Here is a 57,938-nt window from a genome sequence, read left to right as displayed (position 1 = left end):
TTTTACACTTGAAAAACATTTTACATCGAACCAAACATAGCCTAAATATCAAGTGCAAAAGCAATTGATTTGAGTTAAAAAAAATGTCCTTTTTGAAAAATCAACCGTTGGTCAACAGTTTGTATACGAAGAGAGAGGGGGCCAAGAGAGAAGTTATCATTAGGAGAGTTTTTTGTAATGAAATTTATTTGGGAATGGTTTGTTGAATATGTATAAGTAAGTTCCAAAAAAACCTTTTCTGCCCTATTTTGCTTGTTTTTTGTTGGCCACGGAAAATAATTTCAGTTGACTTGTGTTTTCAGCTATACCAATTACCAAATACCAAAAAAATGTAGCGTGTTTTTACAAAACCAATCAGACTAAACTTTTGGTTTGAAAATTTAACCACTTGATATTAATTTTGAAATGTTCTTATTTACTACCATTCTACAATATGCAAATCATGTAATTTAATCCTTATCCTTTAATTCCTATAAAAAAAAATCCTTATCCTTCAACGAAATTTGCCAACAGAAGATTTCGTATGCACAAAAATCCTTACCACAAAATGAAAATTTTTTAACACAACTCTGAAAGGAACGGAGAAGAAGGTCCAACACAACTATAAAGAAGAAGCTTTAAAAAATTACTTTTAATGCTTTAAAAATGGTTTGTGGCAAAATTTCCAGGAAAATTTTCCAAAGAATGAGGTATAAGATATTCTTTTTTTTTAATGTTTATTTCAGTTTTGTTTTGTTGTAGAGAGAAAGAGAGAGTAAGTGATTTTCTAGCTTCTAGAAGAGTATAAGTCCTACACTCTAGAACTCGCACATAGAGAAAACCAACCATTGGTTATACATTAAATGAAGATAATTTTTTTTTTTTATAGAGAAATACTGTATTTATAATATTTTCACAGTAAATTATAAGTGACAGGTTGTTATGAGTTGTTATTGGTAAAAAAAAAAAAAAGGTGATTTCAGCGGTAAGTTTAAATTAAAGCTAATAACAATTTGTCACTTATGATTTATTGTAAAAAATATTATGAAAATGTTATGAACATAACATTTCTCTTTTTTAAACGAGTGATATGTTTCATCAATCACAAAAAAATTAAAATATTTATTAGGAGGTCCAATCATATTCATTGCCAATAATTTATTAGGTGAAAGATAAAAATTGTAGTAATTTTAGTATTTTTATTTTTTAAAAATATTATTTTTTATGTATTAACTAATAAATGATTAATTAATACTCTTACATCCTTATTGCTTATTGATTAGTAGCTGGGCCTTTTTACATATGGGGGCCTTAACGCAATTCCCACAAGCGGATCGAAAGCCCATCACTTCTGACTCCGCCTCGTTCGTTCCCAAGGTAAACCACGTTGGCTAGTTTATATTTGTTTTCAATGTCATCCTTATGTCCAATCTTATCAAAAGTTGTTAACCCCTCTCTAACAACATTGTTTTGTCTCATTTTACAATTTTTAATCCCAAAAAGCTTCTTGTTTTTTTAAAGAAAAATTAAAATTTTATCTCTTTCACTCTCTTATTTTCTTCACCACCTCCCTCTTTTCTTCTTTTCCAATTTTCTCCCAACCGGATCTTTGCCACGGTGAGGATGTCACAGCAAATGAAGAAAAGGTGTTCACATAGCCATCCTTTCAATAAATCTAAGACTATAGCTTTTCCCACAATTTGATGAAGTAGTTAATTGTAAGTGATAAAAAGTCACTTTTACATAAACTCACAACTTTAATAAGTTGTGGAAGAAGTAGGGTTGTAAATGAACCAATTCATTCATAAACAACTTAGGCTTAACTTAATAAAGAAATCCATTCATGTTTATTTATTTATACACAAGTCAAGCTTGAGCCTTAGTTATAAGCTTGTTTAATAAATGAGTTGAGCTCAAAAAGAAAAAGAAAAATTGTTCATGAATAGGCTCGTGGACATTTGGGCTCGATACAAAATGAGTTGAGCCTAGACTCATTTATGAGCATGGTAATAAGCTTGATATGAATATAATAAATCTTGTGTTGAATCGCAAGCTCAAAACTTTGATACTGAACTCAAGCTCAGCTTGACTAATAAATCTAGGCTAAGCTCAAACTTTAGACTTTTTGACAAGCTAGAATTCAAACATATTTGTGTTTTAGGCTCATTCATGCTCGTTCATATTTTTTAATTGATACAAAAGCTAGTTCATGTTTGTTTATTTATAAACAAGCCAAATTTGAGTTTTAGTTTTAGACTTGTTTAATAAACAAGCTAATTCCCAAAAAAAATAAATTGTCCATGAACAAACACAATACAAAATAGGCTGAACCTAGACTCGTTTATTTAACTCTTAAGTGATTTGATTTTCCAAATTTACCAAAATTTAGGAATGCTTAATTGGGAACTAAGGGGAAAATTAGATCTTTCATGGTATTTCTTAATCCTGGAAAATTAACTCTTCTATTGGTTTTGAAACCTGGATTGTTCAAAGAGCTGAAAAGTGGAGAGATAAGGTTTTTGTAGTTGGATCGAGGTAATCTAGTCTTAATTGTGTATAAATATATTATCCAGGACATATTATGGAACCTCTAGAACTGAGATCCTAGCCCTGCCAGCAGCGAAATTCTAACTTCTTTTCAAGTCCTGCCAGTAGCGAGCAAAATTCTAACTACTTTTTACAAAACAAAAGAGGTGATTGGTGGAAGTGGTACATAAAAAACGGTAAGATTGGAGTAAATATTTTCCGAAAGGTATTGTTTCAAAGGAATTAATACAAAACTCAATTAATGCCAATAAAAGCATTAATTTTCATTGATTCAACTTGTTACTTTGTTCTCACTCAGCTTCCTAAACAAGTTTGGGCTTGTGTCCAGTGACCAGTTCCATTGGACACGTTGAACTGCGGACACGTAGACACGTGTCTAGTTTTGGACACGTGTCCGTATCCTAGTGTCTAATGAAACTAGCCACTAGAGAGAGGCCTCTCCCCCCTAAACAATAGAAACATTGTAATCATTAATTAATACATTCTCACATTTTCTTAGCAGCAAAAAAAAAAATGACATTAATAACCAAACAACACCCTAGCTTTGCTTTAGTATTGTTTGCGTGGTTTTTGGTCATATGTTGCATTTAATTCTCAATCACAACAGTGAGCAATTGGAAAGGTAATGTTTCATTTACTTTATTATTATTATTAGTTTCAACTTCTTTCTCAAAAAAAATATATGTAGTTTCAACTTATGGCATCCGCTAACTATCATCAGACCGAGACACCAATCAATTTTTGGTGTAGGCAAAGATTGAACCTCTAATCTCTTATTAAACCATTAGAGACTTTACCAGTTGAGTTAACTAGAACCCACTTGTTTTATTTACTTTAGACAATCATTTTCAAGATTAAATCTATAGCATTTTTGAAAATGGGGGTTTTTTTTTTTTTAAAGAATACATTTCCATGGATTTTTGGAGTAAAAATTCTTTTGATGGCCAAATTTCATGGCTTTTTAAAGTATTTTTGAGGAAATCCAAATTTTAGGGCTCTTGAGACTTCATTTAGAAAATACATCTATCAAATGATTTAGTTTTAAAATATTTTTTTAGAGTTTTATTTAGAAATCAACTTGAACAACCTTTTTGATAACAAATTTTAAAGCAAAGCTTTAGGAAGCTTTTTGAAAAGCATTTCGTAAAACAATTTACTAAAAGCCTTTTGAAAACACTTTTTTTAGAGAGTTCCTTTGAACCAATTTGTGTTCGTTTGATTATTATTTAATCGAGATTAAACTATAATAAAAAATTACAAAAATGGCTGTTTTTTATTATCAAAGATTCAATGTTTTCGTAATATCTTTCTTGTTTCAACTACAATTTGGGCCTGTGAACTATCATTTTAAAGACAATTTCATGATCTTTAACATGATCACAAATTTATTACAATTGGATGGTTAAAATTTTGGTCAAATATTGACTAAACCTCGATTAGGGTTGGTCAAACTTAGTTAAAATAAGTTAAATAATTTGAAATGATGATTAGGTTAAAGTAAATTGGAATTTGGTGGTTAGATGAATTTGGAGCTAATTTTAATGTCGAACGACTTAGTCAAACTCAATCAAACTTAGTTAATTAAATGAGGAAATTTTGGGATTTGGGGCTCTCGAACCATTGAAATAATTTATCCAACAACTAATTAGGGCAAATCAATTTATTTCATGTAATATTCCTTATTTTTCCATGTTAGAAATGTAATTTTTTTTTTTTTTGGGATTTCAAAGCTCAAATTGACATTTTGGCATGGAAATCGAGGTCAAACAAAATATAGTGTCAACATCTCCCAATTTCTATTTCTTCAACCTTCTCCTCTAGTTCTCTCTCAGTATCGATTCCTCTCTCTCACTATTTGTGTCTTCAGTGATTCACTTTTCACCACAACGCAGAGGTGACTCCAACGAGACATGGGAAGGCCGTTACAGCTCTGGTCAAAAATTTTCTCAACCAACACACATGAATCAAATGCAACAGTAACATGCAATACTAAGAGATTGGCATCACATCAGTCCTTACAGCAGTGCAATTTAGGGATCTCTAATGTGACCTCTACCATGACAAATGAGCTAGATTTTGGTGTGGTGCTAGTGGCATGGTGGTTTGGGTCTTAGATTCACTAGATCTATGGTTCTTTTCTGCCGAATTGAGATCTGTGGGTTTATGGATGGGTTTTTTTGGTGGCTTGGGTATTGGGTATTGGGGTTTTGTCAAGTGGCAACTATAGTGGTTTTTGGTGATGGTTGGGGTGAAATTGGTGTTGTGTTTCAATGTAGTATAGGGGTTTGTTGTGGTGGCAAGGTGGTTGAGGGTGGTGGCGGTAGTTGGGATTTTGTCTGTGGTGTTTTTTGTTTGGCTTGAAAATCTGAGTTTAAATATGGGTGGGTTTATGGTTGAGAAAGAGACAGGATAGGAGTTGTGGGTTGGTGGTTGGTGGTGGTGTTGTGACTTCAGAGTAGAGATTAGAGTGAAAGAGATGATTTGACAAAAATATTAGCAAAATATTAGATGAAGAAATGGTATTTAAATAAAATAGATAGTAGAATGAATAATCTAATGTTGGTCTTTTTGAAAAGTGGTTATGCAAAATAAAAAAAAGTAAGTTCCTATACTAAAATAAACAGAAATTTTGCACATATAGATGCGAATATTTTACTATCTCTAGAGCTACACGAATTGTTTCCAATAGTACTTGATACATAAAAAGGGGGAAAATGGATATTTGGCCCTAATTTACAAACTATACAACAAAATGCCTCTGTTTTGAGACTATTTAGCAAAATGCCAATATTTTTTAAAATCGAGTTACAGGTGGAACATTAGCTATGCATATTTTGCCACTTAAATGTTTTTGAAAATTTAAGTGAAAATTCCACTAAAAATATACATATAACTCGATTTTGTTAAAATCTAGTTTAAAAAATAATGGCATTTTACTAAATAGTTTCAGAACATGAAGATTTTGCTGCATAGTTTGTAAATTAGGGGAAAATGCCAATTTACCCTATAAAAGGATAACTAGTTGTTTTAGTTTTGGCTATGACATTCATTGTATATTTACTTAATTACCAACTTCACTAATATATTTGAAGTTTGGATTTACTTTTTAAATATTATTGAATTTATTTATTTAATTTTATAAAAAAAATTGTGGTTAACAATACCATAAAATATTTATGAAAACATCTAAAATCAAGTTAATAGAACTTTAAATTATAATCTTCAAAAAATTACATAATAAAAATTAGGGATAATTACACTTTACCTACCTGTGGTTTGCCTCTATTTCGATTTGCCTACCCGTGATTTCATTTTTGACATTTTGCCCACCTGAGGTTTCCTCCGTTTATGCTCCATAACCCACCTCTGTTAATTTGAAGGGTAAATAATTCTTTTTCCTCCCATTTTATATCTCTCTCCTCCCATAACAAGAAAAAAAAAACAAGATTAAAATATAGTATTAGTTTCTCACCATTCACAAACATGAAGAACATACATAAACATGAAGATCATAAACCTAGAAAACTAATACAAATCAAATCAAGTAATACCTTTTCAGCCCAACTAATACAATCTCTCTCTTTCTATACATCACCACTCCTCTTCTTCACATATGAACAAAAAAAAAAAAAAAAAAAAAAAACCGTGGATCTATCTATATCTTCATTCTCCACCGCCATTTCTAATTTCCAGCTCACATCTCTCAAACTCCAAATTTCTGCCAATCTAAAAAAGAGTTTTGTTCTATTTCTGTTTCTAATACATGTGTATATATCTAACAAACCTTATCTTAATTTGAAAGTAAAGCAGAAACAGAAACACATGGCTTATAATTTCCCAGATCTACACCAAACCCAGTTCCTATAGTAACGAATTTAGATCGACTCCACCATTTGGTCGCTTCCTTCAAACCAGTCGTCTCCGCTCTCCTCTCCCTCCCTATGCCCACAATTGCTGCCCTCCCCGGCCACGCCGCCATTGCCGGATTCCTCCTCACGCTCAGCCACGACTACATCCTGATGAGGCGCGATTGGGGTGTGCTGTACATGAGCAAGGTCGATATTGGCCTCACTTTCCCAGATTACTTCACGGCTCTGATGATGTCAAAGATCGGCTCTGCCCCGGCTGGGCGTGATATATTGCTGGCCAGGAGGAATGTTAAGGGAGAAGAGGCGGTGAGGATGGGAATCGTGGACTCGACGGCGCATGATAGCAAGGAGAAGAGGTGGTGAGGATGGTTAGGTCTTCGTTTTCATAGCTAGGTTTTTCATGGTGCTTCATGGCTGGGTTTTTCATGGTGCTTTCTTGGCTGGGTTTTCATAGTTGGGCTTGATTTTCATGGTTGGAAAACTGGTGGATTTTCGTTTGGATACTGAGAAAAAAAATGGTGGAAAGAAATTTCTATCTGAGTTCTTTTCTTTATTTCTGTGTTTGTTTCCATGTGCTTGGCTTCATTTGGATTTTTGTTTTGATTTTTCATTTTTTAGTCTTTATTTGGAAAGAAAATCTTGATCTTCTTGGGAAAAATTTGAATACCCAGATTATAGATCAAAACAAAAATCCTAGATGCTATAATGCAGTTTGAGATTTACTTCCTTGGATCTAGGATCTTAGTTTGGTGAGCAACTTGGATGGTATTGCTTGATTTGATTTGTTTTAGTTTTCTGGGTGTATTTCTTGTTTGATTCAAGTGAGAGTGCATGGAGAGGTGTGTTTGATCTAATTTCTTTTTTATTTTTTGACGAAACTTGTTAGAGTAACGAAAAAATTAGAGGTGGGTTACAGAGCATAAACGGAGGAAACCTCAGGTGGGCAAAGTGTCAAAAATGAAACCACGGGTAGGCAAATCGAAATAGAGGCAAACCACAGGTGGGTAAAGTGTAATTATCCCTAAAAATTAATAGGCTGAACCCATGTTCTGTTCTACCACACCAACGGAGAAATATGATCTGATGGTATTATTATAGATGTAAACATAAGATTATAGCTTTCTTACAAGACAGTTTGACTCTTCACTCACCAACGAGGAGAGCCTCCTTAATTAATCTTTCAAAGTTCTTGTATGATGATCCTTCAAAATCAGTTGCTTCCATTGCTTTCTTCTTCCATTCCCTAGCTTTTTGCCTCATGGCATGTCCCTTTTCCCCTTCCATCATTTCCTTAACAAGTGCTTCAATCTCATGACATTTAACATCGTTAACCTCCACACCAATCTCCCAAGTGGTACAAGCATACCGACAATTTGTCTGTTGCTCGGCAAAGAAAGGCCAATAAATAATAGGCACGCCAGCAGATACACTTTCTAATGTAGAATTCCAACCACAATGTGTTAGGAAAACCCCTATGGATGGGTGTGCTAACACTTTATCTTGGGGGCACCAACTTGTTAGCAATCCCCTATCCTTAGTCTCCTCAAAAAATTATTCAGGCAAGATTGTTGAATCTCCCATTACCACATCAGGCCTAAGTATCCACAAAAATGTGTGCTTGCTATTCGCAAGACCCCATGCAAACTCTTTCAAGTGTTGGTCTAACATCACAGTTATGCTTCCAAAATTTACATACACAACAAAGTTCGGTTCCCTTTTATCAAGCCATTGGAGACATTTGGAGTCTTCTTTCCATAAGCTTGAACCTTGAGACATGAAATGGCTCTCAGGTACATGACGACTAAGTAAGTGAAGTGGGCCTATGTTGTAAACATGAGAGGGAATTTGGCTAAAAGTACTTCTAGGACTTCATGTTCAAACACCTCGAATGTGTTGAAGATGATCGCCGAAGAATTTAAGCAATTTTGTGCTTCTCATCCCACAAAATCAAACAGTGTTTCACTAATGTCAATGGTTCTAATAGAGGTAGGGAGGTCCTTGAGCCGGATGTTTTTCATTCCCGGGATCCAATTTATTGGTTTGTCAAGTGTTCCATCATCTTTGAAGCTTTCATCTGTAACAAAAGAAATATAAAACAATAAGTCTAGAATCAAAACTTTTCTCATAAATTGTTGATGCAATAAGTTGTTAACGATTAATAATAAAATGGTGTCAATAGTAAGTCTATATGAAAATCAATAATCACTTCTCTATTCAGCAATATTAAAAATGTTGTTTAAGTAATATTGAAAAATGTAGTTTATAGCATTACTCTAGACAAGGACAAATCCACGCTTGGACCAAGGGAGGCCAACCCCTAGCCCAACGCCAAACGATCCTCCCCATTTCAATATTTTAATTTTTGTTAATAATGCATATTTAAAATTTGTCATCATCCTCCCCAAAATGACTAGTTAAGTTGCAATTGGCACTTCTCATAATCACTTATAAACCTAAAATCCACCTTGTAAATATCTAATATGGGACTCTGTACATACCTACACAACACACACATATTCACTTATAAACCTAAAATCCACCTAGTAAATATCTAATGTGGGACACTGTACACGCCCACACAACACACACATGGTGTTATATACCATGTTTGTTCTTATATATATAATTTGTACTAACCTGAAAAGAGAACTAGTCACTTATTTGTTTACACCCGGCCAAAAGGACTATTCAAGTTACGATTAGGAATCTTCGTAATCACTTATGAACCTAAGATCCACCTAGTATACACCTAATGTGGAACTCAGCGCATGCCTATACAACTCACGCTTAAACAATCAAATCTAATCAAATACGCACAATTTAGGTATCACACTTTTCATCTTATAAAATAAATTAGTCCAAATAAGTTTTAAAAAAATGTTATAGTCTAATGTGTGGCCATCCTCTAAATAAAAAATTTTAAAAAAAATTTAACGTAAAACATTTTTAAAAATCGTTTTTCATCTTTTAGTATTTGTAAAGAAGATTCTCTTTCTTGACCGATTGAAAATTATAAGGTTTGTAAATATTTTTTTTATGATTTCATTTTGAATTATATCAAACGGTTTTTAAGAATTAAAATATCATTTACTTACTAACTTGTTTGTAGAGTGATTGTACTTATAATTACTCTCTTTTTTATCACAACTACAAAAAAAAAAAAAAAAAAAAAAAAAAAAAAGCATTTTCAATAATAAATATTGTCAAAACTAAGTTTCATAATCTAAATTACTATTTGATTTTGTACTTCAAAAGGAAAATTATTCTGAATTTAGTATATATAAACAACTATAGATTTTTTTTTTAGGATTTTTTTTTGAGAAGAAGATTTTTTTTAGGATTTAAAAAAAAAACTAATTTTAATAAGACAAATGATTGATTTAAAATGTCTTCTGAAACAATTATTTTATGTCTACTGTGTGGGGCAAAAGGATCCTGGTGGGAATGTGGGCCTTTTGGGCCTTGTTAAAGAAGGCCGACCTGACCCTGGGGTTAGAGATTGTTGGTGCTATGGGTCGGCCTATACGCCGAGGATCCTAGGATCCAGCCGAGGATGGTTTTCCCCTCGGACTGACATCAAAGAACCTGAGACTTCATGGTAAAGATTAGGGAATGATACGGTCAAGACCAACGGTTAAAGGGAGAGAACCCTTGAATGTCCTAGAAGCGCCGATGTTGGAAGAATATCAAAGGTAAAGGCTGCTACCTCCACATTAAAGACCCTGCACCTACCACCCTGGCCGCATTAATGAGGAAGTGACACTTAAACAAGGAAGGGAAACTTCTAGTTACCGTTCAAAGGCACTAAGAAAAGAAATATCTAGGCTAAGGGAGGAATTGGGGGCAACACGTGGATAAAGTATTAAAAAGAGGAGTATTTAAGGAGGGACCGGGAACAAACGGGATGGAACTTTTTGTAACCTAAAAAGAAGAAGGAAAAAGAGAGAGATATAATATAAGAACAGCTTTCGGCTTACGTCCGAGGAGGTCTATTTACATTACTCCTTTTTGTCTCTAAGTACTTGGAATCTTTAGTTTGTCATTTCATCCTCATACACTTCTAACCTGGGTTTCAAGCCCACACTCTACAAATTCTTATTGTTTAAGGCTCATTGGGTCTGAGCCCATAACTATTCTTGGGTCCAGGTGCAATTGTGCACTTACAATTGGCGCCGTCTGTGGGAATCTAGTCTAGAAGTAGTAGGGATATTATGGCAGGCTTAGGCTCTCATCATGCAGAGTCACAAGGGTCACAACCTGAAGATCATTTCGAACGTCTTGAACAACGTAGGGATCGTGAGGGAAGCGTCCATACAGAATATCCAGGGGCTAGCCATACTCATGGAGGGGGTAGCACTACCCACGATGAGGGCTCTAAATCCATGCAGAAGGAAATCAATCGTTTGAAGAGGAAGTTACGCCGTGCTAAACGTAAGGTTTCCCCGTCCTCATCTAGTTCTTCCTCAGAGAAGGATGGGGGACATGGCTACGGTTCAAGGTCATATTCCCCCACCCAGTGCAACATCCTCTGGTGAGGAGAACGACCAGCCAATCCGCAGACGTAAGAAGCTTCGTCCTAGGGGTTTAGGCAACGATACCATGAGTAGGGCGTTGCACCAACTCTCTAAATCTCCGTTTTCACGAAGGATTGAGAGGGGGAGGCTCCCCAGGAGGTTCACCCAGCCCACGTTTACCATCTATAATGGCCGGACTGATCCGGTGGAGCACGTGAGTCACTTCAACCAAAGGATGGCAGTGCACTCTCATAACGAGACTTTGATGTGTAAAGTCTTCCCCTCCAGCTTGGGACCTGTGGCTATGAGATGGTTCAACGGTCTCAAGTCGGGGTCTGTAGGCTCGTTTGGGGAACTAACTAGGGCGTTTGCTTCTCGGTTCATTACTTGTAGCAGAGTCCCTCGGCCACTGGACTCATTGCTATCCATGGTCATGAAGGAAGGGGAGACACTGAAAGCATACTCCGACAGATATTGGGAGATGTTTAATGAAATAGACGGCGACTTTGATGAGGTGGCGCTAAATACCTTTAAGGTAGGCCTCCCTACTGATCACGACCTAAGAAAGTCTTTGACGAAAAAGCCCGTCCGCAGCGTACGTCGTCTTATGGATCGTATTGATGAATATAAAAGGGTAGAGGAAGACCAGCAACAGGGAAAAGGAAAGGAGAAGGTTATCCCGCAGGAGAGAAGGGATTTCAGGTCGGACAGATATCACAACAACAAGCCGAGGAGGGATTACTTCGGACAATCCGGCTCGGCAGCACCCCAGGCTGTAAATGCGTGTTCCGAGAACCGGTGCATCGGCTATTAGAAAAAGTTCGTAAAGAGCCCTTCTTCAGTGGCCCGGTAAAATGGCAGGTGACCCCGCGAGAAGAAATCAAAACCTTTTCGTCGGTACCATCGGGATGTGGGCCACACTACCGAGAACCGTCGAACCGTGGAACCATCTAGAGCGGCTCGTCGGTGAGGGAAAGTTAAAGCGGCACTTGTGTCGGCCACTGGGCAAGTCAGTCAAGTTGGTTCAAACAACCAGCGGAATAGTTCATCTCGGCCAGCATTGGGGACGATTAATGTTATCTTCGCTGCACCTGGTAGGACAGGCTCAGGTCCTACTAGGGTTATGGCGGTTTCCCATTCGCAGGCCGAGGATGTGGGTAGCAGGCCGAAGAGATTAAAGAGCACTTTACCTGTCTTGGGTTTCTCCGAGGAGGATAAAGTAGGGACTATCCAGCCCCATGACGATGCTCTTGTGGTTACCCTCAGAATAGGTAATTATGACGTGAAGAGGGTAATGATAGATCAGGGCAGCGGTGCAGATATCATGTACCCTGATCTATTTAAGGGGTTAAGGTTGGAGTTGGAAGATTTAACTCCTTATGACTCACCTCTTATTAGCTTTGAAGGGAGAGCCGTTGTGCCAAAAGGACAGATCCGTTTACCCGTTCAATCCGGCACAGAAACGGTTGAAGTAGATTTCATTGTGGTTGACGCGTACTCTCCATATACAGCCATCCTCGCCAGGCCATGGCTGCACGCCCTGGGAGCCGTTTCCTCTACCTTGCACGTTAAGGTTAAATTCCCCTCGGGGGAACATGTTGAGGAAATCCTCGGCAGTCAGGTAGTGGCCAGGCAATGCATCTTCGCTGCAGTACTTCGTCAGTCAGAAGTCGAGTTATCAACCTTGCCCATCCAGGAGTCATAGCAATTAACAGCTCCGGAGGCACCTGGAGCGATGACAGAAGATGAGGCTGTTTGCGAGGAGTTAGAGAAGTTTGTAATAACCGACGATCCAGAGAGGTTCTTTCAAGTTGGCATACGATTGCCACACCAAGAAAAGATGGAGTTGTTGAAATTTCTGAAGGATAATCTAGATGTCTTTGCATGGGACCCCTATGAGGCTCCAGGTGTGGATCCGAACTTTATTTGTCATCATCTAAACGTCAATCCGGCCATTGTTCCGAGGAGGCAGCCACCTCGGCGATCTTCCCGAGAACATTCTGAGGCTGTGAAGGAAGAGGTTCTTAAACTCAAAAGGGCGGGGGCTATCAAAGAAGTTTTCTACCCTGAATGGTTGGCTCATACTGTTGTCGTTAAGAAGAAGAACGGCAAGTGGAGAGTATGTGTAGACTTTACTGATCTGAACAAGGCCTGTCCTAAAGATTCATTCCCAATGCCACGGATTGATCAACTGGTAGATGCTACTGTCGGACATCCTCGGATGAGTTTCCTGGACGCCTTTCAAGGTTACCACCAAATCCCCTTGGCATTAGAGGATCAGGAAAAGACTGCTTTCATTACTCCAACGGGGAACTATCATTATAAAGTCATGCCATTTGGGTTAAAAAATGCTGGGGCTACTTATCAAAAAATGATGACCCGAATGTTTGAACGGAATCGGGGAAAACCATAGAAGTATACGTGGATGACATGGTGGTAAAGAGTAAGACGGTACCTTCGCACATCACAGATTTGGCCGACACCTTCCAAATGCTGAGGAAGTATAAGTTGCGCCTTAACGCCTCCAAGTGTTCTTTTGGAGTGGGATCTGGAAAGTTCTTAGGATATATGATCACTCATAGGGGCATAGAGGTGAACCCAGTGCAGGTTAGGGCTATTCAAAATTTGCAGCCGCCTCGGAACCCAAAGGAGATTCACACATAGACAGCAATGAATTCTGCGTTGAACGTATTTATTTCTCGGTCACCGACCGGTGCCGTCCTTTCTTTCAGTTGTTGAACAAGTGGAAAGGGTTTCAGTGGACCGAGGATTGTGAGTCAGCTTTCCAACAGCTTAAGCAATATCTATCTCGGCCACCCATTTTATCTCGCCCTGAGGTGGACGAGGTTTTATTCGCTTATCTTACCGTGGCTATTCATGCGGTGAGTCTAGTCCTTATAAGGAATGAAGATGGAGTGCAGAGGCCGATCTACTATGTTAGTAAGTCCTTGAATGAAGCCGAGGTGCGCTATTTGCCCTTGGAAAAAGCACTTCTGGCTGTAGTCCACGCCACGCGCAAACTTCCTCATTATTTCCAATCTCATACTGTGGTTGTTTTGACCCAGTTGCCGCTCAAGGCTGTGTTGCGTAGTGCTGATTATTCTGGCAGAGTGGCAAAATGGGGAACCATTTTGGGAGCCTTTGATGTTAAGTACAAGCCTCGCACCTCGGTGAAAGGTCAGGTCCTCGCTGATTTGGTGGCGAGTTTGCCGAGCCATTGTTAGAAGAAACTTCAAAGGTAGCGCACATGGGTGAAAAATGGGTTGGTGTGATGACAGCCGTATCGGCGTCGGCGTGGATTGTTTATGTGGCTGGGGCTGCTAATCATAAAGGGTCCGGCGTTGGACTTGTTCTAATGTCCCCCGAAGGAATTGTCTTTGAAAAATCTTTGAGATTGGCTTTCTCGGCTACTAATAATGAGGCCGAGTATGAAGCGATCTTGGTAGGCATGCGAATGGTACATAAGATGGGGGGCAAGGACACCCATGTGTTCTCGGACTCTCAATTAGTGGTCGGCCAAGTCATGGGGACCATGGAGGCTAGAGATTCCAGAATGCAGGAATATTTGGCCCAGTCAAGCGTCGGCAGCCGAATTCGACTCCTTTGCCTTAGTTCATGTCTCTAGGAGTGGAAATACTCATGCAGATTCTTTGGCTACGTTGGCAACATACTCGGCTCAAGGTCTACCAAGGGTTATTCTCGTTGAGGATTTGGTAGAACCTTCTCTTATAGCTGCTAACGCACCTCGCGTCCATCTAATAAGGCCTGGTCCTAGTTGGATGGATTCGATCATATCTTTTCTCAAAAATGACATCCTTCCCTAAGACAAAGTTGAAGCGAGAAAAGGTACGTCGAAAGGCGCCGCGTTTCGGTTGTCCGAGGACCAGAAGCTATACAAACGATCCTTTTCGGGACCGTATTTGTTGTGTGTACACCCTGAATCAACAGAATCATTACTGGAGGAATTGCATGAAGGAATTTGTGGGAGTCACACTGGGGGAAGGTCCTTAGCTCATAGAGCCCTTACTCAGGGTTATTGGTGGCCCAATATGCAGAGGGAGGCTCAGGACTATGCCGAAAGTGTGATCAATGTCGAGGTTCGCTCCTAATATCCACCAACCCTGGAGGGGTTCTTAACCCTCTGTCTAGCCCTTGGCCTTTCGCACAATGGGGCCTGGACATTGTCGGGCCATTTCCGAGAGCCGCCGGCAACAAAAGATGGTTGCTCGTGGGAACGTACTATTTCACTAAATGGGTTGAAGCCGAGCCATTAGCCAATATCCGAGATGTTGATTCCAAGAAATTTATATGGAAAAACATTGTTACTAGATTTGGTATACCGCACACTCTTGTCTCAGACAACGGCGTTCAATTTGACAGCAACGCCTTTAGGCAATATTGTGGTGACATGGGTATCATAAATAGATATTCTACCCCGCCTTATCCTCGAGGGAATGGGCAGGCCGAGGCCGTTAACAAAGTCATAGTCAATGGGCTCAAGAAGAGGTTGGATGATGCGAAAGGCAGATGGGTAGAAGAGCTCCCTCATGTTCTCGTGGACATATCGGACCACACCACGCAGTCCACCGGAGAGACACCATTTTCTATTACTTATGGAGCCGAGGCGTTGATACCACTAGAATCTGGTATTCCTACAATAAAGAAAATTTCTTTTAGCCCCGATAATAACCAGGGACTTTTGGAGAAAGATCTTGATTTACTTGAGGAACGGCGTGAGGCAGCTATGGTCCAATTGGCTTATTATCAGCAAAAGCTAAAACGAGGATATGATGCCCACGTGAAGCTAAGGCCACTTGCACCCGGTGATCTTGTATTAAGGAAAGTTGTAGGCACTTCTAAGAACCCGGCATGGGGTAAACTAGGACCTAACTGGAAGGCCCCTATCGCATTGTTTCAATAGCAGGCATAGGGTCGTATAGGCTAGCTGACCTAGATGAACGAGTTGTACCACGTCCATGGAATGTAAATAACCTTAGAAGGTATTATTATTAATCAAATAAGCTTTTGTCAATTAATATTTTAAAGTTATGGCTAGCTCTTATATTTGGAGTTACAATTATTAAGAATCAAACAGAAACTTGGTTAAGTGTAGTCCTCGGACCACAAACCTTGTGGAAATTGATGTCTTGTCATTTGTTAAACAGAACCTTAGTTATGCCGGGTCTTCGGACCTCCTACTTTGGGAAAATTAACATTTGAAGTTACAATTTTTGAGAATCAAACAGAAACTTGGTTAAGTGTAGTCCTCGGACCACAAACCTTGTGGAAATTGATGTCTTGTCATTTGTTAAACAGAACCTTAGTTATGCCGGGTCTTCGGACCTCCTACTTTGGGAAAATTAACATTTGAAGTTACAATTTTTGAGAATCAAACAGAAACTTGGTTAAGTGTAGTCCTCGGACCACAAACCTTGTGGAAATTGATGTCTTGTCATTTGTTAAACAGAACCTTAGTTATGCCGGGTCTTCGGACCTCCTACTTTGGGAAAATTAACATTTGAAGTTACAATTTTTGAGAATCAAACAGAAACTTGGTTAGGTGTAGTCCTCGGACCACAAACCTTGTGGAAATTGATGTCTTGTCATTTGTTAAACAGAACCTTAGTTATGCCGGGTCTTCGGACCTCCTACTTTGGGAAAATTAACATTTGAAGTTACAATTTTTGAGAATCAAACAGAAACTTGGTTAAGTGTAGTCCTCGGACCACAAACCTTGCGGAAATTGATGTCTTGTCATTTGTTAAACAGAACCTTAGTTATGCCGGGTCTTCGGACCTCCTACTTTGGGAAAATTAACATTTGAAGTTACAATTTTTGAGAATCAAACAGAAACTTGGTTAAGTGTAGTCCTCGGACCACAAACCTTGAGGAAATTGATGTCTTACCATTTACAGTTACAATTTTGAAGAATTAAACGAAAGATTGCTTAAGATTTATCTTCGGACTATGACTTTGATTAAACTTAACTTCTGATTATGCCTGGATGTTAATACCTTACTGTTTATTAACTCGGATCTTACATCCTACTAAAAACAGTGTTATGCATTATAAGGGCTTAATTGTTATATGAAGTCCTCTTTCCTTTTTTAATCGAGGTATTATTCAAAGGAATTAACCATGTCACCTTGTATTAAATCTTTAATAATGTACGCATGATTATGTGAAAGTTATGACTATGCAATCCTTGGAGTTAGATTTTTATGCTCTGAGAAACTTCTGATATGACTTAATGGGAAAACTTTTGTAATAAGTACATAAAGAATAAAGAAAAAGCAGACACAATCCAAGTGAAAAGCAAACGAAATTGTTCTTCATTAATCAAGGTGAATATACATTACAATATATAATTCAAAAACAAAAAAAAATGGAAAAAGAGAAGCCCTAAACTAAGTCCTAAGCTGTTGGAGGAGGATCTTGCTGAGAGGTACTAGTGCCCTCGGTCTTTCTCAACTCCAGCTCAAAAGGAGTCATAACCTGCTTTCCTTTATCCGCTGTCTTTGGTGGAAGGACGTTGGGTTCCACTATCTGGTTCAAGTCCCTTTCTGCATCCACCCCACCTTCCTTTTCTTTATTGGAACCAGAAGGTTCTGTAGGATCAGGAATTTGCTGTGGGACCATCGGAGGTAGGACAGGAAGAGTTGTCTCAGGGGTAGGAGTAGCAGCAGGAGCCTCTTCAATCTCCTGTATTTCTAGGGGAAGCCAAACGTTCTCGGACTTCCTCAAATCCGAAGACTGGGGAACTCCTGCTACGTTTAAAGCTTCCCCCCATACTTTTTGACAGTATTCGCGGCATAAAGCCGCGAACTCCTCTGTCACCGCTCCTCGGTAGTGGCTACCCCTTCATCAAAACTTGCTCGCTTCGCAGCTTGAAGAGAGAGTTGGAAGGAACCGGCTTCTTCTTTCATCGGCGCCAATCGCTTCTTCGCATCCGAGCACTCCCTTTGAGCTTGGGAGAGCTCTTCATCTCTTGCATGAAGGAGCTTGCGCCGTCCTTCTATCCGGGTCTTCATTGTCTTCAAGTTTGACTCGACCCCATTCTTCTCTCTCCTCGGCTCTGCTACCTCCGAGGTCGGCTTTTCGTTCTCGGCAAGGGCCGTACCCAAGGACTTCTCGGTCTCCACCCTAATTTCGAGCTCAGCCCGGCTACTTTCCGAGCGTCTTCAATAAACTTTTCAGCTACAAAGACCTCCTGAATAGCCCGTAAAAAAGCATGATGGAGTTAGGAATAACAAAAACTAATTTACTTATAAATATTGTTAAAAGGAGAAACACTTACCGGTGCTAAGTCTCTTTCTAGAGAGAGGAATAGTTGTGGTTGGCCCATCTTTTCCAAGGTCTCCATGTCCTTGGGCAGCGAAGAGGGCGTTCTAGGACCTCGGCCAGGTGGTGGGCGTGGCCTTGTTGAACCGCCCTTATACCGGACCGACAGGAGATAGGAGCGCCGTCCGGCCTTAGATCGGGGGACCAAGTGGCCGGTGCTCGGTGCACTACGGCCTCATCCCCGATTTCCCCAAGTTCGGTCGAACGGGCTCTACCCTTGCCTTTGTCCGGCTTCCGCTGGGCCGGTGGGAGTTGTTGGCGTGGTTTCTTGGGGTCTTTAGTAATCGTCCCCTCATTATCTCCCTTCCTCTTCTTCTTGGGATCCTCGGCTGGTAGTTTTGGCTCGCCTAGAGGAGGAGGAGGAGGTAAGGGCCGGGGAACTTGGGACGTCCTTGTTTTCTTCTTCTCGCAACTTTGGCAGCCCTATTAGTGAGAAGACCCTCCATTCGTCCCATGCCTTCCACGGATTCGTCCTCGGGAAGGGCAACTACAAACCCCGTGATTCCGCAGGCCTCGGTGGCTTCTTCCTCCTCGTCGGAAAGTACCACGAACTGGTTTCCGCGAGGTCTCTCGGTGTCTTCAAGATGGAATTGGTCTATCTCGTCGTCAAGAGTGTGTGAAGAAGACACCTCCTCTTCCGGAACGACAGCTTGTTTGTGAGTGTATGGCGAGGGGACTGCCGCTATCGGCCGGTTGTACAAAATAGTGTCGGGAGCGTCCGGAGGTCACGGTCGTCCAAAAAATGGGGCCGAGCTACGTTTATCCTCTTCCGTCTTCGGTCGCCGGCAATAATGGCGTCCTCTATCTCCCGAAAGTCTTTGGAAAGGGGGTGTATCCTAGAATGAGATGAGCAGCCCGGAGTTGTAGGTCCGCACTAACGAATACCTCGGAGCGAAGTACTCGGTTTAGATCGGCAACGTTACGGTGACTTAGACGAGGACGCACGTGTTGCTTATCCGCAAAAAAGACATCAAACAAACAAACCTGGTCGATTCACACAAATATTTAACGAATTTAAGTAAATACAAATACGCATTTCGTGTGTGTGTTAGGAGAAGTTGTGTTGTGGGGAGATTAATCCTATGGTGTCGCACCTGGATCCCCCCACCGAACCGGGCGTGGAGGCCGTCGTGCCGCTCCCGGACACGATCGGGTAGTCGTCCTTCATGCCTTTGTTTGATTTGGGCGGACAGGAGATTAGCCTAACGGTGCTAGACCGAGATTTCATATAATAGCCTACCTTAGAGAGTTTGTGGGACTCATATAGGAACACGACATCGTGCCATGTGAGGTTTAAACTCATCTGCTCGTTTAGAGCATCTACACTACCTAAAACTCTAAAAACATTTGGAAGGCATTGGTCGGGGCACAACCGGTGGTTGCGAAGATACTCCCTCATTACGGGTTTCATTGGTAGGGTCATCCCACCCTCTATGAAGGCTATCATAGGAATGATAACCTCTCCCTCTTTCCTAGAACCAGCCACGGCTGTTGCCGGGCAGTATTCTAACCCTACGTCGCTGGGAATATGGTATTTGGCTCTAAAGCCTTCCATCCCAGCGGCGGTATCAACTAGACACTTGAATCTTCCCATTACAGAGAGACGATAGACTAAACTTTAAAAGGGAGAGTAATTGTATTGGTAGCCGAGGACTGTATCCGAGGAGAAAAGGTCAAGACTAGAGAGAGAGCAAGAACTTACAAGGTTGAAGGTACGGGTTTCCACGTTTTTCTGCTGGTGAAGAATGATTGTTGTTGTTTTGATGGGATTGATCCCTGATGACTTAAATGAAGGCGCAGGTTCCCGAAGCGTCACGACGTGCGAAAAGGCGGCCTCGAAAATTATGTCTGTCCCGCCTAAAATTTTGTGGAGTGAGGAGAACCGTTGGATGCCCATCTCACCGTTGAGCGTGGGAGACAAAGAGTAACTTACAGTAATAAATGCGCGCGTTTTCGAAAATGAAACCGCCAAGTGTCATCTTCTGGGACGCGAAACGATTTCCACACGTGTCGTCACTTATAAAGTGTGTAGAGCAGGTTCTCATCGGATCAAAACCCTATTTTTCTCCTCGGATGTCGAAAATTAGAGTTTTGAGGGGCTATTGTGTGGGGCAAAAGGATCCCGGTGGGAATGTGGGCCTTTTGGGCCTTGTTAAAGAAGGCCGACCTGACCCTGGGGTTAGAGATTGTTGGTGCTATGGGTCGGCCTATACGCCGAGGATCCTAGGATCTAGCCGAGGATGGTTTTCCCCTCGGACTGACATCAAAGAACCTGAGACTTCATGGTAAAGATTAGGGAATGATACGGTCAAGACCAACGGTTAAAGGGAGAGAACCCTTGAATGTCCTAGAAGCGCCGATGTTGGAAGAATATCAAAGGTAAAGGCTGCTACCTCCACATTAAAGACCCTGCACCTACCACCCTGGCCGCATTAATGAGGAAGAGACACATAAAAAAAGGAAAGGAAACTTCTAGTTACTGTTCAAAGGCACTAAGAAAAGAAATATCTAGGCTAAGGGAGGAATTGGGGGGGCAACACGTGGATAAAGTATTAAAAAGAGGAGTATTTAAGGAGGGACCGGGAACAGAAACAGGATGGAACTTTTTGTAACCTAAAAAGAAGAAGGAAAAAGAGAGAGATATAATATAAGAACAGCTTTCGGCTTACGTCCGAGGAGGTCTATTTACATTACTCCTTTTTGTCTCTAAGTACTTGGAATCTTTAGTTTGTCATTTCATCCTCATACACTTCTAACCTGGGTTTCAAGCCCACACTCTACAAATTCTTATTGTTTAAGGCTCATTGGGTCTGAGCCCATAACTATTCTTGGGTCCAGGTGCAATTGTGCACTTACATCTACTTTCTAATTTGCATTTTTCTAATATTGAATGAGTGCTAGTTTTATTTTATTTTTTTATAGGATAGTAGGATACCTAGTCATAAATTTCATTTTTTTTTTTTTCATTCTTGATTTTTTTTTTTTTTTTTTTCACGTTTTGGCTCTCCAAAACCTAAATCTTGGCTCTATCTTTGACTCTAGATTATATGCTTTTAGAAAATATTGTTAGAGTGATTGTTAATATTTCAACTTTTACAAATCGAAATCATCTTGATATGAAAATTGCATGTCCCATATGTAATTTTTCAGTATATTAAACATTTTTCTTGTATCTTGTCAACGAGAATTTAACTTCGTAAACATTTTTTTAGGACATAAGATCATTACTACTCATTATTGTAGTAGAAAAGAATAAAATTATTATCACAAAACAAAGTTAGAAATTACAATTCCCATTCTCATAATATAAATGATGGCTAGGAAATTTAGGAATTGTGATCCCTTAAGAAATTATTCTGATTTATAAGCTACAGGTCTACACAACAAAGTATCCCTCTCCCATTCCTTAAACTTTGATAAAACAAAATATGATCTTAGGTTTCATTATGATGTGGATAGATTTTATCTTAATTAGTTTTTTTTTTCCTTTCTTTTTGGAGAATCGTCTTAATTTAGTTAATAATGCTTATGAAAGGATTCAATTTATTGATCAGCGATTGGCTATACAGAGTTTCATAACCGTGTATATATATACACACACACACACAATTCCTTACTCTCATTAATTAGACCAAAACTAGATTTCTCATATAAAATTTTCTTGCAATTACTATATTTTACGGCTACGTCTTGCTTTTCTTTGATTTCTCTAGTAGATCATAGCATAACCTTTCTTTCCCCTTATAATCCACATTCGCCAAGAAATATTAAACCAAATGCGATATGACGACAATGACAATCAACAATTAATTAAAGGTAACTTTATATATATTCAAGCAAATAAAGAAAAAAAAAGTAATTTTACGCATTATTTATCCCATGAACAAAAGAAAATCTATTATGTATCTCGCAGGAGTTAGATCTCATATGTATTTAATACATGTATGTATCTACCCTCTTACATGGTGTGAGTATTGCATTTATCCAATACATCATACATGTATGTATCTACTCTCTTAAATGAGGTGGGACCCACCTCATATGAGAGGGTAGATACAAATTTTTTATATATGTAATACCACCTCCTATTCAGAGATTGCTTTTGTAAAATAGACATGTTATTATTTCTAATTTTGCGGACTTGACTTTGATGTAACAAGTAGTGAAGTTATTTTGCAAAAGAAAAAAAAAATTGTGAGAAGTATTTATTATCCATACTGTAGGACAAATTACTACGACTCTTTGACAAGAGAAAATATCTCTCTTATCGAATAGTACACCACTCCTATATTTGATGGATCTCACACATTTATGAGATCCCATGTTACTTAATTATTGAAACGATAAAAAAAAAAAAAAAAAGACCTCATGTTATTATGAAATGAGCATTCCATAAGGCAATTTTATAAGATAATTTTTCCTCTTATAAAATAAGTTGCATTCATGGAATATAGCAATCCATTGAAAGGAAGAGGAGTTTTAGTTGTAGGGTTTTGTTGTAGAACTTTTGGGATTATAAAGAACTGTAACTAGAAAGAAATATAACATTTTGGGTACAAGGAAAGATCTTCTGAACCAAGGTGCGGATGTCAACCCTACACTACTATAAAATCCTCAAAACCCTCACAAACCAAGGTACACATAATTTACCTCAGCTCTGGCACTCTAAAGTTGTGAAGAGTTCTCTGACTTAACCTTCTGAGGGTCTTTAGCCAGTACCGTACCGATACTCTCCTAGGGTTTTCTTTGTCTTTGTTTCGCAGGTCTTGATTTGAGCACGTGAGTATTGTGCAGCTTATTGACGATTTTTGGCATCATGAATTGGCGCCATCTGTGGGAAACTTGCGACTTGTAAGCCATATTACCACTTCCTGGACAAAGAGTTGCATGGTGCTCACTTACTCAATGGCGACCACTAACGATGAACCACCCATGACCGCCCTCAAGAGACAGGTTCAAACTCTCGCCGCTGCCGTGGAACACCTCACCAAACAAAACCATGACCTTGAAGAACAGTTGCGCCAAAAGAACGCAAGCCTTAATACTTAGGAGGAAGACCAAGAAGGAACCAGCGCTGAGAGAAGGAACCAGGAAAGGCCGGAAGGTAGCAACGCCCCAAGCGAACCGGAACGACATGACACGAGCCGACCATCCGTCACCAATACGGTTCCATCTCACATAGTCGCCGAGATGCAGATAATGAAGGAACGGATGGACTTTATGATGAACGCCTTAGAGGATGGGTGTCTAGCGACCTCAATGACTTAGTCCATCGAACCGATTCGCCATTCACAGCGTCCATCACTTCATTTCCCCTTCCACCGTAGTTTCGTATGCCACAGGTGGAAAACTATGACGGATCCAAGGACCCCTTAGATCATTTGGAGTCTTTCAAGACCTTGATGCACCTTCAAGGGGTGCCAGATGAGATCATGTGCAGAGCCTTCCCCACCACGTTGGAGGGACCCACAAGGATCTGGTTCAGCAAGCTAACGCCCAACTCTATTGGTACCATTAAGGAGTTAAGCGCCCATTTCGCCTCACACTTCATCGGGGAGCACAGGTATAAGAAGTCAACTGCATGCCTGATGAACATTAAGCAGCGGGAAGACAAGACACTAAGATCTTGCATAACCCCTTTAACAAAGAGGCCCTCTCGATCAACGAAGCGGACGACGAGATACTTGTGGCGGCATTCACCAATGGGCTATGGAAGGGTAAGTTCCTATTTTCTCTATATAAGAACGACCCAAAGACCATGTCAGATGTGCTTTACAAGGTGACCAAATACATGAATGCGAAAGACGCACTACTAGCCGGAGAAGAGAAGCCCAAGAAAAGGGAAAGACAGGAAGACATACGGTCGGACAGGGGGCAAAAGATGGCTAGAACCGAAGAACGGTGAAAGGACAGACGCTCCAAGCCACCCGCGGGGAAGTTCACAAGCTTCACCCCGCTAACTGCCCCGATCGACCAAGTCTTGATGCAAATTAAGGACAAAGGAGCCCTGACTTTTCCCGGCAAGCTGAAGGGAGATCCTAATAAGAGGTCTAAGGACAAGTACTACCGCTTCCACCGTGATCACGGCCATGACACAGCTGACTACTACGACTTGAAACAACAAATTAAAGCTTTTATCAGGCAAGGAAAGCTACAGAGGTTCGTCAGCAAGGAGAAAGTAGATCCACCTCAGGAACAGGCTCCCCAACGGGAGAACGAGCGTCCTAGACCGCCCATAGGAGATATAAGAATGATTGTAGGGGGCACAATGGCTACTAGGTCGTCCAAAAAGGCCCGTAAGACTTACCTCAAGATGGTTCAGAACGCTCAGTTGATGGGTTCCATACCAAAGATGGCGCGAATCGACAACCCCGTCATCGAATTCTTGGAAGAAGATGCCCGATGTCTTCACCACCCACATGACGATGCACTTATCGGTAGTATACGAGTAGGGGATTACAACATGCACCAGGTTCTAGTTGACAATGGCAGCTTAGCTAACATCCTCTACTACCCCGTATTCCAGCAAATAAGGATTGATAGATAGCGACTATTTCGACGAACACTCCGCTCATCAGTTTTGGAGGAACAAGGGTGTTTCCCCTTGGTACAATCACATTATCTATGACGGTGGGCGATTATCCCAAGCAGATCACTAAAGATGTAACATTCCTTGTGGTCGACTACTCATCAGCTTACAATGCCATCCTAGGGCGACCCACCCTCAATTCATGGAAGGCTATAACCTCGACCTACCACTTAATGATCAAATTCCCTACTGATTATGGAATAGGAAAGCTGTGCGGAAATTAGGTGGCCGCACGCGAACGCTACATAGCTATGATGGGGATGGACGACCACCTCTAAGCCATGAATATAGAAGAACACCGAACAGTGATAGAGATCATTGAAAGGCTTGAAGAGATACTTCTCGACGACTCCAAGCCTGATCAAAAGACCAGGATTGGTACCCTCGCCAGCCCGGTGGTCCTCCAAGCAATTGCAGCTTTTCTCAAAGATAACCAGGATGTATTTGCTTGGAGCCATGAACACATGCTAGGAATAGACCCATCGGTCATGGTGCACAAGCTGAATGTGTCGCCCTCCTTTCCACCCATCAGTCAAAAAAAGCGGGTGTTCACCTCAAAACGAGACCAAGCTATAGCAAAAGAAGTTCACAAGCTACAAGAGGCGAACTTCATCAGGGAAGTTTACTACCCCGACTGGCTGGCAAACGTGGTAATGGTCAAGAAAGCCAGTGGGAAACGAAGGATGTATGTAGACTTCACAGACCTGAACAAGGCATGCCCCAAAGACAGCTACCCCCTCCCGCGGGTCGACGTCCTAGTTGACTCTACAACTCAACACCAGTTATTAAGCTTCATGCACGCCTTTTCGAGTTACAACCAGATCAGAATGGACGAAACAGATCAGGAGAAGACTTCATCCGTTACTAGCCAAGGCCTCTTTTGCTATAAGGTAATACTGTTTGGCCTCAAAAACGCGAGCGCGACGTATCAGAGGCTCATGAACAAGATGTTCGCACAGTAGATTGGGAGAAATGTCCGGGTCTATGTCGACGACATGCTAGTGAAAAGCTGAAGGGAAGGTGATCACTTGAATAATCTCAGGGAAACATTCGACACCATTCGTTCCTACAACATAAAGCTTAATCCAGGCAAGTGTGCCTTCAAAGTGACGGCAAGAAAATTCCTAGGGTACACGGTGTCCTGGAGAGGCATTGAGGCTAACCCGGACAAGATCCAGGCCATAATAGAAACGACACCCCCTAAAAACATGAAAAAAGTACAAAGACTCAACGGCAAGGTAGCCGCGCTTAATAGGTTTGTGTCCAGAGTAACGGATAAGTGTCTACCTTTCTTTCGGAAGTTGAAGAAAGCCTTCGAATGGACGGCCGAGTGTCAGCAAGCGTTTGAGGACCTGAAGGCCTACCTCTCTTCCCTACCATTGCTGAGTCCGCCAAAGCCAAGGGAAGAATTATTCCTCTATTTAGCTGTATCTCACGTTGCCGTCAACGCGGCCTTAATCAGAGAAGAAGACAAGGTGCAATAACCCATGTACTACGCCAACCGGGCGCTTCGTGGGGCAGAGGAGAGGTACCCGCCAATGGAGAAACTCACCTTCGCTTTGGTTACAGCATCTTGCAAGCTGAAGCCATACTTCCAGGCCCACACCATCGTTGTCCTTATAGAAAAATCTCTACGACGAGCAATGAGTAGTCTCAAAGCTGCCGAACGGATGGCGCTATGGGCAATAGAACTAAGTCAATTTGACGTACAATATCTCCGGCGTACTGTCATAAAGGGACAAGTGATCACCGACTTCATTGTAGAGTTCACCAATATGGAAAGCCAGTGGCCAAAAGAGCCTTCTCACTGGAGCATCCACACGGATGGGTCATCTAACAAGCACGCTGGCAGAATCGGTGTAGTGCTCCACTCCCTAAAGGGAGACAAGATCGAATGTATGGTTCAATTAGACTTCCCCACAACAAACAAGGAAGCAGAGTATGAAGCCTTAGTAGCAGGACTAGACCTCACCAAAGCAGTAGGAGCGACAAGTGTGATCGTATACTACGATTCTCAAGTAGTCACCAGTCAGGTAAACAGCGACTACGAGTGCAAAGGAGAAAGGATGAAGAAGTTTATGGATCAAGTGCGAAAATGCATCAGCAAACTGCAAGCCAGGTTCTTCCAAATCCCTAGAGAAGAAAACGAGCAAGCTAATCACGTTGCCAAAGCCGCGTCAGCTAAATACATGCCTCTCCCCGGTAAAGTACTTTCCTTTTTTCAAATTTCACCCCTGATAGATGACGTCGGCGTGCAGGAAGTAAACTCGGAGAGCAATTGGGCTACACCAATAGTTTCCTATTTGAAAGACGGCAAACTACCCAACGGAAAGGAGGCCGCAAGAAAGCTAAAGGTTCAGGCAGCACAGTTCGTCTTGATAAAAGACATCCTGTATAAAAGAGGCTTCTCTCGACCGTACCTGAGATGTTTAAGTCCCGAAGAAGTGGATTATGTAATGAGAGAAGTGCACAAAGGGATCTGCGGCAACCATTCAGGGTCACGGTCATTGGTACATAAACTGGTTCGAGCTGGATATTACTGGCCTACTATGCAGAAGGATGCCCAAACTTATGTCAAAGCTTGCGACAAATGTCAAAGGTTCAGCAACGCCATCAAACAACCGACGGAAGAATTGACTCCGATAACAACCCCGTGGCCATTCGCTCAATGGGGACTCGACATCATGGGTCCATTCCTAGTAGCAATACGGCAACTAAAGTACCTTGTAGTCGGTATAGACTATTTCACTAAATGGGTAGAAGCAGAAGTCTTGGCTACCATTACGGAGAAGACTGTGAGGAGCTTCATCTGGAAGAACATCATCTGTAGATATGGAATCCCTAGAGTCTTAGTCTTCGATAACGGGAAGCAGTTCGACAATGACTCCTTCAAGGATTTTTGCTCACAATTGGGAATCAAAAACCACTACTCCTCCCTAGCCCACCCACAAGCCAATGAACAAGTTGAGGTCATGAACTGATCCTTGCTTAAGATCATCAAGACTCAGCTCGAGGGGGCGAAGGGTGTATGGCCAAAAGAGCTACCAAGCATACTATGGGCATATAGGATGGCAGCAAGAACGCCTACTAGGGAAACACCATTTCAACTAGCATATGGAAGTGAGGCAGTTGTCCCAGTGGAAGTCGGCCTCACGACCTACAGAGTGGGAAATCATTATGAAAGAAAGAACGACGAGGCTATGCGTCTACAGCTTGATCTACTAGATGAAGTCAGGGCGACAGCTGAATAGAGACTTGTACGATACTAGGACCTCATGGCCAAGCACTAAAACTCCCTAGTCAAACACCGAGACTTCAAGGTTGGAGACCTCGTCTTGAGGAAGGTAATGGGCTCTGCCAGAGACCTCGCACAAGGAAAGCTCGGCCCAAACTGGGAAGGACCCTACAAAATCACATCATGGCTGAGGAAAGACACCTATCACCTAGAAACACTGGACAGACAAAAGTTGCACCACCCGTGGAACACCGAGCATCTCCGAAAATACTACCAGTAGACATAATAACATGAAAAGCAACACTCCTCATTTTCCAATTTATTTTTGTTAATTTTTGCTACAGTCCTTTTTAAGCCCATAGGGTCAGTCTTTTTCTTTAAAGAACAATTTTTTTACATGCATTTATCATAATAAGAGGAGTTTATTCAAAAATAACTGGTGAATTATTAGTTTCTACATGTTTATTCTACGTGCCTATCAAGTCCACAAATGGACGGATTCAATAATTCATAAGTGGACGGATTCATAATTAAGTCCAGAAGTGGATGACCTTATCATGTGAGGATGAGTCAATATAAAGTCCACGAGTGGACGAATTCACTCTTAAGTCCACAAGTAGACGGATCCATGATTATGTCCATTAAGTGTACGAGTTCATCCCACAAGGATGGTCCAATATTATCAAGTCCACAAGGGGACGGATCCATAACTAAAGTGGATGGATCCGTAATTAAGTGGACGGGTTCATGACTTAGTCCATAAGTGGACAAGTTCATCCCACAAGGGTAAATTAATACTATTGTCCACAAGTGGACGAATCCATAGTTGAGTCCATAAGTGGACGAGTTTATCCCATGAGGATAAAAAATCCACGAATGAACGAACTAATTAAATCCACAAGTAGGCGGATTCATGATTAGTCCACAAGTGGACGAATTCATAAATTTCATAATTAGATGAGTTCATCCTATGAGGATATCCACCAGTGGACAAGTTCAATAAAAAGTCCAAAGGTGGACGAATTTACTAGTTCACAAAAAGGACGAGTTCAAAGAAGACGGGTTGAAATCGTTAAAGTAGACGAGTCTAGGCCATGAGGACACCTTAAGTGGATGGGTTCATCCTAGTTTACCAAGTACAAACATATCCTAGCATACATACAAGAGCAAGGAGCGAACATACACACCTACAAATAAAAAGCAACACATATATGATGAAAGCGACAAGTATAAAATACCATAAATAAAGTAAAGTTTCTACAAGAAAAGCCCAAAAAACAAAAGGGCATTAAAACATTATATGGAAATTATATCAAATTACAATAAAAAAGAAAAGGCAAAGTTCAGGAGGCCGGGGGGTCTTGTGGGTTTTTCGTCACCCTTAGGAGGAAGAGCCTGGACGCCTTGAGCAGAAGGACCTTCACCATTAGACGGGTCTTCAGCATTAAGAAGGTTGGCCAACAGGGTCAAAGGGATGACGGCTGGTCCACGGCGGGTTGGGCAAGGACGACACTATCATCTTTTGGATCCACCTCGGACTTGGTGGAGTCGTCACTTTCTTCAGAAACAATATCGCCTACGGGTGTCGACGGTAGAGGATCGTCCATAGTGACCTTGGATAAATCCAAATTAGGGTAGACAGACTTGACCTGCTTTAGGCAGTCCTCAAACCCGTCACCATAATAGACGGCACAAGTATCTATAAAAGGCTACGAAGCCTTAAACTCTACAACGACATCAATCCTGGCCGTCTCCACTTGGCCTAGAAGAGTCGTCAACTCCTTTTCCACCGTCGCCTTAGCCTCTTGTTCTTTTTTCTTCTGACGACCCTCCTCCTCTAATTTTTCATTTAGCTCATTCGCCTTCTAATTGAGAGTACGAAGAGCTTCCTTGTACTGCTCTTGCCCATCAATCAGGTTCTTGATGCGCTTGTGTAGACGAGTAATCACCCCCTCTTTAGCGAAGCCTTTGTCCTATAATGCCTTCATACGAACCAAGGCCTATGCAACAAAAAAGTCGTCAGCTTATTGAACACAAAAGTTAGTAAAAAAAAAAGGAAGAAACATACCCGGGCAAGGTCAAAAAGGCCTGACACCCCCAGCTCCTTAGTCACTTGCTCAGCACAAGGATCTACTTCCTTATTCTTGATGATGGACTCCATCACCTCAACAGCGTAGTCCTTATGGGTAAGAAGACGGTGATCAAGTTCCTGAGTGACGGGGGCTGATGACGTCATTAACCCCTTGCCTGCCCCATGGCTTGGCTTAAGAGGCAACGATTTCTTTAGGTTCTTATCCCCAAGGGTGACGGTAGCTTTCTTGGAAGGGCAGTAGTCCTTCCCATCAGCCTTCCTTTTAAGAGCCCCCTTTCCAGTGGCCTTAGGGGATGACGAGGACGTCCCCTCCCCCTTTGTTTTCTTTTCTTCTTCTTTGCTTCGGGGTGTAATTGCCTACATCAGCGCCCTCTGCCTAGCCCCTTCCATTTTTGCAAAAAATGAGTGACGAGAGTCAGAACAAGAAACGACCAAAAGAAAGCGACGGGAGAAATTAAGGGATACTTACGTCGACGAGAATAGACATTTAACTTGCGAGCTACCGACATCGACTCCGGACCTCCGCAGTAAAGGTGTAAAGCATCAAGTGTAATGAGGTCCCGACACTTCCGCTTGTCCAACGAGATCTCTGTTACCCGACAGATAAAGTCTTCTTGCTTGTCTGTGATATAAGGACGAACACTAGTTGAAAACAAGAAAAGTAGACGGTGTTAGAAATTTGAAACAAATAAACTAAGGGAAGAAACAGACAGGATTAACCTGAATTCTCGACAAAAGCCCAAGTGTTGTCAAAACCATGAGGCATCGTCTCCCACTCTTCCTGACGGTATACCCAATTCATCCCTTTGACAAAAAAATACATGCCCTTCCAATTCCTATTGGAATCAGGCATATCAGATACCAGCTTCAGCTCCTTCTTCATTGCTGTGAAATGGTATATCCCCTGGGACGAGACGATACGATGAGGTCGATAACACCAAAAGAACTCGTCAAGAGTTAGCTGGCGGTTCCCGCCACTTAGACGACCCCACAAGATCTCAGCCCCAATGAATATCCTCCAAGCGTTGGGGGCAATTTTACTGACGGACAAACCCAAAAAGTTAGCCAACTGGTGGTGAAGTGCTATCAGTGGCAGCCTCAATCCTACCGCAAACATGGCATCGTACATGCCAACGTCCGCAGTCTTCCCTAAATAGCGCTTCTCAAACTTTCCAGGGAGACGAATTGGGATGTCATCTGTAATTTGGTAACTGTCACATAAAGTGTTGAAAACCTTGTCCGACATCGTCGGCAGAAAGTCATTGACAGTCCATATCTTGGGGACGATGAAAGGACGGCCATCTTTGAGGCCTCCCGAAGTACTCTCTAAAGCCTCCTAATCACCATCATTCTCATCCCCATCACTCTCTCTCTCCTCTTCCCCTTCATCGCCCTCGTCTTCACCCTCACTCACTACTCCTTCCTCATATTCTCCTCTACAACTTTTCACTTCCTCGTCAGGAGATTGGGCTGATGTTTCCCTCTCTGACGACCAGGAGAAACCCTCCTTGGGCTCATGACCTGACCGGAAGACCTCGTCGTAACCCGCTCCCTTGCGGACCGACGATTGTTCACCTGTCGCCTCTCTAGACATCTGACTATCTACAAGCGACGGATTCATTCTAAGAACCTAAGTTGACGGCCTCACTATGGAACTAATTAACTAGAAAAATGAAAATAAGGGATAGAATAAAAGAAAAGAGAACTTACAAGTAAAAAATTCCTTGAAAAAGGATGAGATGATGGCAGCGAAGGTGACGAGACCGGTAGGCTGACAGAAGTAAGGTGTTCAGAAGGCGACGGGCTCTCTCTCAAGATCAGCAAAGGTTGAAATGTAGGAAATGGGGGGAAGATTTGAGACATATATAGATAGAAAATGCACGAAAGACAAAGCGACACTCTCGTCCAGAAGCGGGGCCAATTAGTTCACGCCACATGCTCAAGCATTTAATAAAGGCTGCTCGAGGAATCACCTATAAATGACCTTTCTTTTCTCTGAACAAATAATAATTAATAATAAAAACTACAAAGCTAACTCCATAACCCCATCAGGTAAAGCTGACGAGGATATGGAGTAAGGGGCAGCTGATAAGGGTAATTTTGTAATATTAATACTCACCCATGACAAGGCAAAAGGTGACGGTCATAATAAGGTCGTCAGCATTGCTCATGAGAGGCGACAACAGTGTAAAGTCTACGGCTCCACCTCGAAGCTGACGACGGCATCTTGGACGACGACACAGGAAGTTGACAAGGATAAGCTGAAGGGGATAAGTAAACCTTTGACAGGTCTAATGTGGCCTTACTTGGTCTCCACGCATGCATGTATAAGGAAACATCTTGTGCCTCACGCTTAACCCTAATCAAGAAGACTCCTACAAGAAAAGAATTCTAGGAGATACGCAAATTAAAGAGGTTCTCTCCTACAAGGAAAGATCTTCTGAACCAAGGTGCGGATGTCAACCCTACAATACTATAAAAACTCCAAAACTCTCACAAACCAAGTTACGCATAATTTACCTCAGCTTTGGCACTCTAGCGTTGTGAAGAGTTCTCTGGCTTAACCTTCGGACTGTCTTTGGCCGGTACCGCACCGGTACTCTCCTAGGGTTTTCTTTGTCTTTGTTTCACAGGTCTTGATTCGAGCACGTGAGTATTATGCAGCTTACTGACGATTTTCGACATCATCAGCAATGAAATTTCCATTTTCAGATTATTATTAGGCTTCCATGGTGGGGCTGGTGTAAAGTATGAAATGAATTATCTTTCTATTTCTTTCCTCTTATTTTGGCTCAAAATATATCATGATAAGATTGTCGACTTATTAGTCCTTGCTTTACCAGGTTTTTTTTTTTTTTTTTTTTAAGGACTTGGCTTGGGTCGTGTTCCAGCTTGAAAACCATACCTTCCAATGGCGTAAATTTGAGCTGAATTTGGTTTCTTTGCTACCTGAAGAGCTTAAAAGTTACTTCAAAACAGTCTTCCTAATTAGATATGGGGTTCTCTTGTTTTTTTTTTATTGTATCTTTTGAGTAATAAACCATCCACATTTTATATCAACTCACCTTTTTTTTCTACAACTCAGAGACAATCAACCACTTCAATAAGTTGTGGAAGGAGTGGGGTTGTAAATGAACCAAACTGTTCATAAATAACTTGAGCTTAACTCAATAAAATATTTGTTCATGTTTATTTATTCATAAGCAAGCCAAGCTTAAGTCTTTAGATTTAAGACTTGTTTAAATAATGAGCTGAGCCCAAAAAGAAAAATATTTGTTCATGAATAGGCTCATGGACATTTAGGCTCTATACAAAAGAAGTTGAACCTAGGCTCATTTATGAACTTGGTAATAAACTTGATATGAGCTTGATAAATAAACTCATATCTTACGAAGACTTCAATTAATTGAGAGTTGGGACCACTGGTCCAAGCCAAATAGGCTTGATAATAAGCTTGATATGAGCATGATAATTCTTGTGTTGGATCTCAAGCTCAAAACCTTGATATTAAACTCAAGCTTAGCTTGACTAATAAATCAAATCGAGATCATTGGTTAAACTAAGCTCAAGCTTTTACACTTTTTGACAAATAAGAGCTCGAACATGTTTGTGTTTTAAGCTTATTCATGCTTGTTCATATTTGCTTATTTATAAACAAGCCAAGTTTGATCCTTAGTTTTAGGCTTATTTGATAAACAGTCAAGCCAAAAAAAAAAATTGTTCATGAACAAGCTCAATACAAAAAAAAATGTTAAACTTGGACTCATTTATGGGCTCTGTAATAAGTTTGATATGAGCTTGATAAATAAACTCATAATTTACTAAGACTATATAATTAATTAGGAGTTAGAATCACTAGCCCAAACTAAATAGGCTTGATATAAGCTTGATAATGTATTTGTGTTAGATCTCAAACTCAAAAACTTGATATGAGCTCAAGCTAAACTTGACTAATGAATAAAGCAGCTCAAACATTATTTGTAGGCTTGGTTTGAAATTGAGCAAAGCTTGAACATTTTATTTTTGTTGAAAAGTTTGCTACAATATTCACTATTCGATAAAACTCAACTTATTTACAATGGTAGAAAGAAATTGTGGCAAAAATTGTCCCTAGTAAATCAAAAGGGTGATTTTTTAACTTCAATGAAAATGGCATATAGATGAATGGGTAAACTTCAATCACAGCCAAAATTCTACAAAAACTATACAGGCTCTTCTGTAAGTTTAGAAAAAATCGACGCATTTGTTAACTGGCAGGGACCACTTTTTGAAGTAATAACTCCAGGTCTTTCAATCTGCATGGATGGTGCAAAACCTATGTGTAAGATGTCAGACAATATAAAATAATAAAATCAGAATTGCAAGCATTTATAGAGGAACTGGCAACCATACCTCAAATTACTCAAATCTGGATAGATGGCTATTGCATCTTTAAAATCCTACATTAAAATATTAAATCAAAAAATAATTCAGTACTCTCATGAAGCAACTATTGGCAATCAATTGCCAACATAAGTAAAAAATTGTCAGTAATTTTCTGTGTTTAAGAAAGAAATAGGGAAAGGCTTGACCTGTTCAGCTGTTGAAGATGTGTAGGTAATCACACATGACATCCCTGCTCTTGTTGCAGCCTACAAATTTAGTTTTCTTTAGGATTCATCATGGTTGAAAAGGCTTGATTCAATGTGTACGCCAAATAAGAGAAAAAATGTGGAACAATAACTCAAATTTGTGGTAAATCAATGGAACAAATAGAATACCAACCCTATTAACATAAGAATCCAAGATAATTTTTAACAATTCTCTCAAAACTCCTCGTTTTTAAGCATGTACAGTAACTGATTATTTCAAATCACAATACCTGTAGTCCAATAACGCTATCTTCCACTACCAAACAATCTCTTGGTGACACGCCCAGCCTCTGCAAGGAATTTCATTTTATAGTTCTGATCGTGACATGTATTCAAGTAATAGAGAGCACAATGGTTAATATTACATTGGAAGCTGTCAGATAAATTGATGGATCAGGCTTCTTTTCCTTCACATCATCACCTACAAGCCAAATAGAAAAAAACAGAATTAGATTTGAGTGTTGGAGTTACAAAATATAATACATACATACAAACTTTTTTTTTTTTTTTTGATAATTAATATACATACAAACATTCAAACAATGACACATACATCATACATGCATAAACAGGGGTATTCTATAAATTAAACAAAAACAAAAAACAAATAAAATGGAATGGAATGGGCGCTGACAGCAACAACCTCAATGTTGCCAAATCTATTTGAATGGACTAAAATTTTGACCCTCAACATATGGAGCGAAAATGACAGCATTTGCAGCTAGACTTGAAAAGAATGGATCTAAAAAAATTTTCAAGCACGGACGGAGAGTAACTTACAGTATAACAACGAGAATAACAAAATTGTGTGAGTCCCATGCACATTACATAGATGATCTTATACACACGTGGCAGATGCAAATAAGGATAAATTGTACAAATAGTAAACAAGCCTCTCATACATGACATGACGTAAAAACATGTAGAATATCTCATTTCAAAATGATCAACATACCTGCCAGGAAACAATCAAGACTTTGAAAGCGCTCCTAAGACAAGGAAAATACAATATGTGATTTAAAATATGTTGTAGAAGCAGAATTCTTAAAAATGTAGTCAAACAATTCCAAAGACACAACTTACAATCCCTATAAGGTTTTCAAGACAGAGTATAACTGAACTTTTAGTCGCTGCAGAGCAAACAGCTAGTTTTTTACCCTACAACAGCAGGAAAAAAAGGGTATCACTATCAATTAGCACATATTTGTATTCCTAAGCATAGACACTTCCGATATTGAAGATGAAGCAAAGGAAAAAGAATAAACTAGTGATAGAGGAATAAGTTATTAATCTCTATGAATCCAATGCAAACAAATGATCTTCAATCCCAATTATCAATCAAGAAAATCTACATGGAATAAAGTCAGCTCAATATACCATGAAAATATAATTGCATTTGAATGGTAAATTTTATCTTACAGCAGCCTTGGCCTCATCCATCAATCTCAAAACCCCAGGTCTAGGTTCCACCTGGTGAAAACAGTATTAGTCATTAATTCTTAATGCCCATTAAAATAGTAACTGATAATGAAAACAAAATCAACAAGAAAATTGAAGTAAAAGAGATGTAAAGTTGTTCTTACAGTTCCAGATTTGATGATTTCTTTGTACCTTTCAGTCTTCCAATCCTGCAACACCATAAAAGGATCTATACATTACAAGTCTAAAGTCCAAAATAAAATTCATATAATGGATACAAAATAATTCTTAAGCATTGTAACTTTTTACCACGAGTTTGAATGCATGGACGCTCATATATACACATTGAGAACCAATGTATAAAATCTCAAACTCTTTAGTATCAATTTCACATACCACTCAAAAGATTCCATCAGAAAATATACAATTGCTCGAAATCAATTGACATCTCTTCCCAAAAACATGGAATTGAGACAAACAACCAAATCCATTTCTAAATCAATAGAATAAAGTACACAAAAATCTCTCTACACATACCTTAAAAAAAAATTAGGGAAAATTACAACAACCTCCCTTGAGGTATAATGAAATGACAATGGAGCCCAAAGTTTTGCATGAAGGACAATCCCCTCCTCATATTCGTAGACTAACTTATCATTGGCTAAGCAAAAATATTCCTAATCTTTGCTCAAAAAAAAATATTCCTAATCTACCCCTGGCTTATCCATGAAGTCCTTATTTTTCACCCAAGTTACCAAAATTTAGGAATGCTTAATTGAGAACTCAGGGGAGGTCTATTATTGTATTTCCTAATCCATGAAAATTAATGCTTTTGTTGGTTTAGAAAACCAGAAAAGGGAGAGGACCAACAGGTTGAAGGTTTTTGAGGTTGGACCAAGGTAATCTAGTCTTAATTTTATATAAATATATTAACCAAGACATATTATGGAACCTCTAGAAATGAGATTCAAGTCCTGCCAGTAGCGAGCGAAATAATGATCGGGGTTTTACTTTTGTACCAGTAGCTTGAAGGGTTAGTTAGTAATGAGTTTTAACAGCTGTGTGGTCGGTTAGTTATTTAGTCAAGAAATTGTAACTGATTGTATAACAGAATTCATAACTATACCAATGTATAGCAGATAGCTCAACTATAAGAGGGTGATCTGGATATTTCCTTCTTTTTGCTCTCTCTATTCTATTCTACTCTAAGAGGCCTAGTTACCTCGAAGAACTACAACAGCTAAATCTGTTACTTGATTAAGACATTAATACAGAACTCTATTAAAGCCAACAGAAGCGTTAATTTTCATGGATTAAACTTGGTTACTTCGTTCTCAGCTCCCTAAACAACAAAAAACTTTGTAATCACTAAAACATTCTCACATTTTCTCGGCAGCCAAACAAACAACCACAAACAATGATATTAATACCTGAAGAGTGTCGATCAACTTGACTCTGTCCTCATCGGCCTCGGGAGGCTTCTCGAATATCGTCGAAATCGGCCAGCCGTGCTCCCCAAAGTACCTTCACTCACAATCGCAAACCCTAACCAATCAACAATCAAAAAAAAAAAAAAAAAGTAAAAAATAAAATAAGAAAAGAGAAGAGAAAACCATCGCATTTTAGGTTTTCCGCCTCCGATGCGATTCTGGAGCTGGTCGTAGAAATCGATGCCCCAATTAAGAGGCTGTTGTGATTCATCAGAAGAAGAAGAAGAAGGGCAGCGGACATTGAAATGAGCGAAGGCGTCGTTGTAGGCCTGGCGGTGCAAGTGCTCGGACTCGAGGATCACGCCGTCGCAGTCGAATACCAGAGCTTGCAGAGAAGCCGAAGCCGAAACGGAGAGCTGTTTCTTGGTGGAGCCGAGAGATTTTGATCTGACGGTTCGGAAGCGGCGAAGAGTGGTGACGTGGCAGAGAGGATTAGGAGGAAGAAAACTAGGGGCAGTAGAAGAAGAAGAGGAAGAGGGAGAGGGAGAGAGAGTGGGGCGAGAGAGCGTTATCATGCTGCTGCACGCCATGGCTGTGTGTGTGTGTGTCTCTCTCTCTCTGTGGCTTTGGAGCTTCGGGCACTATTTTCTAACGGATTTAACGACCGTTATGGACCTTTCAAATTATGGATGACTCATTAGCTTTATGGAGTCTAAACTTAATGCATTTTTTATAAATAAAAAACTTTTTATTGGAAAATGAAAATTTGACTAATTTTTTTTTATAACTTTTTCAATTTTTTAATTTTTTAAAATTGATAATTAATGTATGTCTTTAGTTCTTCTATTTTAATTAATCACTTTCCAAAACACTTAAGTTCGATTCTCTAGTTTAAATTCTAAAATATATAATGTTACAGTTATAAACTATTTCATAACATATTTACAAAATGTTGATATGATTAATTTCTTATTGATTTTCATTTAACTCACCATTAATATCACTTTTTTATTTGCCACTAATCACTCACTACATCAGTAGTTTGTAAACTTTTCAAATATATATTCTAAACTCTATTTCACTTATATATTAGGTAAATTGCACTAACCTTCTACTTCTAGGAGATTTTATGTTATTACACTCACTTCCTTTCTAATTTAAAATGACACTCGCCTCTATTACAATTCAAACTATTTATGCTAACCTCCCCTTCATGAATGAAAAAAGAGTTTTGAAAATCTTGAATTTTCTATTTTGCTTCCATACAAACTTTTCACCACACACCCTTTTTTTTTTTTTTTAATACATAATTTACTTGTTAGGAAGGCGACTATCTTTTTCCAAACTAGAGAGGTGGTGAGTATAATAATAGAAAACCTCAATTTTCCTTTAAATATTCTTTATCCGTTATTTTTTATTATTTCTTCCACTTTTCAAAACATCAACTTCTTAAATCGCTCACCCATTTTTCAAAAGAAAAAAAAAAAAGAATAAAATAAGTGTTTGTAGAACGAACAATATTCTCTAAATGCAGGAAAACACTGTAACAAAATGGTATTTTGGGAATGTATAGGAAAGCCAATGCATGGGTTTTTTTTTTTTTTTTTGAAATTATTCATTCCTCCAATCGGTCTCTTATCCTATTTTAGGAAAACCTATTGGGGAATTGCCAAGAAAACAAATAAGTATATACCATAATTAATTGATATCTATCATTTATAATTATTATAAATATATATATATATAATAAGATTTTAAAAAAGAATCGACTCTCTTTAGAAAACCTTTGATAGGAACAGAAAGAAAACAATAATCATTGTATTTGTATCTCAAAGCTTGGGATGATATTTGCATGCCATAATGTTTGGGACATCTCTAGGTAAGATATGAATATGGCCCTTTTGTTAAACTAGGGCCTAGCATACTAACAAGAGAGGATAAATCATGGGTGAAACTGTTGTCTATCAAGCACATGAAAGACGAGAGTTATGGCAAGTTCCCAGGAATAAAAATGGATCCTCAATGCGGAATACCATCCAAGCCTCAAGGGGATTAGTGGAGAAAGGTGCTTGATGGAAGATTGGAAATGACATAGCACTAGATATTTGATATGCTCCATGGGTGCCACATTTGGAACATTCAAGCCAAAACCTAGAAATGATTCCCCAAACAACCCAATTTGATTTCTTTCCTTATCTTGCAATAACCAACAAGGTGGGGCAAAGACAAAATTAGGGCCATTTTTTTTTTTTTTACAGATCAGCAAGAAAAGCCATTCAGACATAATTACCCTAATATAACCAAGAAGACTCATTAACTTGGGTCCCAACTCATCAAGTAAGTTCTCCACAAAATCTACTTATCAAGCACTACAGGATTCTAAAGGACTAGAGAACAATCCATTGAACAGTAAGGAAGAAAAATATATATGAAAATTGAAAATTCAGAAGACTTAAACTATTCTTGTAGAGAATAGCCTGGTAGATGATTTTAACAAGGTCAATGATTAAGAGAAGATTAAATATTGAGTAAAAGTTGTGCATGTTGTGTAAGCTGAGGAAGAAACCCTAGAATCATAGGATGCCCTATAACAAAAATTGTTTAGGCTAGTTTGCCTTGGCACATCAAATTCTTTGATATGCAATTTAATTCATAACTAACTAGGTTAGGCCGGTGATCTAATTGGAAGAAAATTTGTCACTCCCAAAGGAAGAAGGAAGCAAATTAAGATTATCTGCAACAATCTGCTGTGATATAACATGTATGACAAGACACCACATGCCCCCTGAATAACATAACAGGTTTGTTACATTTCGCTTGATTTTCATGGCGGTGACTTTTATTTTGGGGGGTGGGGGATTACTGGATAAAGAAACATAACTTCAGAAAGATGCCTAAGAAGTCAATTCAAAACTTCTCACATCATACAAGCCAATAACCCCCACCCCCCTGGAAGGAGAGGAAAAATGAAAAAGGATAACCAACCATTTAATGTCAGAATAATGCTCTATAAATAACATGAATACAACTCCAGAATACGTTCATAGTTGTGGCCCTTGAATCTTGTATGGTTATCTGCAATCTACACCAACTGCTTCAGTGATAGACTTAAAACCATCCCTTTCTAAGCATTCGGCCAGTTCAGCCTAAGAAATAAAAGTCACAACATTAGATAAGAAAAAGGGGAAAAAAGATTTTTGCGAATCCTCAAAACACATTAGCTTAAAATAGAAGAGGAAAAAAAAAATCTACTACCCACAAATAAAACCTCTTTTAATAAGATTGTTCCCTGCCAAAAAAAATTTCCCCATGCTGCTACCCAAAAAATGGAAAGCAACATTCTTTTGAGCCTTGTTACACTAAAAACTCTTCCAAGAAAAGCACATATCATTGTAACCTTTTAGATACTCGTAAAATGAGAATAAATCAAACTTATCGTTATCATTCAGCCCTACACAAACGATCCGAGCATATATAGAATCAATTTGTACAAATTTGATATTCCATGAACCCAAAGGTCCTAAACAAGAGTCCTAAACAAGAGTGTAGTGAATGATCTTTGTTTACTGCAATTGAGAACAAGTTTTAACATAACTATTTCAATGAGTAATTCCCACAAAAAATTTCATGTTAGAACCTCATTCCATCAAACAAAGGTCAGTGACCTCAATCCCACAATATTACATCAATCATAACGGGACCAAATTCCAAATATCCAAAGAATGCTTGCCTATCCAATTCCACCAACCAAACAAAGGGTCAGTGACCTTTTTCAGTAGCACCCACTGAAACCCAAAATCTGAAAAAATTGAAGATCACAACTCAAACGCAATACTATAGAGTAATAAAAGATGCTCCACCGTCTCCCCACTATGGTGGCACATACAATGCCACCCTAATAATGTGTACTTCTGAAGAGATTATCGCAAGTGAGGATCTTCCCCATGCTGTCATCCATACAAAGAAAGAGACAATCCTTGGGGCCTTGACACACCAAATACTCTTCCAATGGAAAATCATAACACAAGTACCCCTTCACGCATCATAAAAGGAGCAAACATCAAAATCTTTGTTCCCTTTTAATCTTCATATCAATATGTCACCACCCTCCCAATGAGGGATGATAGAATAAAGATTAGATTACCAACTCTACCTCCCAATCATTAAAGTCTTTCACAAAGCTTACATCCCAACTCCTCTATTTCCAGCGACTCTATCTCCCCAACAAGGAACCGACTAAAGCATCTCTAGCTTAGGAATAATCATAATATTGTTGAAGTTTCCACAACACAACGTAAAGTCTTAATTTTTGAGAACTTCGTATGAGTTGATGGTTGCTTTGGAGTGCATCTAGTTTTCTTATCTTTTAGATTTCATAGATCAACTGAATTTTGCATATATTCTTAAGGTGAACCTTTTGTACATGTAATGTAGTCTCAAAATTTTCCTTCTACCAAAATTTATCAATTAATTTACAAAAAAAAAAAAAAAACCACGTAACACTTCTGATTGGACAAAATTAACCAAACTAAGTTATTGGGGTAAAATGAAAAAAGAACAAGATTATACAATTCAAACGATCTCCAACAGGGCCCCAAAACTAAGTTGAGTAGAGCTACCAGAAAAAGATCCACAAATTTATATCCAAATCCTACCCATATTGTTCAACAGGTTTACATCTACAGATGGGAAAACTATATTCTAACTCCATTAAATACATAAATTTTAGACCAAAGAGTTCAGAACAAAATCCCAAAAGAAAGCCTAAATTTCTAATCTTTAGTCAAATGTATTATCATTTCAATAATAATTGTATTAAAAATCACTTAATCACAAAAATTACCTAGAAACAGTGAGTATAAAATGCAAAACAAAATGTATATTTTGGGCGTCTCCTATTAAGGAAAAAAGTTTTCCAGCTATTCTCACCAATACTGAATTTCTTATTGATCTGGTATACTTTTCATAACATATTTTTCATTTCCTCCTTTTTTGCTCCCATAAAAGTAACCCTTTGGGGTTTCCCCAAGCCCTATCGCTAGACACATTTAAACATGAACCCATGCAGGGAGATTAAAATAATCTTCTCTCTTCCCCCCCCCCCCCCCCCCCACTCTATCTTCCTCAAACAATCTTTTTTTTATCTTTAATGCACCATCTTGGTACATCCACATATTTTATTTAATCCTTTCAGTTTCTCCATAAGCTCCAAAATATCATAAAGGCATAACAAAAAAATACCTTGATCTGAGGAATAAGAGCTGGTCCCCCATAACCAAATGCTGTATAAAGCTGAACAAGAGTTGCACCAGCTCGAATTTTTTGGTATGCATCCCCACCACTGAATCAAATGTATGCTATAAGGTTCTAAAAGTCAATGACAACAGATGAGTATCATGATAAAAATGTTGAATGGGCGTTCTGCTTTTACCTGCTAACACCCCCACAGCCTATTAAAGGGATCTTTCCCTGATACAGACAAATAAACAGAATGTCAAGCTCTCATGTATGACAGCACAAACATGAAGAACCACAATGAAGGGGGTTTTTTTTGGGGGGGGGAGGAATCCAGACTCAAATATAGAAGGAACAGTATCCACAAGAAGGACCAGTATCCAAAAAAAGTGTCCAATGCTTTATGAAACAACAACAACAACAAAACCTTAGTCCCAATGCTTCATGGAAACAACTAAAAATTCTATAAATATGAATCTGCTGCTCCTAAAGGAGAATAACATAAGAAATTCAGCACGAACCATGATGAACTAAGATACATGAACACAGGAACTTGTATATCGGTGTGTATCTCAATGTCATATTCATCTCATTCTATGTTCATATAACACAGGCAAAGGCTAAAACATCCTACTTTTCAACTTTCTTCTGATGGCCCCGTGGAAAATTATGGGACAGCAAACTCATAGTATAAAATCACCAACATCAATATTTCACGCTTTCTGAAAAATCCTTTTTTTCTTTATAAGTGAATTTTGGCCCAAGGGAAGGGGGAAGAAACTTTCTGAAAAATCCTAGTAATAGGCGAACATTGTTGTAAAGTGTCTTGTAGAACCATGGATGAATCCCCTTCTTTAACACAGTCTGACACGTCCAACAGCAAATTTCAAACACATAGATCCATATCCATGTCAAGGAATGCAATATAGTTTAGGATATTTTTCAACAGTGCACTTGCAATTAATTCTTTAGGCTTATTTGTTAGAGTCCAGGAGGACCCGAGTAGCTATTATCAATCTTCAGTGTTTATGTACTTGTGGTGAACATTAGAGAGACAAACAGAGACACAAACAAACAAACAGGGTACGCTTTGTGTTTATCTATGTAATCCTATTATGGTAGGAAAGATTAATGAAAAACAAGTAACATGAATTACTGAAGTAGCCAACATACCTTTGTTAGAACGTACATTTCCTTCAATATGTTTGTAGAGAGATTGAAGAGAGGCTTCCCACTTAAGCCACCAACTTCCCTAGCCACTGGGTTTTTACTCACAGGATCTGGTCTTGAAACAGTTGTATTTGATATTATCTGAACCAAAAGAAAAATGATAAAACAAAAAAAAAAAAAAAAATTTTAAAAAACCCAATAATAATATCAAAGAAACAATATATATTGGAAGCATTATAGGGTAGTTTTCACCCTGCAATACTAACATAAAAAATTGAAGCAATGGTGGATCCTAGAATCATCAGCTCATAAACCGCATTGAAATCCCAGCCAAATAAAAAATCACTAAAGAAGATACATTATTACTAATAAGAACACCTTAAAGGTAACATTTCCATTATGGAATGAGGGATTTCAGTACCTTTTTCTGACAAATGAAAAGTGGGGGAGGGGGTGATGTTTCCAACAAATGGATGAAGTTTGTACAAAATCATGGCAGACTAGAATTTTGATGCTGATCAAATTAAGGTGGATGGTTTGATCTAATTGCAACGTAGTTACAACTCACAATATCATCTATGGAACTCCTATGTTGCTTCACAAAGTTGGGACTCCTAAAGATACCATCAAAGTCTAGTCAAGCAGAAGTAACAGGCAAGAGAGAGAGACATTTAGGAAAAAGAGGCAAGAGAGAGACATTTGGGAAAAAGAGCAAAACTTTGTTACAGGGAGGGGAGAGAAGATACCAATCCATCCAAGCAAAGAGCAAGGGCAACCTATAACAATAAGGAACGAACTATGAGAACATCATAATAGGAAATAGAGGGGCTATTTTAAATCTTGCACAGATACATACTGCAGCAATATCTTCAAGGTCTTCTTTAGACAGGTCTGGAGCGATTTTCACAAGCAAAGGGGGTGGGCCCTCCTCTCCCCATTGCATTTCATCACGAGCAGCTTGAACCTTGACAAAATTACAAGATCTAGCTTCTGGTCACATGTTGTGTTAATCATATAAAGAAAGAGAAAGTCATGCCATGACAGCTATACCTTCTTCACAAGGTCCTCCAATTGCTTTCTTCCCTGAAGCATACGCAATCCTGGGGTATTTGGTGAAGAAACATTAATCACCTACAGAGCAAAATACACATGCATTGTCAGATTAAAGAAACAGAACTTAAATCTTAAATATCAGAAGACATGATAGACTCATCATGTGTAGACATGTAGTGTTAATTGAAAATTTTTCCTGAGGAATAACATAAAAAATAAAAAAACAAATCAAAATTCTAGTGTAAAGAAATTGGTTCTGAGCATGCTGTATGGATGTAAAACACAGATAACCATCCCTGTGTGCTCTGTAATTCAGCTTTAACCACCTTAAATTAACAGCTTCCTTTTTATTGGATCCAGATCACTTCTAGATACAGTTTCTCAGCATTCATATATCCTAGAAAAGTAATCGAGTATAAACATCATAGATGCTCCCAACATGATTTATGATAAAATAATCCTCTTAAAACTCGATATTGAATACTTCAAAGATCAGGCTCCTCCAAAAAGAAAAAGGACGTAATTTCATACAACACAGGCATATGATGACAGATAAGAAAAGATGAAGCCAACCTGTAAACGAACTTAATGATAAATTTATCAAAAATACCCTGCATCTAGGCAACCCATCCCCCACCCCCCCCCTCACCCCCCCCCAAGGCACCTATGTGTTCTTTTAATGAATTTATTATACACATTTTACCCCTATCAATCAAGATGTAATTGTCAGATAGAGTGAAAGCATGTAGCCACTTGAACACAGCAAGATGCAGTAAGTTCCCTTTTTTTCCATCAAATGCAGTAAGTACCTATGTTGACACAAAAATATAAAGAACTCCATTATATATTCTGTACAATTAAAAATATTAAAAATCTATCATAGAACAAAGAAATAGATCAACCGCAATAAATTAGAAAATCATTTTTACCAAGTAGTCAGCATACTGGGACAATGTATGAACCCCTTGTACATAATCTGCAGCAGCATCTTCACTTGTCTTATTCTTTCCAAGATTGACCCCAAGAATGCCAGGTCCAGCTTTTCCTCTATGTTTTGCTTCATCAGTGGGGGAAGATGAATTTCTTGAAGTTTCATCCAACTTCCTCTTAGCATGCTGGGCACCCAACCGCTTTGCAACAGCAACAATTCCTTCACCATTGAAGCCACACCGATTGATGATAGCACTGGTCACAAATCAAGCAGTGTGGAGGCAAATAAATCAGAGAAGAACTAAAAGTTTAAGCTACAGAAATCCAAAATTTTTACAGTTCCACCTTCACCAACTTTCCAAAAATGCATGATCATTTTGACTCAATAAGAACGCCCTCCCCCCTCCCCCCCCCCCCCCACACACACACACACCAAAACAAAGTATCAATTCAAACAATGAAGTCTACAAAACAAGATATGCAATCAGAATTTGAGAAAATAAGTTAAGATGCACATTCTTACCCTTCCGGCAATCTAAAGATACGAGGCTTTGGATTACCCTCTTGCGGAACAGGGGTTACAGAGCCGACCTCTACAAAGCCAAAGCCTAAACCCAGCAACCCATCAAAAGCCTCAGCATTCTTATCAAAGCCAGCAGCAAGACCTATGGGGTTGGAGAACTTCCTTCCCCAAACTTCTAGCCCTATATTTGATGGATCAGGCCTCTTCTCCCTTGGAATCCAACCACGAGCTGCTGCTGAGACAGCTAGTCTGTGAGCAACCTCCGGGTCTAAAAGGGCAAAGAAAGGATTTAGAAGTTTCGTTGCTGAGAATAGCAAACCACTGCAAATAAAAAAATAAAATAAAATAAAATGATAAATCAACCACTGCTAAAATTTAATCACCAAAAATGAACAGATTAAGTTACTAATGTTTAAAATTCAAGTTAACTACAAAATTCAGCCATTAAATGAACTGTTTTCTTTTATATAGGTCATAATTATATTATATTAGAATAGGAGAAAACTCATACACAAGAAGTATCAACAAGCTTTCCCAAAATATAAAGAAAGATCAAAATGTAGATCTACGTAAGAGTAAGAAAAGGTCATATTCAAACCTAGACACTGGCAAATAAGGTTTCTTTTTGAAGAACATTAAAAAGACAGAAAATGTGTTCAGTTAATTTTCATTCAAATGATAACCAAGAGTTGGTCTGCTTAAACATATAAATGCTACTAAAGCCAAGATCCTTATAGCTCAGTGGCATTGTCTGGTCTCCATGGAGAACTAGCATTAAACCCCCCCCCCCCCCCCTCCCCCACTTATAGAAACAATTATCCAAAAAAAAAAAAAATTGAGGAACAGAGCAAAGTTTAAATGTGAACTAAGCAAAAGTATCATTCAGAGATCTGAATGAAGTACCAGAAAGTTGCTTCATCCACAGTACTCACATAAGCTCCTCCAGCTACAACTAAGCCAATTGTGGCTCCTGTCAATATCCTTCCCTACAATTCAAATAATCAGAGGCTACACTTCAGAATCAGACAAAAATGTCATCCAGTTATAAAACTAAAATAACAGTGATCCAATGGAAAATTATATATATTATATAAAAATAAATAAAAAACAAAACAAAACATGAGACTTACAATACCCATGCAATTCAAATTATCCCATTTGTTTAAAAATGGGCACGTGCTTAAGATGAAAAACTTGATTCTATTTTACTTTTGACATATTATATGTGGATGTTATAAAAAATAAATAAATAAATTTAAAAACAAATTTCTTGCTCAACCTATAAAACTTCAAATTTGTATGCAAACTGTTTAACAATGTGGAGTAGGTTGCTCGAAATCAATAAGAAAAGGGAGGGAGGGAGGGGAGTAACTAAGAAACTACATTTTAAAGAAATGCTTGTGTTATACATAACAATGCAGTTCCAGTCATATAAATTTCAATCCTTTTCAAGGTGATTGTGAAAGAAAAAATTACACATTTCCAACCCTTTTGTATAAGCAAGAGAATTTATCAGTGACTTAAAAAAACTGGTTCGATCAAAATTTGTCAAAGCTTCAAACAAGATAATAAACTCTCTGCCAGAAAAATAAACTAGACAAGGAGATCAGGGGATTATTAAGATAAAGAAGTATATGGAGGAGGGAGCAAGGCTGCTAGAGCAATTATTGTGAAGACTTAAGTGATAGCAGCTACTCTCAGAACTAAAAAGGTACATGATAGTATTGGATAAATCTGAAACATATGCTACTAAAGCAAGACATTTCCACTTATGGAGAAATTGAATATATATACACACACACAGACACACAAAAGCAACCCTCAAAATTCAAAAGACCATTCCACTTTTTTTTTCCTGAAAACATAGTCACCCAGAAAGAAAATGTTGGGAAATTGAATCTCCTCCAAATGACTATAGAGAATAGAGTCAACCTAAGATAATGCAATTTCTTCCTAAGGAAAATGAAACATTGAATGAGCAATCAACGAAGTTTCCACCAACTCATGAATCTATAACTTAACAGCCAACCTCATAAGCACAAATATTGGGTTTATGGATTCAGTGGCATTCTTAATTCATAAAGAACAGGACATTGATATATTAGACATTATGACAGAACAATGTATATAATTTAAAACAGAAATTTGGCCTTTTTTTTTTCCTTTTTGTTTAAGATGCCAAAGCAATACAAATAAAAGACATTAAAATTTTCAACTTTCTTTCCCAGAAAACAAACAAAGGCTGCATTTAGCTGGGAACACAAAACAATGATCTTGCAGCAGTGAACTAAGTTTCCATTACCTCCTCAGCAACCAAACAGATACAGAAGAGAGAGAGAGAGAGCATACTTTCTTAGCAGAGTGAGGTATGTTTGGAGCTGTTTGTGCAGAAGAAGAGCAATGTCTAGCAGTTAAAAGAGGAGTTGAGAATACCCTTTTGTTCAAAATTTCTCTATATATTTTCCTTGAAACCCTTAATGCCATTTTTATCTATCTTTGACTTTAAGACAAAACCTACGCAATGTCTCTCTCAATTGTAGGCGAGAAAACAGCGTTGTCGGAGGAAGGGAAAGCAGATGGTGACGGCTTTGAGATATTAAATGGGCTGGGCTATCTGATGAGTTGAATAAAAATGGCCCATCCACTTCAGATGATGCTCAGGCCCACTCCAATATTACCCCCAAAAAAAAACAATTGAAGCCCATTAATCATGAGTTGAAACTTGAAAGGATTGATTTAGTTCCATTAATTATGAGGCTAAGGCTCTCAAGCAAAGAGGTAATATTAGGGAGAGGGTGGTGTTGTTATCTCAATGAGTTTGAAAATTCTGTTGTGAAATTTCAGGGTTTTAAAATGATGGAAGACAAAATTAGATTTATATTTCATGACCAGTAATAAGAAGTTTATAAGGTTGTCATCACATTGATTGGTTATATTTGCGGTCTGCTATGGCCTGATTGGATTGAAGAGGGAGGGGAATGGAGAAGATTAAAATAGAATTTCCAGACAATAAACTAATTGTCGCTCAACTTTACTTTACTTCGTCTTTTTCCATCAATCCTAACAAACCATTAGGACATGGGGGAGGTTTTATTAATGTAAGATTGGAGGGTGGATGAGAAGGTGGATGAGGTAGTGGGCAATTATCATGTTTCTTGCAAATTTAAGAATGTGTCGGATCAATTTGAATAGGCATTCAATTGAATTTATGGGAGAAAGGTTGATGGCAAAAGGAATAAGTTGTAGACATAATTATTGAGTCTTATTGGTCGGTGGGATGGGCTTTGGTGTGTAGATGGGGACTTCAATGTAATTTGATTTCCTACATAATGGGTAGCGGCTGATTCCTTTACTTCAGCAATTCATAATTTTTTCTATTTTATTTCTACTCATGGATTGATAGACATTCCGTTACAATGAGGCAGCTCCACTTGGTCAAATGCTCATGAGTTAGTCTCCATGTCTAAAATTGATAGATTTTTGTTCAAGCTTGATTGAGAGAAGTGTTACTCCTATTGGAATGTGGTAGCAATCAGAGGGGTAGAAGACCTTTCAAATTTGAAATTATATACGTTGTTAAAGGTAGAAGGATTTAAGGAAAGGGTCAAGGCATGGTGGAACTCTTATCAATTCCAAGGTACGTACTCCAAATTTTATCTTATTCAACAAATTGGAAGCCTTGAAAGAGGATTAACGAAATGGAATGAGGATGAATTTGACAATGTGATTTTTAAACAGAATCAATTGACCATTGAACTCAATGAATTGGGTTCTATGGAGGAAATTAGGCATCTTAGTGATGAGGAGATGCAAAAACAGGTTCAGATGCGGGTTGAGCTTGAAAAAAAAAATATTCTTATGTAGGAGATTAGTTAGAGGCAAAAATCAAGAGCCCTATGGTTGCAAGAAGGGGACAAGATGTCAAGAACTCTAAATTCTTTCACTTGGTAGCAAATTCACATCGTTAGAGCGATACTATCAGTCATATGCTTATTGATGAGGTACTCATTGCTAACCATGATACTATTAAGGAGCATATTGTTTAGTTCTACGCAAATTTATTCAAAGAGGATGCTTATAGGTGACATTTTCTAGATTAGTTACATTTTTCTTCTATCACTGTTGAGGATGCTTGTTGGTTAGATAAACTATTTGGGGAGGATAAAATTCTTAATGTGGTAGTAAAGGATACAAATGGTGATAAAGCCTCAGGCCAGATAGTTTTCCTTAATCTGTATAAGAAAATTGTCCTCTCACAAGTGGGTCAATTGGTCAAATGGGTCTCATTTTGGCGGGTAGTTGATGTAGAAATAAAAATTTAGATATGTTGGTAGCGTCAATTAATCTTTTAATAAAACACTTGGTTAGTAGTGCATACTATTTGAGATGTAAACATTTTATGTAAGTGAAATGATGACAAAGACAAAATTGGCTACAAGTTTTTTTTTTTTAATTTAAAAGGACCAACTTGACCTTTGAGAAAATGTAAGGACCAAATGAAAAGTTCCCATAATTCAGGAACAAAAAACATATTTCTACCAATACAAATTCGAGAGAGAGCTCTGGATTTATGTAAATGTTTTATGTTTTTTTAACACTCCGTTGTTTTGAAGTCAAATATTTTTAATCAACCAAAATAACTAAGTCCAATTTGTGTAAATTGTTTTACACTTGCAATATTAGTAAAATATTTTACATTTTCTGCACTCTCTCAATCCCGATACTCTACCTCTATCTCACTCTTACGCTCTCTCAGTTTTCTCTCCACAACCCAATCCACTATTAGTCCTTCTCTCCCACCCACCACCAGCTCCACCTTCTTTGACACCACCCATCAACGACTTCACCTAAAGTTTTTTTTTTTCCTCTCCTTTTTTTGTTATCCTCCATCATCGTTGTAGTCTCCACTGTTTCTTGGCCACCTCCATTGTCGTAGGCTCATCCACAAGTCCTTAGTTCTAGTTGTTTTTCCCTTTACTATCTATCACGTGGGTTACTAATCTAGGTTTTTGGATGGTTTATGGGTCATGGGTGGCTAGGTTTGTGGGGTACAGTGGATGGCTAGGATGGTTTATGGATCATCATGGTGGTTGCGTTGTGGGTAACTTAAATGGTTTGTGAGTTGTTGTGGTGGTAGTGTTATGAGTTAAGGTGGTGGCTGTGTTGTGGGTGTAGTGTATGATTGGCTTCTTCTTCTTTTCTTTTTCTTTTTTTGCTTTCCAATCTGTGGATTTTAGGGGTGAATGGGGTGGTGGTGGTTGGATTTTTGCCAATATGGTGGTGGTATAGGTGGTTGGTAGATTGGTGGTGGGTTGGTTTTAGCCATTATGGTGATGGTTGCTTGGATTTGATGGGTTGTGAGATTATGATTTTTTTTTATCATAAAAAAATACTTGAAAATGATGTTTAGCAAGCAAGTAACCAAACACTGAAAAATAAAAATAATTTCAACAAAATATTTTACATCTTAAAAATATTTTTTACTTCGAAATAAAGAAAGCATAAATAACTTTGTGATAGTAGTTGGGTTTGATTTTCAATTAGTTTTTTTTTTTTTAATAAAAAATGTACAATCATAGCATTTACATTGATTACAATTTCAAGTGTTCTCACTCTCTCTCTCTCTCTCAACCTTTACATCCTACATGTCAGTGTGGCAACAGACTGCCCCTTACCCTTCCCTTCTTATAAATAATTACTGTATATATCCATACAAAGCCTTGTCGATAGAGAAGGTTGTCCATGTCTTTTGTTTTGTCAATAAAATACATTTTTTTCAAAGAATCGGCCAGCCAGAATCAAAGTTCTAGTTGTTTTCATCATGGAATTGAGTTAAAGTTCGTTTGGGATCTGCTTATTTTGTTAAAACTGAAACTTTTTTACTGTAAGTACTATAAAAAGTAAAAGTTAGCTCAAATAGTAAAGTGAAACTTATAAATAGTACCAAAAAGTGTAGTATGACCTATACATAATAGCAAAAATAAACTAAATAATAAAATAATTTATAATTTCCATCCAGATCTAAACACATACTCACTGGATCTATATATTAATTTCTCTACACCTAAAACACATACTCACTGGATCTATATATTAATTTCTCTACACCTAAAACTTTGGAGCTCTAGCCTCTAGGTGTAACTAGAATGCTATGTAGAGTTACTCTTCATTTCCTCACCCTCTTTGATCCCAATAAAAACACAAAGACCAAAAAACTAAAAAACTGTTTAATCATGGCTCAAAACCATACGTAAACTATAAAGACACAAAGATTAGGGTTATATTTAGTACATCAACTTAGACCCATGTTTTTAATTTTTAAACAACATTACACGTATTTTCACACAATTTTTTACTCACACATATTTTTAAAAAAATTAAAAACTATTGTTTAAACACACGTACCAAACAAATGCTAAATAACTAACGCGTTTTGCAGTATACTACTGTTGAAACAAATCGTTAATTAAGATTGCTATTACATACGTTAAGGTTGGAGTCTGTCAAGTCTAATTAGGGAACAAAACCAGATAGTTCAACTTCAAACTAGAGCAGCAGCGTCACCGGTTGGTAGTAGTACAGTGCAAGTTGGAGATTATTAATAAGGAAAGAATTTATTTAGTAAGTGTTCGGCTTTAAGTTAAAAAGTAACTTATTTTACTATTTAGTTTATTTTTACTATTTTTTATAGGTCACACTTCACTTTTTGGTACTATATTCTAGCCTAATCTAAGTGTGAAACTCCCTCTTGAAGACTTGAACTCTAGCCCTAGCTCCACACCCCACAAGCACTTATACATGTAGAGTGACTGTCACATCAAAAGTGTGCAGTAATACTAACTTTTACTTTTATCTACAGTACTTTTAATAAAAAAAATTTTAATTTCAACAAAATATACATTATTACCAAACCAAAAGCAAAAACAAAAACAAAAAAATAATAATATTATCACCAAAATAACCTTCAACCGTTCGACGTCACCACACTTAGATGCTGAGGTATTTTCGTCGTTTTAATTGGGATTGCTACAGTAAGCAGAAGATATGACTCATGAGAGAGGATACTGATACACTGACATAGGTGAAGACTTCTAACAAAAAAATATACAAATAAATAAAAAATACATAGATGATGGGCCATGTAAAATCCCTAGAAGATAGAGGAAGGTAATAACAACAAAAATGTTTGGAATCTAGCTAGGGACTGCAAGACAAGTAATAAAAGCAAGAAAATCTCACTTAGAAGCAATAGTAACCATAAGATCTCCTTGTAAAAGAAATACTAAATTCAAAATATTATTTTCACATGAAAAAAGTCTATAAAATTAATAAAAATATTTTATGAAGATATTGAAAGGAAACTTACCCAAAATTTTAACGCTTAAATAAAATTATATAAAACTATAAATTAATGAAAATTTTTAGAAACATGGAGGTTTAAATAAAACGTTTTGAAAGTTTAAGTTTAAATAAAATACACCAAAAACATTTGGGTTTAAATTTTGTTTCATATTTTTAAAAATTTGTTAAATAGTATTAATAGTGGATACAAGAGAAAGAAGATTTTATAAATATTTCAAATTTATTCCATAAGCTTTACAAACTAATACCTTATCAATTAAAAAAATTAATTTACATTGGTTTAATTTATTTTTGAAATCTAGCCATTACAATCATTGTCATGACAATTTGTAAAAGTTATTTAATAAAATTTGAAGGATTTCCTACCATTACAACTTGCTAACTTCTTGACAAATTTGTGAAAAATAAAAATGCTAAAATTATTACAAATTTTGCTACAAATTAAGGTGCTAGAATTCGATTTGTAACACTTTAAAAATATAATAAATAAATATTTCATCTTTTTTTTTTGTAATCTGTAAGTTTGTAACACTCATAATTAAAAATATCCTCAAAAAAGGGCAATCGTAAAAATAACAAAAAATTTAAACACACAACAACAAGAAGAAGGTGAAAAGAAGAAGAAGAAGAAGAGTAGGAGGAAGGAAGGAGAAAACAAATTAAAGCAAACAACATTTAGTCAGATTAAGGTCTGTAGTGATTTCTGTACAATGTATAAAATTTCAGTATATACAATTAATGCTGACACCATTGACGTAGCTAGCCTATTAATTTCTACATAAATGGAATTTCGGGGATCCTCTTAACAAAATGAAAAATTCATAAGAAAAAACCCAAAAATATGAGGATCAGTGACATATTACAAACCTAACACCATTAAACTTTTGCTTTGCAACTTTGTCTAGCTAGGGGTTGAAAAGGTGGTTTTGGCAGCTGCATTTCCAACCCAAGGGCTTGTAATTGGTTTGAGGTGATGGGTCAAAGAACTCCATGGGAGTGGTTCGAGCCAATGGAGTCAAACCAGCTGGTTGGACCGGGACTCTGCTTGGCATGGTAGGTACTTGGACCGCCATGCATGGATGGCACCTGTTACACTTGTTGTAGCAGCTCGGAGGTGTCGAACCCAGCCTATTTTTCTCCTCAAATAACAAGCCCTACACAACACACACAATTCCATTCTAATTATAATCAAACAAAGAAATTAACATGTTGACCCCCATAAAATCATAGATGGCACAAAAAACTAAACACCAACTTTTCATGACTTACCCTTTGAGAAATTGGAGGCTGTTGTTGCTGATTAAAGCAAGAGACTGGAGAGAGACTATTATATAGAACCATAATAATAATAACTAATGAAGTAGTGGTGCAAAGAAGATAAGAATTAAGTGAGTTCATCATGGTCATGAAAAAATATCATGTCATCATGAAGTCATGCATGCCTAACCAAAGCAAGAAAACTAGAAACTATAATAAAAGCTCAAGTGCTTGTCCTGCTGAGAACACCACTACCAGAAGCAACCAGACCCAGATCGAGAGAGATATGAAGTTATGACTTTTCAAATTTTATTTTTTTCTCTCTCTTTTCAATGGAACTAATAAATAAGTGAGAATATGAAATGTCATTGTTTCAAGCAAGGGACGGTGCATAAATTAGGGGGTGGGGGTGGGTGGTGTGTGTAAACAGAAGGGACACTGACAAAGGTACAGATTGCAGCAGACAATGAAAGTAACAATGCGAAATAGAGAAACGAATTGTGAGAATCCACATCAGAAACTAGAGCCCTTGAGCTTGACTCAGACTCACAATCCTATCAAGCCTGGCTTCTTTTCTTTTCTTTGTTTTTTTTTCGGTAGCTGGGTAGAAAGCTAAAGGGTTGTATTACTCGTCAGTATGGGTAAAATTGAAAAAAGGCATGGTAGTAGTTAAAATGGGCATTTATTATGGCAGGCTCACTTTTGTTTGTTTCAGTGTTCAGAATTCAGAACATTTTCATTTGGGTTTGACTGCGACTGATCTAACAAATAAAGAGCGAGATATACGATGAGAAATTATATCACAGTCAAACGGTGAGTGTTTAGTGCGTCTTACTTTTAATTTACTTTGCTTTAAAAAGACCTTTTCTTATGTATTTTTATAGGTTTTTTGGATTAAATATAGTCAATAGGGTAAAATGAGCATTGTTAATTGCTTACAAGTATATTATTATCTGATTATCAAAAAAAAGTATATTATTATCTTAGTTATCACATTTACTTGTGTTTATTAATTCCCAATGTTTACATGTAAATATGAGAATTTGTAAGTTAAAAAAAAAAAATATATACTATACTCTTATGACAGATATCCAGTCAAAAGAATCAAATGGTCAATATCAATTGAAAAGTGGTTTTTTTAAGCATTTAACAAGTTAAAGATGTGTGAAAATATAAAAGGTAAGAGAGAAATTACGTAAAGTTGGAAAAAATCCTAATATGAAAATATTATGAGCAATTTTGGTGTTTTGGCCATATCTTTTTATTTCGATATTAGATTGACTTGATTTTTACGGCCATAGAAATAAAACTCATAGATCTACAACTTTGTAGTTTACCATAACTTCAAAATCCACCTTTTTGAAGGCCAAAGCTAATTTGGAAGTTGACTCATGGTTGAAAAACATGATTTAACTTCTTTTTTTTCTTTTTATTTTTTGGAAGCCTGTGTTTCAAAGTTTTGGAGGTTATAAGTATTAAGAGGATACAAGAACAAACATGTTTTTTGGCTCCTAGAAAACCTTATTTAGAAATTTTATTTTCTATGGAAGTTTAAAAACTTAAGTTAGGGGTAAGGGTGAATCCTTAATATTGTAAGTTGTTCACTTATCAATCCAAACATGTTTTTAATGTTTTAATTATTGAAATCAATTGTTTTATTTTCATAATTATATTTGTTAGATTGATGTTTAGTTCCTAATTCTTTCATAAGTCTATTCTTAAATCTTCTTATTTTTATAATAGAGTTATATAATCTCTCCAGCAAAATACTGTAATATTTTTGGATGTTACTTTTGTCATAGCATTGCTTCTAAGATATGCAATGTTCCTAAGTTTTCTTGACAAAGATATTCTTTTTTTGACTAAATTTTTGGAAAAATTAATTGATAGAATCAACCAAAGAGAGTATTAATACTAAAGCTTATTTCTAAATCTTCCAATCGGGTGGTTTATTAGTTTACTTGCTTGTTTGTGTACTAAAATCGGATTGGTACATAGTGGATGCTTAAAGATATTGGTGGACAAACCCTAACGTCCTAGTAATTTTAAATATTGAATTTTACCAAACAACTTTCAATCTTACTTTTTTATATATTATTGTGTGGGGCAAAAGGATCCTGGTGGGAATGTGGGCCTTTTGGGCCTTGTTAAAGAAGGCCGACCTGACCCTGGGGTTAGAGATTGTTGGTGCTATGGGTCGGCCTATACGCCGAGGATCCTAGGATCCAGCCGAGGATGGTTTTCCCCTCGGACTGACATCAAAGAACCTGAGACTTCATGGTAAAGATTAGGGAATGATACGGTCAAGACCAACGGTTAAAGGGAGAGAACCCTTGAATGTCCTAGAAGCGCCGATGTTGGAAGAATATCAAAGGTAAAGGCTGCTACCTCCACATTAAAGACCCTGCACCTACCACCCTGGCCGCATTAATGAGGAAGTGACACTTAAACAGTGGAAGGGAAACTTCTAGTTACTGTTCAAAGGCACTAAGAAAAGAAATATCTAGGCTAAGGGAGGAATTGGGGGGCAACACGTGGATAAAGTATTAAAAAGAGGAGTATTTAAGGAGGGAACGGGAACAAACAGACGGAACTTTTTGTAACCTAAAAAGAAGAAGGAAAAAGAGAGAGATATAATATAAGAACAGCTTTCGGCTTACGTCCGAGGAGGTCTATTTACATTACTCCTTTTTGTCTCTAAGTACTTGGAATCTTTAGTTTGTCATTTCATCCCTATACACTTCTAACCTGGGTTTCAAGCC

The 57,938-nt window shown here is 38.2% G+C and overlaps 4 protein-coding genes and 1 pseudogene across 7 annotated transcripts; 2 read left to right on the top strand and 3 right to left on the bottom strand.

Moving 5' to 3' along the window:
* Window positions 1–7,442: 7,442 nt before the first annotated feature.
* LOC142625475 (linamarin synthase 2-like) lies at window positions 7,443–23,386 on the bottom strand (annotated as a pseudogene).
* An 847-nt stretch (window positions 23,387–24,233) lies between these two features.
* LOC142625474 (uncharacterized) lies at window positions 24,234–24,797 on the top strand. Its single transcript, XM_075799124.1, has one exon. The coding sequence runs from the start codon at window positions 24,234–24,236 to the stop codon at window positions 24,795–24,797; it is 564 nt and encodes a 187-aa protein (XP_075655239.1).
* Window positions 24,798–26,326: 1,529 nt separating this feature from the next.
* Window positions 26,327–27,820, top strand: LOC142625473 (uncharacterized). Its single transcript, XM_075799122.1, has one exon. It carries the CDS (start codon window positions 26,327–26,329, stop codon window positions 27,818–27,820), a length of 1,494 nt encoding a protein of 497 aa, XP_075655237.1.
* A 6,323-nt stretch (window positions 27,821–34,143) lies between these two features.
* On the bottom strand, window positions 34,144–38,316 carry LOC142623523 (haloacid dehalogenase-like hydrolase domain-containing protein At4g39970). 2 transcript variants are annotated; one of them, XM_075796963.1, is made up of 11 exons: window positions 37,830–38,316; window positions 37,647–37,740; window positions 36,381–36,425; window positions 36,217–36,267; window positions 35,881–35,955; window positions 35,753–35,786; window positions 35,163–35,218; window positions 35,028–35,087; window positions 34,738–34,797; window positions 34,559–34,605; window positions 34,144–34,461 (listed from the first exon to the last, which is right to left on the bottom strand). In XM_075796963.1, exons 1-11 carry the CDS (start codon window positions 38,234–38,236, stop codon window positions 34,413–34,415), a joined length of 978 nt encoding a protein of 325 aa, XP_075653078.1. In that variant the 5' UTR covers window positions 38,237–38,316; the 3' UTR covers window positions 34,144–34,412. The 2 variants fall into 2 exon arrangements, with proteins under 2 accessions (XP_075653078.1, XP_075653079.1); XM_075796964.1 differs by lacking the exons at window positions 34,144–34,461; window positions 34,559–34,605 and having other exon boundaries at window positions 34,757–34,840.
* A 2,012-nt stretch (window positions 38,317–40,328) lies between these two features.
* Window positions 40,329–49,107, bottom strand: LOC142623738 (dihydroorotate dehydrogenase (quinone), mitochondrial-like). Of its 3 annotated transcripts, none has more exons than XM_075797198.1 (11): window positions 48,907–49,107; window positions 47,461–47,543; window positions 46,558–46,878; window positions 46,034–46,289; window positions 45,102–45,182; window positions 44,908–45,015; window positions 44,798–44,827; window positions 44,055–44,192; window positions 43,078–43,115; window positions 42,888–42,987; window positions 40,329–40,792 (listed from the first exon to the last, which is right to left on the bottom strand). In XM_075797198.1, exons 1-11 carry the CDS (start codon window positions 49,039–49,041, stop codon window positions 40,718–40,720), a joined length of 1,365 nt encoding a protein of 454 aa, XP_075653313.1. In that variant the 5' UTR covers window positions 49,042–49,107; the 3' UTR covers window positions 40,329–40,717. The 3 variants fall into 3 exon arrangements, with proteins under 3 accessions (XP_075653313.1, XP_075653314.1, XP_075653315.1); XM_075797199.1 differs by having other exon boundaries at window positions 42,888–43,003; window positions 48,907–49,099; XM_075797200.1 differs by having other exon boundaries at window positions 46,558–46,825; window positions 48,907–49,046.
* Between the last annotated feature and the right edge of the window lie 8,831 nt (window positions 49,108–57,938).

Source organism: Castanea sativa, chromosome 2, assembly GCF_040712315.1.
Source record: "Castanea sativa cultivar Marrone di Chiusa Pesio chromosome 2, ASM4071231v1".
Classification (NCBI taxonomy): Eukaryota; Viridiplantae; Streptophyta; class Magnoliopsida; order Fagales; family Fagaceae; genus Castanea; species Castanea sativa.
Note: the sequence above shows the minus strand (reverse complement) of the source record. Positions and strands in the feature narration are given on the sequence as shown.

Coding starts and splice junctions, on each gene's coding strand:
- LOC142625474 (XM_075799124.1), top strand. CDS start 24,234: ATGCAAATTAAGGACAAAGGAGCCCTGACTTTTCCCGGCAAGCTGAAG.
- LOC142623738 (XM_075797198.1), bottom strand. CDS start 49,041: ATGGCATTAAGGGTTTCAAGGAAAATATATAGAGAAATTTTGAACAAA. Junction 47,544..48,906: donor TACCTCACTCTGCTAAGAAA/GTATGCTCTCTC, acceptor TTTGAATTGTAG/GGAAGGATATTGACAGGAGC. Junction 46,879..47,460: donor GTGGATGAAGCAACTTTCTG/GTACTTCATTCA, acceptor TTTTATTTGCAG/TGGTTTGCTATTCTCAGCAA.
- LOC142623523 (XM_075796963.1), bottom strand. CDS start 38,236: ATGGCGTGCAGCAGCATGATAACGCTCTCTCGCCCCACTCTCTCTCCC. Junction 36,426..37,646: donor AGTTGATCGACACTCTTCAG/GTATTAATATCA, acceptor ATGGTGTTGCAG/GATTGGAAGACTGAAAGGTA. Junction 35,088..35,162: donor TTTATCTGACAGCTTCCAAT/GTAATATTAACC, acceptor AATTCCTTGCAG/AGGCTGGGCGTGTCACCAAG.
- LOC142625473 (XM_075799122.1), top strand. CDS start 26,327: ATGTACTACGCCAACCGGGCGCTTCGTGGGGCAGAGGAGAGGTACCCG.